The sequence below is a fragment of the Acinonyx jubatus genome, chromosome B1 (assembly GCF_027475565.1).
Source record: "Acinonyx jubatus isolate Ajub_Pintada_27869175 chromosome B1, VMU_Ajub_asm_v1.0, whole genome shotgun sequence".
NCBI lineage: Eukaryota > Metazoa > Chordata > Mammalia > Carnivora > Felidae > Acinonyx > Acinonyx jubatus.
The window spans coordinates 100,434,238-100,506,326 of NC_069382.1; positions in this window are offsets into that span (position 1 = coordinate 100,434,238).

A 72,089-nucleotide genomic window follows, 5' to 3' on the forward strand; every position below is an offset into this window, starting at 1 on the left:
AAGATTCTATGGTCTGGGACTATGAAACCTGACCAAACTAGTGGGGGGATAAGTTAAGGGGGTAGCAGTAGAATTTGATAGATGGATAAAGATAGAAAGCACACAATAGGATTATTATTAATTATTTATATGGAATTATTTTTTGTAGGTATAATGCTCACATATGTCCCTTTTATGCTAAATCAAATTGTCAAGGAAAAATGATCACTACTGAATCTTTGCCTTGACTTAGAAATATGGACAGTGTAGAAAAGAGTGAGCTTTCTTTTTATTCTATTCCATCTATACAAATATATAATAAGTTCCTGATACTACAAAAACATTCTAAATATTGTGGGGCTCAAGAATTCAATAAACCCAAAAGCAAGATAATGAAGTGTCTATTTGCCCTTTGGCAGTGTACAAGAGACTCACAAAGATGATTAACAATAAATAAACTTTAGTTCCATGTCATTTACACGAATAAACAAAAATATGATGCTAAGTGTTATAAAACATTATCCCCTGCGAAGTTGATGCAGTGCCAAAGTAATTGAATATTTATTGAAAAGTAATTACTGGCTTAATATATACACAAAACACATAATATTTTTTATATAGTTCAATTCAGATTAAACAGTTGGTACTAGCTCCCTACTCTGAAGATGAATGTAAACAGCATTCAGTGAGATTTGTTTTTTCCTTTTTAAACTTCTTGCAGTCTGAGAGATGGTTATTGATCACCACATGAATAATACTTGCTTTTTTTGAGGCATTTTATGTAGGAAGGATTATTTATAATAGGTATAGTTCACATACTAGGATTTGAAAGAGAATTTTATATCATGATAGATTTCTTTATTTTACAGGAGGGATTAAAAGGAACTCATTATGTAAGCAATTTTACAACTTTATCTCATTCAGGATTCTCAGTGGTCAAAAAAGAACCTTCCTTAACTAGTTTAAACAGAACATAAATTTATTAATAGGAGTTATGTAGCTGTAGAAATCTCTGACAGATCTGGAGACTGAACAGCCAGGAGCATTGTTTAAATCCTGTGCTCCTGCTAATGGGTTAAGGGGTGGCAGCTTCCATCATCTAAGGCTGGCTTATGATATTCCTATGGGACCCTTTCAAAACATGAATGTTGGTCATGTGTTTCCCTTGGATCAATGTATTTCTCCCAGCTCTTCCTTCTTGTTAGTCTTGCACTGAACAGTTAATCTGCCGGACCCTAATTTACTTCCTAACTCCTGGTTGCAAGAGACCTGGGAGGTATTTTCTGGCTTTTACATAGGTGAGGTAGGGTTTTTACAGTGGGAAATTCTCATACACTGCAAGGATATGCACAGTTTATGCAGCCTCAACATATGACAAACATCTGCTATATTATATCCTCTGGCAAATCAAGCAGTTAGTCACAGACAGAATATAATTCCTTCTGAATCTTTGATCTTATTTCATTTTGTCCTCCTATTCAGAATATTTCCTAAGGAAGCTCAGAAGTGAAAAAGTAATGCAACAATGGTAGTGGCTCTTGGATGTTGTGATATCAATTGATTTTAACTTTATGATTATGAATTTGTATGTCAAGTATAGATGTGCCTAGTATGCAGTAATCAAGGCACAAAATATTTGGTAAAACAATGGAATATAGAAGGAAGATCTTAAAAAAATTATTTCCAGATACTAATATGTTTATAAATTTCACCTTTTTATAAAACCTCAAGGTAGTGTAGAAAATATAGGTTGACGTTTGTTTATTTATTTATTTATTTATTTATTTATTACAACTAGAAATTAATCATCCCTATGACAAATTATCAGTGGTGCCTAAGCTATTATAGGCATATCCTGCAGACAGCATCCATGGTTAACATTTTCTTAATAGAATGACTTTTGGTTTTTAGTTAATCAAATTCCAAACACATATACAATGTGTATATCCCCTGGTGCAACATTTTTCAGCCACAGTTTATGTAAGAAAATTCTATATGTGTATTCCCAAATCTCAATATAAATCCTCTAATAAAATTACAAGTGGGATAAATCTCAAGTTACATTCCAAACATAATGGATAAAAGATCAGAATCATATGTTCTTTGAAAAGAACACTAAAGGTTAACAAAAGGTCACAGGCCATGAATATTGCTGGTGCAGAGGCATTGGGTCATGGCATCTCATACAAATAAAGAGTTTCAACAAATGCATTAATTGCCAATCAGGAAGTCAAGTTTTAAAGAATTTTCCATTTTAACACAATAGTTTGCTACTTATATATGGGTGTTTGTATGTTTTAGAGAATTGGTTTGGGGCTAAGAGTGGACACCTACTGTATAAACCTAACCAAAGTGGTAAAAGACCTGTATTCTGAAAGCTATAAAACACTGATGAAAGAAATTAAAGATGATACAAAGAAATTGAAAGACATTTCATGTTCATGGATTAGAAGAACAAATATTATTAAAATGTCTATATTACTGAAAGCAATCTACACATTTAATTCAATCCCTATCTAAATACAATAAGCATTTTTCACAGGGCTAGAACAGTCCTAAAATTTGTATGGAACCACAAAAGACCCTGAATAGACAAAGTGACCTTGAAATAGAAAACCAAAGCTGAAGGCATCACAATTCCAGATTTCAAGTAATATTATAAAGCTGTGGTGATCAAAACAGTATGGTAGTGGCACAAAGATAGACCCATAGATCAATAAAACAGAATAGAAAATCCAGCAATGAACACACAACTATATGGTTAATTAATCTTCAACAAAGCAGGAAAGAATATTCAATGGGAAAAAGTCTCTTCAACAAATGGTGTTGGGAAAACTGTACAGCAACATGCAAAAGAATGAAATTAGACTTTTGTTCTCTAAATTGATTTTGTGAAGACCATGAGAGACAAAAATTGGAAATGTTCAACTAAACCCAGTGTATGTGGAATCTGGGAGTGATAGAAATCAATTATACTAGAGATGTTGTGGGTAATGTGGGGAGATGGGAATGACTGAAATTTACTTGCTTCAGTGAAATAAGTTCAAGGAGAAATACTAGTTTTCTTCAGATTTCACCTGTAGAGAAAAAAGAAGGTAGTGAGAAGGGGATTAGAGTTACTAGTTGCCAACAATAGAAACCAAATCTGGATAGCTTTGAGAGAAAACATATGTATTGGGAACATGTTAAATAGCCTACAGAAGCATCAGGTTGGAAAATAGTCATCAGACAAGGAAGTCTGGGAACCTGAGGATGGCCAAATTCATGTCTCAGAAAGGTCTGGTAGAATGCCACTGGTGCTGCCCCTGGACAACACTTACCACCACCCCATGGACACTCAACTCTGCAGTTACCCTTATGTATAATTGGATGCCCCTGCTCTTTACATCACTCCCTCAGGATTTCAAGTCTTGTATGGAAGCTCCTACTAGCAGAGTGGAGTCTATACGCTCTACCAGGAGCTGCCAAGGACTTTTGGTTTTCACAGTGGGGTGTGAGACCTTGTCTCTTGACAAGATTTGCAAAGGAAGATTCCTTTTCCCAGATAGGAAGGATAATCAGATACTACAAAATTAAAAGTAATAGCATCAACTTTGACAAATATCTACCATTTGGGGTGTCAATAGCTGTCCTCTGTTGGGGGAAAATATCATATACTTCAGCTGCCCATAATCTTTATGTATTCAGCTTGGCCTGGGGTGGAGAAGAAATATTTGCATTAGGGCCTTTATAATGGGGAGATGCATAGTGTCCAAAGCAATGTGGGTGACAAAAGGGGCTGAATAAGTCCATCATAATCACAGCTGATGGAGAGGTGACTGGGAGAAGTGTAATGGTGAGATCAGTAGGGAAAGAGTAGCCAAAGGGGTGTAGATGGTACCGATGGGCTCATGGAGAAGATACTCCCCTGAGATGAGCTGAAGCTCATCCTTGCCCAGTATCCTTGGGCATTATCAGCAGTGCATCTGGTAACAAAATGTGACAACAAGGATGCAGGGATTTCAAAATGTTGCTGCGTATGGGTTTTGTTGCCAATATTGAATTGCCCAACCCCACTCATTATCCTTCCTGGGGCCAGTTGTTAATCAAGTTACCAATATAGTTTTACTCATTCCTCTTAAAGAATAATGGCTGTATAATATTTGTTCAAATGATATATACCATTACAAAAAACTCAAACAATATAGAAAAGTCCATGACAAAAAGTAAGCTCTCCTTTCAATTCTATCTTCTGGAAAACATCATTAGCATTTAGTGAACATTTCTCTCTCTCTCTCTCTCTCAATCTGTGTGTGTGTGTGTGTGTGTGCATAATATCTAGATAAGACTATCATCTGTCTATCATCTATCTGTTTATCCATATCTGGTGTATGCGTTCAGCTTTAGAAGATACTACAGTTTTACAAAGCGGCTGTACTGGGGTGCCTGAGTGGCTCAGTCAGTTAAGTGTCCAACTCTGGAGTTTGGTTCAGGTCATGACCTCACGGGTTCTTGAGATCAAGCCTCCCGTTTGGCTCCGTGTTTGGAATTCTCTCTCTCTCTCTCTCTCTCTCTCTCTCTCTCTCTGCCTTTCCCCCACTTGCGTTCTGTCTCAAAATAAATAAATAAACATTAAGAAAAAAAGTGACTGTACCACTTTACATTCTCCTTAGCAGTAGTTCCAATTTCTCTACATCTTTGTCAATACTTAGTAATTAAAAGAAGTCATCCTAGTTGGTGTAGTGTTATCACATTGCAGTTCCAAATTTGCATTTCTTAACATAAAAGATGAGCATCTTTTCATATGCTTATTGACTATTTGAGTGTCTTTTTTTTTAAATGAAACATCTTTTCAAGTCTTTCGCCTATTGTGAAAACAGTGAGTTGTTTCTCCTTTTTATTGCTTTTTACGATTTTTATGTATCCTGAATATGTCTTTTGACAGTCAAGTTCAAATGTCTTTTTCACATAACTTTTAAAAATGTCATCTTCACAGAATTTAAGAGGAACCTGGGATTTAACTATCTCATTTTACACTTAAAGAAATAGACCTAGCAACTTCAAATGATTTGCCCAAGGTGCTATAGTGAGCTAGAGATAAGAGTTAGGATTATTTTGTCTCATGTTATTTTGACTCTAATGCTCTGCCTGTCCTAAAAATGAAAAGTAAATAATTTAATCAACATAGAAAGTTTTCGCAACACCATCTTAGATCTACAGATACATGGATCTGTTTTCTTTTTTTATTCATTTAGTCCAAATCTTGAGGCTCTTATCAAATTTACTTTCAATCTTCTTAAAGTGAGAGCAGAGAGATCTTCTATTTTCCCAAAAAAGAAAAATATAACCCAAGAAATAGTTCTTGAATCTCATTTATTTGATAAACTGCATGAAGCAAGATTTTCTTAAATGGGAGAATTTGCTTCAAGCAGCAGCTTTGTAGTTTGTTGTTGTCCTTGATAGTGCTTTATATATATAACCTTTGGGGAGAGAATTGATCTGTAAACTAGCTCTGTACTCAGGCAGATCCTCACAACAAAATGTTTCCAGACCTCCAACCCTTGCCACTTCTCAAAATAAAATAGACCGACACTTAACCTTCTTTGTCATTATTGGGATTACACAAATGTGCAACTGGATCTTTAGTAACACTCACCAGAAAATGAAAATCTAAAAACCCAGAAAAATAATTGATAATTAAGAGGAACTCACATTGATGAAGTTTTGGGGTGATGGTGGGGTGATCTGGAGTTGACAGCCAAGAAAGAATTCTTGAAGACGTATTTGGTGCAAAAAGGTGATTTTATTAAAGCATGGGGACAGGACCCATGGGCAGGAAGAGCTCCCCTGGACCCTGTGGAGACACAGGTTATATACTTGGGAGTTGGGGGAGGTAAAGTCAAAGGGGGGGCTTATCCAAAGAGATTTTCATATGCTAAAGAAGACCCACAGGATACTGGAGGCCTAGCTATTATCAAGCTAAGGTTGCTTTTCCCTCTAGCAAAGCATTAGCTTTAAGACAGTAAAGAGTTCCTGGAGAAACGTTTTGCTCCGCTAGCCTCAAATAGTTGTCAATGGGCAGCAGGTTATAAGGAAATTTATCTGCCATTTCCTTCTTTCCTTTGTTCCCCATATCGCTATGGAGGGGTGATGTTGGGACTCCAGGAAACTAAGTCTGTAAATTTCTGGAGATTAAGCTATTGATAAGAGTGCCTTTTTCTCATAATTTACTAAGATATTTGTAAACTGATAGAGACCCATGTCCTGGAGGACTGTGATGTCTATCAGTTAACCATTTTTTTTTTCCTTTCCTTTGTTTTTGGGCAGTCATGAGTGCCTGAGGAATGTCACACATATCCCACCTGTGGGGTAGGGGGGGTAGCTTGTATTTTCCCTCAGCCTGCCTTATGTACCCCCATCAACATGGAGACCATCAAGTTCAGAGAAGGCCAAATGTGAACTACTTGCTCCTTCCCAAATGTGTAGCCAAGGGATGTGACAGCATTAAAACAGTTCTGAACAACTAATGCCTAAGAGAAGAATCTAACCACGTTCTACAGATCTACTGGTCCCATGCCTAGGCATGGCCTAGACTCCACCTGGAGTCTGATCACAGGGCTATCATATTAGTGGATGGACAGTAGGTACTCATGTTCCTTGATTGGTGATTGCCTTAGTTGGTGGATTTATTGGTGTTCAGGTCATCACTTTTGCAAAACCATCTCTTCAGGAGGTTGAATTTTATTTTGGAAGTTCATCCTTGCACGATCAAGGGCACAGATGCACTACTCTGCAGCCAAAGACTATAAGGCTGCACTGACCCTGAATGTCAGCCTTCTGCATGGCACTGGCATCACTGCTTTCTTCTCAATACCAGCTTGAGACTGAGTTATTTAACTCTATGCCCAAGGCTGATGTGAGGTCACCTATGGATTGGATTAAAAAGGAGGCAATGACATTCAAAGATTTAGTATTCCCGGGGTCTAACCTCACAATTTTAAGGTTGGCTATTGCCTAAAATAAGCTTTTTAAAATCACTTTGAAAAACAATGCAGTATGGGCGCCTGGGTGGCTCAGGCATTTAAGCGTCTGAGGGGCTCAGGTCATGGTCTTGCAGTTTATGGGCCTGAGCCCCACGTCAGGCTCTTTGCTGACAACTCAGAGCCTGGATCCTGTTCCCAATTCTGTGTCTCCCTCTCCTTTCCCCTCCCCTGCTCACATTATGTCTCTGTCTCTGTCTTTGTCTCTCAAAAAAATATTTTAAAAAACACAGTAAAATTTTCCATAAAAAATACTCAACTACAGTATCAAAGAAAACAAAATAAAGAAAACAAAACCACTATCACAGCTTCTGGGAATGATTAATTCTGTTTTGTACAAGGTGTCTGGGGCTGGTACCTTAAAAGTATTCAAAGAAAATGTATCTTAAATAATTTAGAAGGAAATAAAGACGATATGCTCCAGGAACTGTATTCAGTGGTTTTGGTGAAGAAGACATTGATATCAAGATAGCATGTGAAATGCTTGAATAGTTTCATGCAAATGTAAGGGTGAAGGAAAAATCAATGCTTTAAAATTGCCATGTTAATTTTCATTTTAGGTGATTTTTATGTAACATGCAATTATAAATATGCATGTAATAAAATGGTTAAATTCTATATTTTATAGATTGCTTTAATTATTTCATCTATATCCCTAAAAGATTATATAATCAGTGTGGCCAAAATCTTTTATTTGGAGGATCTTCTCTTTAGGAAAATGGAGGTCAGTTCATATTTGGTATACTCTTCTCCATGGGCATATTTGCTTTTTCATCCCCTTTTGTATTTTTCAGAGCTCAGGGAAGGGTATTCTACCACTGACATTGTTTTGAATTGTTATCCCAGGTGCAGGCAATAAGCTGGTGTATTGTCTTGAGTTGAAAAATTATAATAAAACTGACGAAATAACATCTTGTTTCTACTATTACCATATGCTGACAATTCTAAATAATGTCAGTAGTAAACACTTTTCTTCACTGGGACTGACCTCTCCCAGCAATCCTCCCTTTCACCCCACATCATGACATTGGTCTCTTTTTTTGGTTTTGAAGGAATCACATCATAAATTTCTGGAACAAAAACAGATGAGGACAATAACCATAGTTTTTCATACAATCAAGTTTTGCTACATTGGAACCTAGATTAGCAAGTATTCAATTGCAGAAAAACATTGGCATGGGAGTCAGGAGAACTAAGAAACCTGTTTCTGTCACTAATGAGGCTTGGGTACCTTTTGTACCTTACTGACATGTATCTATATCTATCTATATCTATATCTATATCTATATCTATATCTATATCTATATCTATATCTATATCTGTATCTATATCTATATATCATCTATATCTATATATTAAATGTTTGTTTATTTTGAGAGAAAGAATCAGAGAGAGACAGAGAGAGAGAATGAACGAGTGGGGGAGGGCAGATATAGGCAAAGAGAGAATCCCAAACAGGCTCCATGCTGTCAGTGCAGAGCTTGACGAGGGGCTTAATCTCACCAACAGTGAGAGAGATCATGACCTGAGCCGAAATCAAGAGTTAGTCTCTTAACCAACTGAGCCACCCAGGTGCCCCATGACATATATTTTTAAAAACCAGAATGAGGGGAGAAGCAAACTTGATTTCTAAAATTACTTACAGTTCTCAGCTTCTGGACTCTGATATAGGATTCATGGTAGACAGAACATTGGACTTAATATAAAAAAACTGAAATTGAAGTCCTGCTCTGTCCCTAACCAGTGTGATCTTAGAGAAGTAATTTAACTGGTCTCAATTTTGTGAGCCCAAGCTGCTTTGTATATCTTAGAAGGTACTCTTTCTGTTTCTGCTGTCATGCCACATCTTTTGTACTTGACACTCCAGTAAAATCGAATTTTAAAAATGGTTCCTAACGCTCTATTCCTTTACATTACTTCTGGCTATTTGTGTTCTTAGCATAAGAAGAGAAAACCAATTTGCATTTGTGTAGAGAATTTTATTTTATTTTTTGATGTAAAGATATTTGCTGATACCATTGAAGAAGGTACATTTAGTTATATAAGTTTTTAAAAACTTTTCCACTTTTTACCATATTATGTTTCCCTCAAAATTCAGCCTTCTTTCCTCATTATAACAACCCACAATCCATGACCAATATCAGAGGACATAGGAGGATAAACATGCTAATTTTTGCATATATTTTGTAGTTATTTTTTTATTTAGATCATCCTTATTTAGGTCATGTGGTATATGTTGCATATAGAACCTTCTCTTGAACCCTTAGATTTCCAATTAGGGCCAGAAGTTTTTGATATGTTGGCACAAAGGATACCTCTTGGGCCTTTTTCACATTCATACCATCTAATGAACAAATACCAAAATTATATAATCCTACAAGGTAGAAGTAAAGGTAAAGTATTCTAAGGCAAAAGGGAGGCAATATAGTATAGTGAATAAGAGCACAGACCCCTAGCTAGAAAGCTTGGGTTCACATCTTAGTCCAACTGTCTGTTAGAGGTGTCTTAGGCAAATTACTAAACCTCTCTTATCTCAGTTTCCTTAACAATAAAGTGAAAATAATGATATTTCCTATCTTACAGGGTTGTCCTGAGAATTAATTAAAAGAAGAAAAGCACATAGAGCCTATGGTTGGCACATAGTACATAATCAATAAATATTAGCTATTGTTATGATTACAGGCTACCTCTGGATAGCCTTATATAATGGATATGTACATGAGTGATGATAGAAGGATGTAAAGGTTCTCCATCAGAGAACAACAGGACAAGACACATTAGGTACAGCAGATTTGATTTCAAATTCTGACCTCTTAGGCAAGATTCCTGCGTACCTATACTGATGGAAGTCCTTGTCACACACTGCTGAACTGTCCTTTCTATCTACCAACCATTTGCCTACCTAATTGGTACTCCTCCTTCAAGACTCAGAGGAAACCTCAGAGGTCCTGTAGGAAAACTTCCAATGAGTGTCCTGCTCAACACTACTTTCTTCCCTCTATTATATGAGGCTATCAGCTTCTCCTATGTACTCTGGGCATACCTCCCTCATTGCCATCTTCATCTCACATTGAAATTATGCATTTATGTTTTGGTCTACTGAATAGAGTACAATAATCTTGGAAGGCAGACAGGTACCAAGTCATTTTCATATTTGCATTTTAGTGCCTATTACAGTGTCAGGTTTATAGTTTGTATAGATACAAGAGATATGAAAAAGGAATCCACTGTCTGGGTAAATGGTGGTGATAGCAGTAATGGATGTAGGGGAGACTGGGTAGTTTTGGCTAAGGGGAGATAATGACTTTAGGTGTAGGCAAGTTCAGCTTAAGTTCCTACACAACATCCATTGTAGGAAATAATGATTGGAAATTAAAGAAAAGTTCAGAGAGGCTAAATTTGAGAGTCCTTCAAATATATGTGAGATCTGAGATCTTGAAAATGATGATTGTGTATAGAGAATATGGATGAGGAAAAAAACAAAAGAATCCCAGAAAATGTCTACTTTCAGTGGGTATAAACCAGATAAAGAAAATGAGGAGGACAAGAAATAGAAGAGAATTATAAGCCAGAAGAGTGGTGAAATCAAAGGAGTAATTTATAGCATCAAATAGTTATTTGTTAATTGAACAAATATTAATTGAGTATCAGATCTGTGTTAGGTATTTAGAAGTGCTGGGATAAAATGGTCATAAAGTCTCTGTCCTCACAAGAGTTAAGTAGAACAAAGAGTGGAATGAGGAGTAGAATTAAGAGACACAGTAGATTTGTAGAAGCTAGGTTACACTAATTAAGACAAAACCAGAGGTGAAAAGTGGTCAAGAACAAAGGAAGTCTGACATATTAAGCAGTCCGGCAATTACAGGAAAGAGAAAATGATGGTTTGAAGAAAAAATATCTGAGGAAAGATTTTATTTCATACTTGTTGAATTATTTATTTATTTATTTGTTTACAGTGGAGAGACTTGAGCATATTTCAAGGCTGAGGGAAGGGGCAAAGGGTGAAGAAAAAGAACAAATGAGGAGGATGAGATCAACAGCCCACAAGGAGTCACCAGCCTTGGAAAGGAGGTCCTTCTGAGACAGAAAGGAAAGAGGACACAAGGAGAATGTTAATCAAATTTTGAGACAGGGGAAAGAGAAATTGAAAGCGTTTATAGTGAATGAATGACATCTAGCTATTCTGAAGAGCAGAGAGTTTGGTTGTTTGCTGAGAGGGAGAGGACTGGGTGTAGGTTTAAAGAGAAACAAGTATTGGAATAAAAACCTTTGGCTAGACCCTAGGGATGGCCAGTGAACAGTACTGAGATGGGAGAGGTCAGATTGTGAAGTGGACCAAGTGGGCACTGTCAGTCACAGAAATTATTGTGTGAAAATTAAGAAAAAATAAAGAGGGGATAAGAAAGAGAGGGGAAGTATATTAAGAAATGTGCATTTCATAGATGTGCCTGGCATAGTTTTTAGATTCCAAACAGTGAGAAAATGCAGATCTGCCAGTTTACTTATTGAAGTGGAAATGCCATGCCTGATGCTAATGAACAAAATCAACACAAAATTAGATGGCAGGATGTCTCTGCAGGCAGGGACTATAGAGTGCTAGGCTCTGAGGGCAAATTACTTCTTTTGAAGGCTGAATTATAACAAAGTGGGAAGCGAACTGTGGTGGGATCTAGCCCTAGGACAGAGTCTTCACTTGGTGGGGAGTTTTTGTGGAAGGGAGCTCTTCCAGCATGGATAGTTCAAGTTCTCTTCTGCAGGAAGGAAATTTCCTCTGTTGCTTTTCTTACTGTGTAGCCTCAAGCAGTTCAAACTTGGATGTCTTTATTTCAGGTCAAAATCATGGTAAGCCCTGCAAGAGGTACATACCTATTGAAGAGGCATTGCCCTGTCTCTTCTTGTGCCTTATCAATTCTGCTCATCTCTCCCTACCAGATGCTGATAAGGTTGATCCTTAGGCCCCACTTTATACTTTGCAGAAAAACTATACAAGTTTTTCTTTTCCATATTCTGTCTCTGGAAATGATTGTGTCACAGGGTCATAGAGCATAACCGTCAAGGAAGAATTCTTGCAATGTTGTATGGTGCAACTTAGTTTATTTAAGTAGCATGAGGACAGGACATGAGGGGCAGAAAGAGCTGTACTTTTGCTGTATGAAGCTAGTGGTTATATGCTTAGTACTCAAGGGGGAAGGGATGTGCAGGGAGTATTAGATCATAAATGTTTCTTTGAATTTCCACTTGTGAAACTACTTTCAAAAGATTTCTCTGGTGCTTATCATTCAGTTCAATATTAATTATTGGTGAGATGTACAGGCAGTCATAAGGCCCTTTAAGAATGTAGCAACCAGCCCATATCTGATCCTTATTAGAACTATGCAGCCTATAGGTAAGTCTTCTAGGGTAATGATGAATTTTTCTCCTTCTAACTCTCATCAACTGGATCAATAAGACAGGGTTCACTTTTCAGAATCCACCATCTTCATCTAGGGGGAAGAAAGCAGAAAACCTTACTGAGGCCTCTAGGACTAAGCTGTATCCTCTAACTCAGATTTTCCCAAAGAGCTTTATCTTAGTTTATTGTGGGGGAGGGGACACTGGCATTTTCTTTCTTATTTTACATCTACCTCCCTTAGTCGGGAATTATGTGGAAATGAGTAGAGTATGGGATATTTATTATTTGGTCTGATGTGGACATTGAAAAGACAGAAGTGGCCCTATTCTTCTGAGGTCAGATGCTGGAAAGCAAGCACATTCCAGAGACTGACACTAACACAGAGGGAAGCAGAACAAAGGACAGGAAAGGAGAGAGAAACATTCTTTAGAGATATTGTTTTGAATATCTGCTCCTACTGTGCCTGAATGTAGACCAACTCCTGGACTTTCCATTACATAAGCCAGCACTTCCCCATTTTTTTTCTTGCAGTAATTTGAGTTGGCTTTCTAGCACTTGCCTTGAAAGAGTCTTGAATAAAATAAAAGGTGATTGACAAGGCTGAATCTGGGCATGTTTAGATCTCCTACTGCAATATGTTTTCTTTATATAAACAATAACTTAAACACAAAATAGCTCTTTCTGAAAGGGAGGATTACAGTGGGGAATGGAGGCCTGAAACGGATGGAATCTTTTCCCCTGGTGAACTCTAAGAATAGATGAAGGCACTGTAGAGTGGTTCAAATGCTGTCCTGTCTAGAAGCAGGAGGAAAAATGAAGGAAGTCATCATATCCCAACAGAACCAGCTGTTTGACATTGCTTTGTCAGAGACAAATAGAGCTACTTTAGAGCATGTTGAGGGAAATTTGCTTTTGACCACCTTTTACAGACCCGCTTCTGGATTTTTGATCAGGTATTAGGCACTCTACTGAAGTGGCTTATAATAACACTTCATATAATATATCTAACGCTATTCTCTCACTTAAATTAAGATAAAATAAAAGCCCAAATCAAAATACTTATTAAGTACTTACTACATGCCAGATGTTTTGCATTCATCATTTCACTCAGTCCTTCTTATCATCTGCATTTTAAACAGGAAAGAAACAGAGGTTTCCAGATGTTCAGTCACTTGTTAGAGGTCACTTGGCAAAGCTGGGATTCAGATTTAAATCTATCTCTGTAACCATTGTTCTTGACTGTTAAGACTTCCTGTATTTTTAATACCCCTTATGTGCCAAGGCACAGGAAATACCAAAGTAGTCCTGAGTATTGCTAAGTTTTCCCCATCTACCCAGGATTAACCTTTGCTTCAATGTCCAAATAAAAGAGCCTGTATCCCATGCTTCTTCAGTCAACCAAATATTTCTGACAACTCCTGGGGAATGTTTACATTTGCTTGATTGTCACTTCTTATTTGGAATAGCAATTTGTTCATCTTTTCCTTTTTCTTCCCAGCCACAATGCTCCAGGGGACAACTTGCATCCCATCCTCATTCCCAGAAGCATAAATTACTCTGGGTTTCAAAATACAGAATTATATAAGGATATCAGAAGAGAAGGACAGAAAATTTTAATCTCAGTGTCAAATATTGTTTTACTTAACACTTCTTGTCCCTGGGACACATATGGACTGTCTCTCTACCTGAACTTCGACCACAGTGGGACTCTCTTCTTCCCATGTGTCCTCATAATCATTGTGTTTGCTCTAAATAACATCTTCAGGCTTCCCAGAGAAATCCATTTTATTTTTTACAATAAAACAAAGTGTGACTTTATTGTAATTTGTTCATTCTCATTGCTCTGTGGCATTCCAAGGGTGACTATATTAATGAGTATTGTTGGAAATTTGTTTCTTTTTTTCCAATTTAAGGCTATTTCAAAGTAATACTACTGTTAAAATTCTTGTATATGTCTCTTGGGGAACCTGTATATGCATTTATGTTGATGCACAAATAGAGTGCAATTGCTGGATCACAGGGTACACCTAGGTTCTGCTTGAATTAGTGTCAGTTTTTTTAACATGGTTGCCCAGTTTCTGCTCACCTTACACTCCCAACAGTGTATGAAAAAGTTTCACTTGCTCCATGTCCTTGTTAATAGTTGGTTTGGGAAGACTTTTAAACTTTAGCTATTCTGAAGTACCTAGTGAAGTTCTTTGTAGTTTTCTTTTTTAAATTTTTTTAATGTTTATTTATTTTTGAAGGAGAGAGAAAGGCAGAGTGTGAGTTGGGGAGGGGCAGAGAGAGGGAGACAGAATCTGAAGCAGATTCCAGGCTCTGAGCTGTCAGCACAGAGCCCGATGTGGGGCTCAAACCCACAAACCGTGAGATCATGACCTGAGCCGAAGTCGGACGCTCAACTAACTGAGCCACCCAGACTCTTTGTAGTTTTAATATTGATTTCCCTGATAACCAATAAAGTTGAATACTTTTTTATGTTTATTGGAAAGTTAGATATCTTTTTTTGTGATGTGCCCATTTTTCTATTGGATTGTTCACTTATTGTTTAAAATGAGTTGTAGGAGTTCTTTATATATTGTAGCATGGAAACTTTGCTATGTGTACGTATTTCAAACATTTTCTTCCATTTTGTGGCTTACCTTTCACTCTCTAAATGGTGTCTTTTAAAAATATTTTTATTTTAATTCTAGTTAGTTAACATACAGTGTTATGTTAGTTTCAAGTGTACAATATAGTGAATCAACTTTTCCATACATACATCACTCAGTGCTCATCATGACAACTGCACTCCTTAATCCCCATCACCTATTTACCCATCCCTCCACCCCCGGCTCCCCTCTGGTAACCATTTATTTGTCCTCTATAATGAAGAGTCTGTTTCTTGGTTTCTCTCTCTCTCTCCTTCCCCCGCTCCTTTGCTCATATGTTTTGTTTCTAAAATTCCGCATATGAGTGAAGTCATATGGTATTTGTCTCTCTCTGACTTATTTCACTTAGCATTATACTCTAACTCCATCTGTGTTATTGCAAATGGCAAGATTTCATTCTTTTTTATGGCTGAATAATATTCCAGTGTGTGTGTGTGTGTGTGTGTGTGTGTGTGATATACATATACCACTTCTTCTTCATTCATCAATCAGTGGACTCTTGGAGTGCTTCCGTATTTTGACTATTGTAAATAATGCTGCTGTAATATATGGGTGCATGTATTCCTTTGAATTAGTATTTTTGTGTTCTTTGGGTAAATACCCAGTAATTCAATTGCTAGATCATAGAGTAGTTCTATTTTTAGAATAGAACCTTTTCCTTTTGAGGAACCTTCATACTGTTTTCCAGAGTGGCTGCACCAGTTTGCATTCCCACCAATAGTACACAGGGATTCCTTTTTCATCACATCCTTGCCAACACCTGTTGTTTCTTGTGTTGCTCATTTTAGCCATTCTGAAAGATGTGAAGTGATACTGCATTGTAGATTTGATTTACATTTTCCAGATGATAAGTGATGATGAGCATCTTTTCATGTGTCTGTTGGCCATCTGTATGTCTTCTTTGGAGAAATGTCTTCATGTCTTCTGCCCATTTTTTAAAAGTTTATTTATTTATTTTGAGAGAGAGAGAGAAAAAGCAGGGAAGGGCAATGAGAGAATCCCAAGCAGGCTTCATGCTGTCAGTGCAGAGCCCAATGCGGGACTCAATCTCACAAAATGTGAGGTCATGACCTGAGGCGAAATCAAGAGTTGGGCGCTTAACTTTTGTTTTTTTTCCATAGAAGAACCTCATTAAAACATGAAATAAAAGGACAGAACAGGAAACTCAGTATTCAAACCTTTTAAGATGCAGCTAGATGGGTAGCTTAGCTTTGTAAGATAAAGCCAGGGGCACTTAATAACCAAGGGACAATCCTGAGATTTTTTGAAAAATTATTCTCTATGTGCCTGTGCAAATCACGTTTTTCTGACCCTCACAAGAACTGTTAAACTATTCTGTGGGAATTTGCATCTAAGAAATGAGAGAGAAGATGCCAGATAGTATCTTCTGCTTAGATACCATCTGGTGCCCTCTATAATTTTTCAGATGATAAGATTTGAGGTCAAGCAAGGTTGTCTCTTTATCAGAGTCACAATGACTAAGTGGCAGGACCATGAGCTATGAATATGAGGTCCTTTAAGTCCAAGCCATATCTTCTATCCATTTCTCAGAGCCACATGCTAACTTTTTGTTCTCAAGCAGTAGTTGAGTGACTTCTATTTTTCCTCTCCTTATTTTTTTGTTCTTCAGTGTCTTCAAACACATGAAAAAATCCCTTGCACCAGATACTGGTCTTCTGTGAAAGGTATTGTACTTATTTCTGAATAATATTCTTATTCCATGAATAATTGTTATTGACTACTATGTTCCTGGCACTGAGTAAGCTCTTGTCCACACTATGGTGAAGAAATCATAGTCCTACCCTCATGTGGTTTGTAATCAGGGCAGGATCAAGGAACAGATGTTGAATAAATATTTGATTACAAATTATGGTACGTTCTATGAAGTAAAAGTATAAGGTGTTTTTAGAGAGAGGATAGGGAAACATAAACTGGTTGGATAATGAAAGAAAAGTTTTTGGAGTAATAACATTTAAAGTGAGATCTGAAAGTTGTGTAGGGGCCAGTTAAGAGAACAAGTGTGGTAAAGTGTTAGAGTCAGAGGGAGCAATGTGTATGGGAAACTATGAGGTGGGGAAAAGCTTGGAGTGGTAAGTGGTAGGGTGACTATGTTCTTGGACTTCCCTTAGGGATGCTAAAAATAAGTGTGATGTGGAATAAAGGAAATGGGTGGAAATCAGAAAAGTGAGTTTATTCTTTGGTTCAGGTCATGATCTCATCGTCTGTGAGTTCAAGCCCTGTGTCAGGCTCTGTGCTGATAGCTCAGAGCCTGGAGCCTACTTCTGATTTTGATTCCCTCTTTCTTCCCCTCCCCTGCTCACATTTTGTCTCTCTCTCTCACCCTCTCCATCTCTCTCTCTCTCTCTCTCTCTCTCTCTCTCTCAAAAATAAACAAACATTAAAAAAAGGAAAAGTGAGTGTTTTGTTTTGTTTATAGATGAACAATTTGTTAATTTGACTTCTTTGAATAGGTTTATTCTTTTATTTAAACCCTACTTTGCTCTTAGAAGGAAAATGTAACTTCTTTGTTAGGACATCAAAGTCTACTGCATTTTCAATATTTTTGTGGTTATTGTTATAAGAAAGAGAGATATGGTTGCTCTTTGCCATGCAGTCTATGCTTTGGAGTAGTCTGACTTATGAATTTTCTTTTAGTTGACTTATTTTACTTCACTTTGCCTTCAACTCAAACTCTACTCAATCACTATGAACTTTTAAATGTATATGAAAGTCACAGTATGGAAAATGAAGTCAGAAAGCCATGGAAATTTAAGTGAAAGAACAAAGGAATTATTACTTGATTTGAGGGTATCTTGTTTTAAAATTCTATAAGAAATATTTTTTATTCTGTCTGATGTTAAATAACAGAACAGGGAAAATCAATGACGTACTGTTATAGTTTTAACTTTCTTGAGTTGTGCTTTTCATTTCTTAGGCTATTATGTACTTAATGGGGACAACAGAGAAACTCTGTCCTAGAAGCTGGCCACAGGAGCCTGGGTCCATTTGATTTTCTGAACACACAATCTCCAGTGATACACCTATTAGTTGTGGAGGGTTTAGTTGAAAATGGGGGCAAGAGAATTAGCAGAATGAAAATGACCACAGAAAAACACACAACAGGGCAGAGGCCAAGGTGGTGGAGCAGCATGGAAGCTTTTTGCTTCTCTTGTCCCTGAAAGGCAGCTAGATCAGCACAAAACCATCTGGCACACCTAGAAAACTGATCTGAGGATTAACATAACAATCTGCACAAATGAACCACAGAACTCAGAAGGGATGTGAAGAGAGGTGAACTGGGAGGGGGGGAGAAAAGCTGCAGAGGGCAGGGAGTTGTTTTTGCTTTGTGGAGAGAGGACAGAGACAGGAGGGAGAGTACAGGAAAAACACTCCCCCCAAAAGCAGCTGGAGAGAAAGAGTAGAAACACACATAAGGGACTTAACAAGAAAAGGAAAAAGGAGAAAGGAGAGGATTTAAATACCATTAAGACTCTATAAAGAGGGGAGTGCAGAGTCTGAAACTCTGCAGCTAGATACCTGGCAGAGCTCTGGTGGGAACAGCAAATCCCCAGGAGAAGACAGTGAAGTCCTCAGTGTCCTTGGGCCACATGGGGAGAGGTAGTTCCCCTGCTGAGAGGACATTTGGTAGAGGTTGTGTGGCCTACCCATAGACAAAGGTCCCAGCAGACTCTGGAGAACAGTCACATTTTCTAGTGTTGGAATAAGGATGTTAAGAGGTGGCGAAGACTGGAGCCAGATATATGTTGTAATTTACTATAATCCCTGGAATGCTGATGCTACACAATCCTGCAAACTTTCAGGGGTGACCTGGCACCTGAATGCAGTCTCTGGGCACTTGCAACAGCATGGACATGTGAAAGTTCCTGGGGATAGGCTGGCACCCAGCCATTGCTTGACGAGACCCTCCTCCAGAGGGTCATAGCGGGTCATAGCTGAGGGGCTCTCAGAAGTGAGGGGTTTGGAAACACAGCCCCATCTGAGATAAAATTTGGGAGAGAGGTGCTGCCTGACAGACCGAACGGCATGGTCACGGATGGTGTAGAAACAGGGAGTGGATAGAAACTGGAGACAGAGGAGGGGTGCTTGATTGCCGGCTAGCAAGAGCACAGAGTTCTGATACTAGAGATTGTGTAGCTGGGTGACACCTCTCCCGCACATGCGCATACACATGTACATGCACCACAATGATCCACCCCAGTAAGCTAAGCAGTGCCATCTAGTGGAGAATGGAGCCATTACACCAGGACCCGTCCAACTACTGTGCTCTAGAACACAAGTCTCTCCACCTGCTTAATGTATGGAGTATAAAAGTGCTACATAGTTTGACTTCTAGGGGAAACTGGACGTAATTTCAGTCGTATTTCATTCTGTTCGCTGATCCACTTATTCACTTTTTTTCTTTTTCTTTCCTTATTCTTTAACAGAAAGAAAAAATCAGTTTTTCCATTATCATAAAAAAGATTTTCCCTAATTTTTTCTACTATATTTTTACTTAAAAATTTTAAATTCTATTTAACTTTTATCATTTCATTTTATTCTATTGTGTTCATTTTTAAAATTTTCAAACGTTTTCCTTTTTTTCCCTTTTCCCCCCTTTTCTTTCCCTTTTTTCTCTATTCTATCAAGCTTCTTTCAACAACCAGACCAAAACACACTTAGGAGCTAGCATCCTTTATTTTATTTTTTGTGTTGTTTTAATTTTTATATATTTTTTATTTTGTTAATTCTTTTTCTTCCTCTAAAATGATGAAATGAAAGAATTCAGCCCAAAGAAAGATCAGAAAAAGTGACAGCCAGGGACTTAATCAACACAGATACAAGCAAGATGTCTGAACCAGAATTTAGAATCATGATAATAAGAATACTAGCTAGGGTTGAAAAAAGCATAGAATCCCTTTCTGCAGAGATAAGATAAGTAAAATCTAGTCAGAACAAAATTTAAAATGCTATAACTGAGATACAATCTCAAATGGATGCCAAGGTGGCAAGCATGGGTGAAGCAGAACAGCAAAACAGTGATATAGAGGGCAAACTGATGGAGAATAATGAAGCAGAAAGAAAGAGGGAGATTAAGGCAAAAGAACACGATTTAAGAATTACAGAAATCAGTGATTCATTAAAAATGAACAACATCAGAATCATAGGTGTCCCAGAAGAGGAAGAGAGAGAAATAGGGCTACGTAGAAGGGTTATGTGAGCAAACCATAGTGGAAAACTTTCCTAACTTGGGGAAAGATACAGACATCAAAATCCAGAAAGAGAACTCCTATTAGAAAAAACAAAACAAAACAAACAAAAACCTGGCCATCAACAAGGCATATCATATTAAAATTCACAAAATACACAGACTAGAAAAGAATCATGAAAGCAGCAGGGGACAAAAGTCCATAACCTACAAGAGAAGACAGATCACGTTGGCAGCAGACCTATCCACAGAAACTGGTCAGGCCAGAAAGAAGTGACAGGATATATTCAATGTGTTGAATCAACAAAATGTGCAGCCAGAAATTCTTTACCTAGCAAGGCTGTCATTCAAAATAGAAGGAGCAATAAAAAGTTTTTCAGATAAACAAAAACTAAAGAAAATTCGTCACCACTAAACCAGCCCTGCAAGAAATTTTAAGGGGGACATTTTGATTGGAGAAAATAGGAAACAAAACAAAAAAGACCAAAAGAAACAAAGACTAGAAAGTATCAGGGAATAACCACCAGAAACTCCAACTCTACAGGCAACATAATGGCAACAAATTCATATCTTCAGTACTCACTCCAAATGTCAATGGTCTAAACGTTCCAGTCCAAAGACATAAGGTAAAACGATGGATAAGAAAACAGGACTCATCTATATGCTGTTTACAAGAGACTCATTTTAGACCTACAGACACCTTCAGATTGAAAGTAAGGGGATGTAGAACCATCTCTCATGCTAATGGTTGCCAAAAGAGCTGGAGTAGCCATACTTATATGAGACAACATAGATATTAAAATAAAGACTGTAACAAGAGATGAAGAAGGACATTATATCATAATGAAGGTGTCTATCCACGAAGAATATGTAACAATTATAAACATTTATGCCCCAAACACGATAGAACTCAAACATATAAATCAATTAATCACAAACATACCAGAATTCATTGATAATAATATTATAATAGTAGGGGAGTTCAACACCCTACTTACAGCAATGGACCGATCATCTAAACAGAAAGTCAGCAAGGAAACAATGGCTTTGAATGACACACTGGACTGGAAGGACTTAACAGATATATTCTGAACATTTCATCCTAAAGCAGAAGAATACATATTCTTCTCAAGTGCACATGGAACATTCTCCAGAATAGATCACATGCTGGAACACTAATCAGCCCTCAACAAGTACAAAAAGAACAAGATAATTCTGTGCATATTTTCAGACCACAATGCTATGAAACTTGAAATCAATCATAAGAAAAAATTTGGAAAGAAAACAAATACTTGGAGATTAAAGAACATCTTACAAAAGAATGAATGGGTTAACCAAGAACTTAAGGAGGAAATTAAAAAGTACATGGAAACCAGTGAAAATGATAACAACATAGCCCCAAAACTCTGGGACACAACAAAGGTTGTCATAAGAGGGAGGTATGTAGCAATCCAGGCCTTACTAAAGAAGGAATAAAGGTCTCAGATACACAACCTAAACTTACGCCTTAAAGAGCTGGAAAAAGAACCAGCAAATAACCCCAAACCAGAAGAAGACAGGAAATAATAAAGATTAGAGCAGAAATCAATTCTATCAAAACCAAAAAAACGCATTTGAACAGATCGATGAAATCAGGAGCTCGTTCTATGAAAAAATTAATAAAATTGATAAACCTCTAGCCAGATTGATAAAAAAGAAAAATTCAAGGACACAAATAAATAAACTCAAGAAGGAAAGAGGAGAGATTACAACCAACACCGCAGAAATACAAACAATAATAAGAGAATATTATGAGCAATTATATGCCATTAAATTGGGCAATCTGGAAGAAATGGGCAAATTCTAGAAGCATAAAAACTACCAAAACTGAAATAAGAAATAGAAAATTTGAACAGACTCCAAACCAGTAAAGAAATTGAATTAGTAATCAAAAATCTCCCAAAAAACAAGAGTCCAGGGCCAGATGACTTTCCAGGGGAATTCTACTAAACATTTAAAAAAGAGTTAACTCCTATTCTTTTGAAGTTGTTCCAAAAAATAGAAATGGAAGAAGAACTTCCAAACTCATTCTATGAGGCCAGAATTACCTTGATTCCACAACCAAAGACTCCACTAAAAAGGAGAACTACAGACCAATTTCCCTGATGAACATGGATGCAAAAATCCTCAACAAGATATTAGCCAACTGGATCCAACACTCCATTAAAAGAATTATCACCACGACCAAGTGGCATTTATACCTGGGATGCAGGGCTAGCTCAATATCTGCAAAACAATCAATGTGATACATCTCATCAATAAAATAAAGGACAAGAACCACATGATCCTCTTAATAGATGTAGAGAAAGCATTTGACAAAATACAGCATTCTTTTTTGATAAAAACCCTCAAGAAAGTAGGGATAGAAGGATCGTACCTCGAGATCATAAAAGCCATATATGAAAGTCCCACGATTAATATCATCCTCAATGGGGAAAAACTGAGGGCTTTCCCCCTAAGGTCAGGAACCTGACAAGAGTGTCCACTCTCACCACTGTTATTCAACGTAGTATTGGAAGTCCTAGACTCAGCAATCAGACAACACAAAGGAATAAAAGGCATCCAAACTGGCAAGGAGGAAGTCAAACTTTCACTCTTCACAGAGGACATGATACTCTGTATGGAAAACCAAAAGGATCCACCAAAAAAACTTCTAGAATTTATCCATGAATTCAGCAAAGTTGCAGGGTATAAAATCAATGCACAGAAATCTGTTGCATTTCTATACACCAATAATGAAGCAACAGAAAGAGAAATCAAGGAATTGATCCCATTTACAATTGTACCAAAAACCATAAAATACCTAGGACTAGACCTAACCATAAAATACCTAGGACTAGACGTGAAAAATCTATACACTGAAAACTGTCAAAAACTTATGAAGGGAATTGAAGAAGACACACAAAAAAAAGGAAAAATATTCCATGCTAATGGATAGGAAGAACAAATATTGTGGAAATGTCAATACTACCCAAAGCAATCTACATATTCAATTCAATCCCTCTCAAAATAACACCAGAATTTTTCACAGAGCTAGAACAAACAATCCTAAAATTTGTATGGAACAAGGAGAGGCCCTGAATACCAAAGCAATCTTTAAAATGAAAACCAAAGCAGGAGGCATCACAATCCCAGACTTCAAGCTACACTACAAAGCTGTAATCATCAAGACAGTATGGTACTGGCACAAAAACAGACACTCAGATCAATGGAACAGAATAGAAAACCCAGAAATGGACCCATAAATGTATGGCCAACTAATCTTTGACAAAGCAAGAAAGAATATCCAATGGAATAAAGTCAGTCTCTCTAGCAAATGGTATTAGGAAAACTGGACAGTGACATGCAGAAAAATAAACCTGGACCACTTTCTTACACCATACACAAAAATAAACTCAAAATGGATGAAAGACCTAGATGTAAGACAGGAAGCCATCAAAAAAGGTAGAGGAGGAAGCAGGTAAAAACCTCTTTGACCTTGGCCACAGCAACTTCTTACTCAACACATTTCTGGAGGAAAAGGAAACAAAAGCAAAAATGAACTATTGGGGCCTCATCAAGATAAAAGCTTCTGCGTAGCAAGGGAATCATTCAGCAAAACTCAAGGCAACCAAAGAAATGGGAGAAGATGTTTGCAAATGACATATCATATAAAGGGTTTGTATCCAAAATCTATAAAGAACTGATCAAACTCAACATCAAAAACAAAAAACAAAAAACAAACAAAAACAAATAATCCAGTGAAGAAATGGGCAAAGACATGAATAGACACTTTTCCAAAGAGGACATCCTGATTGCTAACAGACCCATGAAAAATGCTCAACATCACTCATCATCAGGGAAATACAAATCAAAGCTACTATGAGATGTCACCTCACAATAGTCAGAATGGCAAAAATTAACAACTCAGGCAATAGATATTGACAAAGATGTGGAGAAAGAGGATCTCTTGCACTGCTGGTGGGAATGCAAACAGGTGCAGCCAGTCTGGAAAAACAGTACGGACGTTCCTCAAAAAGCTAAAAATAAAACTACCCTATGACCCAGAAATTGTACCAATAGGTATTTATCCAAGCGATAAAGGTGTGCTGTTTCAAAGGGGCACAGCACCCCGGTATATATAGCAGCAGGGGAGTGGAGCTTGGTATAAGGGGCTTTGGCCTCTGCTGGGGGTGCTGTTTTGCTCCCTGAAGGCCTTTATTGGTGATGGGTGGGATGAATATGGTGGTGAATGGTCTCTAGCCCCAGAGCTGAAAGATTGTGGCCCCTCACTCTTCAGGGAAACCTCACAGAAGAACAATAAATCACCTTTGTTGTGTCTTCAGTTTCCATCAGAACCTGATGTTCATCTGCCTGTGTCTTAGCTTCTTTATCTTAGGGATGAGACTGGGTTTCAAAATTCCATTTTTTAGGGATTGATGTGGCTGTGTTCCTCTGGGGGTGGGTCTCACCATGCTTTTTGCTGGCTGTGTGAAGAAATTGGTGGCATGACTGTGAAGCAGTTCAGAGTTTATGTCAAAACAGAGCAGAAAGCTGACACACCTGCTTGCTGCCCTCAGCTGGAGTCCCTGCTCCTATGTTTGGAAGCAATGCAGCACATTGGCACCACACATCCTTCTTGTGACCCAGAGACCCTCAGACCATGTGGTCACTCCTGGGTTTCTGCCCCATTTTGCCACCTGAACGCCTTTAAATCAGGCACATCCCCACTGTAGCAGACTTCTAAAAGTTCAGATTTTGTGCTCTGCTGTCTCTAATACTTTGCAGTAGCCCCTCTAAGCAGACTACCTCCATGCTGCCATACTGGAATGCTATGTGTCCCCCAAGTCAACTCTTTGCACTCCTTCCTTCCAGAAGGTGATCGCTTTTGTACTGGTAGACATGCAGTTTTGGCTCTTTAAGATCTCCAATTGATTTCTTGGGTGTTCAGAATGATTTGATAACTATCTAGCTGTGTTCAAAGGACAAGACAAGCTTAGGATCTCCTTAGTTCTCTACCATCTTAACTCCTCCTCTGAAAAAGATTTTTAAAGGTAATGCAACAATCATTTAATTTTCTCCATGATTATTAAGATCATTTTGCATGGTTTCAGCTTGGATGCTCATTTTTGTGGCCTTGCACTACTATGCAAAGTGAAAGCTGCCTATTTTGCCTTTAGATAGGGACAACTGGAGCCCCTGCACTTTAGATAGTCCTACCTTTGTCTTTTTCTACTCATGCCCTTTGTCTTATTCCTTGCCTATGTTCTGGGTACTTGAGACCCCAAAATTTACTGTTCCCAATGGTTCTGATTTTGATTCTGTGAGCTTCTTCCCTGGTCATCCCTCTTGACATAACCAGTGTGTATAATCCTAGGCTTGAGGAGTGGTGGAAAGGCAACTCTATGCAGGAGGGGTGGGCAAATATTAAGTGAGCTGCCTGGGGTGCCCACATGTATGTGTGTGGTGTGGGATGGGGAGTGGGAAGAAGAGGGAGGTGAGCCTAAAGACTGGAGTCTCCATATGAGCTCTTGTCCTCAGCCTTATAAATGTTGGTGGCAGTCCAGCTTTACAGTAAAATTCCTCAAAAGCAAATTCTATGTTACCTATCTCTACTTTTACTATTATTTTTAAAATTCATTCCTGTCAGGATTTTATGTTCACCACTGAAATTCTTTGTATAATATTAAATGACCTCCATTTTGTCAAATGGCCTGTTCTGTGTCCTCAACTATTGTGGTCTCTAAGGAGAAATTGACATTAATGATTATTTCCTCCTCTTTGAAATGCTTTCTTCACTTGACTTCAGAGGCCAGCTCCAGTCTTTCTTGATTATCTTCTTACTTTATTTGCTAATGGATATAAAAAGAAAAAAGTACATGGAAGATTGTAAAAGAGATTTATTGGAGGGCATTCTATATGTTAGAACTTGGTCTCATGGTCTTACCTAAGTGGGTGACTGAAAATGTAAATCAAATTTGTGCTATGAGGAAATGTCTAATGTCTGTTTCAATCACTGCTTTATCCTCAATGTTTACAATAGTGCTTGGCACAAAGTAGATACCAAATAAGTATGTGTTGGATGAATAAGTGAATGGATGAGTGAATGTGGGAACCATGGCAAGACTAAACCTTTAGTTAGAGACTGAATGAGCTCTGATGCTAAGAGTCAATTGAATTGGAGGCCATTATTGGATTCTTTTGCCATGCTTTTAATTCTTTTCTACCTTAATTATGTTTAAATAAGAGGATATTGTTTTTTCATTTATATTACATGGTAGATGAAACTGATATTCTTAATTTAAAAGATCTCTGTTTTCAAAATAAAAATATCAAATTACAAGACATTTTTCACTCTCCTACATCCCTGCAGCAAGTGAACTCACTCTTTAGTTGAAAAGATGACTTTGAAGAAAGATGGAGGAACTTGTATTTTTTCTCTATCCTTATCTTTCTGCCTATTCCACATCTCCTTTTGTTTTCATCAGATGAAAGCAAAAAATAAATATAATTTTATTCATGCAAAACCTTGGAGGTGTGATAAAAAAAGCATCATTGGGCACATATTTATGAATCACAATGTTTTACACATACACATCATGCTATATCAATACACACACACCATCTCATAAATACTGAGTTCAGAAGTACTGTAACTCATTCACAGAAATTACCTGTATTAATTGTACATGACATTGGGTGTATAACATGTGCAAACATGCATGAGTAAACATGTAATACACCCAAGTATTTGTCAAGACCCTTAATAAATTGCAAACTGTTTTCACAAGTTTATCTGCCTGCTTATTCCTGAATAATCCATTTAAGTAATTGGCTTTCTGCCAGTGCTATGGTGTTTTATGTTGGTAGAACTCTTGATGGACATCATATATTCTTTCTTCAGATTGATTTAAAAATTTAGATTGTCAGCAGCCTTGTAAATCTTTGTTCCTTTTATGTTCTTCCACATCCTCTCCTTTTTATCCCTGCCATCACTGCCTTTGTTTTGGCATTATGTTTCCTGTCTTGGATTTGTCCAATGGTCTTGTAACTCACTGGTCTCTATATCTCCCATCTGTTCCACTTCCCACTCATTTTCTTTTCAGCTACTAGAGTTCTTTTTCTCGAGTTCAAATCAAGTGGAGTCCAAGAATTGAAACGATGGCATAAACTGAAATAGAAATGCTGAATAAGAAATTCAGAGACATGAGAATATCCATTATATCTTTTGCCCCTAATAATAAAATCCTGTGTTAGTTGGGCATTTTTTTTTTGTCAGAATGAAGATATATTTTATCCTCCTTTGTAGCCAGGGGTGGGTTTTGACTAAGCTTGGACCACAAAATCATAAATGGAAAATATCTATGGTACTTCAGGAAAGACTCCTTAAAGGGAGTTGACTCAGCTAAGAGGTATTCCTTTTGTTCTCTCCCTTCTCATTCTTTGCTAATCTGGAATGTGTCATCCATCTTGGGCCAAACTGACTTTAAGGATGGAAGTGAAGTGATAAGGATGGCAGAACAGAAAAATAGGAGCCTGGTTCTCTAATATCACTGTAAAAACACTCCAGCTCTGGACATCCTTTATATGATAAAGAATTAACATTTTCTTTTTTATTGTTTTGGATTTTTTCCCCTGCTATGTGCAGACAAAGCTAATATCAAACAATTTGTCATGATATAAATAGCATGAGACTTAGGTTGTTTTGAACTTGAGGAGATAGCTGGAAGGCCTTCCAGAATTGTCCTGTAAGCAGTTAGAATAGGGGACTGGGAGACAGGTAAGAAAACAGAGAGATTCAGAGTCCTCTATTTAACAAACATCTCTTGAGCCTCTACTATGTGTCAGGCACTGTATCAAGTCTCAAAGAATACTAAAATGACCTGTTTTAATATTAAATTCATATTAAATTAATTTTAATTTATTCATTAATATTAAATGAATATTAATATTAATTTATTCATTAATATTAAAATGACCTGTTTACTACTCACTAGTAAACAGTTAAGTAGGAGAAACACTTAGATTACACTGTGATAAGTGATAAAATAAGGGACAAAAAGAAGACAAGATTATTTAGGAAGTCAGGGAAGAGTGTTGCAAATTCATTTAGACATCCTAAGGTCTTCATATTACTAGACTTCTCTACAGTATTTAACATAGTTCATGGGAGAAGATTGTATTTTCCAAAGTTGGCTGCAACAATGCCACATGTCCATGCCTCATGCTCTTCTGAAATCTTGCCATTCCCCTGTGAAGTGGTAGAGTTTACTTCCAATGCTCTTGAGTCTGAGTATGCTTGGGACTTGGTTTAAATAGTAGAATGTAGCAGAACTGATGCTGCCTGACTTTCCAGGCTAGGTCACAAAGGGTAAAGCAATTTCTCCTTTGTTAGTTGGGAGTTTGGCATAGAGTCCTAAGCTTCCAGTAAGAAAATGGACTAATTGAAGCCATTTCAATTAGGCTGGGAGAAAGCTGAGCCCCATGGAAAGGCTACATGTAGATGCTCCTGTCATTAGGTTTTGTCTTCGAGTGTTCTCAGCTCGGGCACCAGACATGTAAATGAAAGCTTCAGATGATTCCAGCTGACCAACACTAAGCCAACTAGTGAGCCCAGCCTCCAAGTGTTTTCAGCTGAATCACAGATATTATGCAGATACAGGCCCTCTTGCTGTGCTGTTTCTGAATTCCTGACTGATGGAATCCATGAGCACAATAAAAAAGCTACTAGATTTGTGATGGTGTGTGATTCAGTAACTAGCCCAGTAGATTATTCCTGACTTTTGTTCTATCTTTCTAGTGCATCCTTTTTGGTCTTCTTTGCTGAATTCTCTTCCTTTTCAAATTCTCTCAAAACCTTAGTCCTTGGTTCTCTTTTCTATTACATTTATTCCTTAGGAGATATTTTTCCATTCTCTTTGCTAGAAGTACTGTTCACATCCTGAGAAACACCAAATCTATATCTTGAGGCCAGACCTCTACTTTCAGCTCTAGGCTTTTCCTTTTTTTTTAACTTCCAATTATTAACTTGATATCTTGAATATCTTATGGATATCTCAAATATGATGTATCCAAAACCAACATACTGAATTTTTGCTTCAAAATTACCCTAATATTCTACAACTTGGTTAATGGCACTTTCACTTCCACTTATTCAATCCAAAACAAAATTATTCTGGAGTCGCCCTTCTTTTTTATTTTTCACATTTAATCTAATCCAACATTCCATCAATTGTATTCTAAAATTAGTATGAAATGTGTCTACTCTTGTTGGATCATAGTATCACCATACTGGTTCAGGCCACCAAAGTTTACTAGGTTGGTATAGGGCTTGGAGCTCTATTTTTTAGAGTTCCAAATCAGTGGGTGAATTGCATATCTGTTTGACACCTATTCCCCTCTCCTGCTTCCTCATTGTAGAATGTCCATATCTATGCCAGGGTTGAAGATGATGAGTCTGGAGTTCTTTCTTGTCCAGCAAGAGAGCAGATACAGAATTGAATATGAGAGGGGCTAATGTCTGGGAAGAGACAAAAGCCCTGAACAGGGGTTTCATCTCTGCATTTACTGAGCTCACAAGATATTACCCACATGGTGAATATGAAGAAAACAAGATCTCACACACGTGAGCATAGAGAAAACCATCAGATAGTAATCATTAACTTGTATAAGAAGCAAAGGGTCTGGGGGGACAAGTGGAGTTTGTGATCAAAGTACAATAGTATATTGGCATCAGATGGAAAGTACTCATGGTCCCATTGTACTATCCCACTAGCAAACCTCAGCGTTTTCACTTTGGAAAATACAATCTTCTCCCATGAACTATGTTAAATACTGTAGAGAAGTCTAGTAATATGTAGGGTGGTGGCTTTCCACCCTAAGCTTTCTTTTAACCCATTTAAGTAAGTGGAACCTATTTTCCTACAGTTCCCCTTTTTTGTTTTTCTTCATCTTCTTAAGTTTACATGCAAGGACTGTCATGATGAGCTCCTGATCTGCCTTTTGCTGTTGGGTGGTCTGGAGGGTGATTCTGAAAAGGCATAAAAGACATAGTAGAAGTATTCCACTTCCAAGAGTTATCCAGAATTTGAGATGGGCATTAGCCAATAGAGAGAGAGAGTTAAAGTATTTACAAAAGAACCTTAAGTTGACCCATTCATGTCTTAGTTCTTTGGAGTATTGTAGTTGCTGGTGTAATGTCACATCTAAATTTTCTATCATAGGGGAGCTTAGAATGGAGGATTTGGCCATAAATTGATTAAGTACATGTGCAGTTTGATAGTGTGGTGAAGACTAACTCCAGCAATGGTAGCAGAGGTCATAATGCTTACCACAGCTAGGATCCCCATGATTAAGAAGCCTATGAATCACCTTTGCCTGGTTAATGAATACCAGTGATGGAGATCATGGCCATAAGATGCAAATTGGGGGTATATGCAATACCATTGTGTTGTAAGAGAAGGCTGGAGCGGTTATACAGGTGTTTATGACTTCCCTAATGTTATACCAGGGGCAAAGACTTGCATTTGTGGAGTGGCTTCAGGAGGAGGAATAATGAAGAGACTTCTTCCATCTTGAAAAGTTGGAGGAGTGTAACTCATTCAGAGTCATTCTCTGGAAGTCCTGGTTGATTTGAAGATATTCTGGGGATTTCCACCTTGCCATGGTATGGCTTCACCAACCAAGAGGGAATCCATAGAAATTGGGATTCTGATTATATACACAAGCATATCCTCCACCCCAGGTGAGTTTGAACCAGAGGCATAGGATGGGAGGGTTTATCTAATTTAGAAGAATGTAGCTCAGTTGTGGTTAGTCTTTGAGGGTCAAGATTTAAAAACTTAAGAGTGATCATAGCATGATCGAAGAGAAGTCGAGGTTGTAGACAGTGATGGGCACTTCCCCCTTTTTATTTTTTTAAGCATATTTTTAAGTTTATTATGTGTTTATTCTGCAATTGCTTGACCTTGTGGATTATAAGGAAATTTAATTTAATTTCTGCCATTTCCTTCTGCCTTTGTTTCCCACATTATCCCCCCCTTAAAAATTTTGGCTCTTAAAATCTTTAAGGTTGCTGAGGGTAGATGGTCTTCTTTTCTGTAACTTCTTCCTGCTGAATAGGTGTGTAGAGATGTTCCTACCTATGGGTCAATATTGCTCAGTTTGGGTAGGCATAGGGGAGTTATGAAAGGGAAAGACAGAGTTCAGGGGAAATGACAGTACTTCCAAAGTAACTTAACATGCCAAAGAAGACTAATTGGTCAAAAAGACTTCATTTACAATTTAAATCTTGGGAAATTTGTTTAAAAAGTTATAAAACACAAAGCATGTTTACCATTAGACCCAAATATCCTTAGTTTCTCTGCGATAAGGAGACAAAAGCAGATAAATCTTGTTTAGTAATCAATGCTTTCGCATTCCATCCTATTTAGAAAAAGCTTTGATGTCCAACAAATTTAATCCCAATTTATCATGCAAGCAAAACTTTTTAGGTTACTAAAGCCTTTGAAAGCTATCTTAACAATTATCCATGAAAACTATGAGACAAAATTAACCATTACTTTAAGTCATAACATGAGCTTATTTGATCTTTGATACACAGGTCTATTTCAAACCAACAAACTTACATAGGGGTCCATCTAAGACAATTTGTTCCCCATGGTTAATTTTTACCTGGAACACTGGTGGGGAAATCTGAAGTGGGTGGTCTTTGCTTCTTGACATCTCAGAGACAGTGTTTAAGGGTTGGGAAAATGTTGCTATAGCTAATAATATGGTTCACAGTTCTGAATGTTGGGTATAGCCCAGTCCAGTGTATAATATATGTACCCCATTTTTTCCAGTTTTACAAAGGCAAGAAGCTTTGTGAGTTTTCCCTGAGGTGTCTGTAAACATTGTAAGGGCATTCTTAATAGGTTGTAGCATCGGGGTAAGGAGGTTGTCAGAGGTCATCTTTTGTCCCTTTAAAAGGTTAGATTTTTCCCAATGACAAAAGAGGGAGTTGGCATTCTCTGTATGTAGGGGTGCTGAAGGGGCTGGCTGACAATAAGGAGGCTTAGGTTCCTTGAAAAAATTTTTATTTACTTTGGGTGTATCTATATCTTCGTAAACATCATCCACCCCCAGGGGGATAATTGTCTTAGGGACAACAGACCATGTAAGAATAACCTCAGGCAGAACATTGGTGCCTACCATATGGCTTGCCTTTAGTGTTTCACTATTAGTTCCCAAATGTCCAGGTCGAGGGTTCCTTGCTCAGGAAACCAAGGGCAATGCTGCTGGATAATCATTAATAATATAAGGAGTGCTATGCAAATGTATTGTTTCTGTTCTGGGGATAGGGAATCTCCCATAATGATTCTCTCAAATGTTCTGTGGCAGCTCATTCTAATATAGTTCTGTTTTTCTCTTACCTCATCAGGACAGATTGTAGTCTGGTGTACTTTTTTCTATTTTAGAACTCTGGTAATTCCACTGCATTCTGCAGTTCTTGAGTTAAGTGGGCTTCTTAGCCACGTTGGCTTCTTAGCCATGTTGGCTTCTTAGCCATGTCAGTTCCTGGTCATGTCCACTTCTGTCACGTCGACTTTTCTTCTAATCACATTGCCTTCACGTTGCCTTCTATCACATCAGCTTTCTATCATGTTGGGTTCACGTTGCCTTCTAGCACATCGGGGTCACCATCTGTCACAGACTGAGTTTGGAGTTCTCTCTTGTCCAGCAAGAGAGCAGATGCACAATTGAATACAAGAGAGGCTAATGTCCAGGAAGAGACAAAAGTTCTGCAGGGGTTTCATCTCTGTTATTTATTGAGCTCACAAGATATTATCCACATGATGAGCATAAAGAAAACAAAGTCTTATACACGTGAACATAGAGGAAACAATCAGACAGTAATCATTAACCTGTGTAAGAAGCAAAGGGTCTAGGAGGACAAGTGGAGTTTGTGATCAAAGTACAATAGTATATTGGCATCATATGGAAAATACTTATGATCCCATTAAAATATCCTGCTAGCTAACCTCAGGTGGTTTCACCCCATGGTGGCCGCTTTCCATCCTAAACTTTCTTCTAGCCCATTTATGTAAGTAGAACCTATTTCCCTATGTGCCAGGGTAAACTAGTTGAAACCATTGTGACTGCAAGACCTTGAAGTGAGTGCCTCTCTCTACCCTACCCTGCTGGTAACAGAGGGAATTCTCTATTCTAGAATTTGACTCAATTGTGAATGGAAATTAACATTTTGTTATCTTATTAACATTTATTTTTTATTTGGGAAAAGCTGCTTGGGGTTAGAAGTGAGACCTAAAAACACAGATGTTGCATGTACCAGGGCTGGTAAACAAAGTGGATAAACTGTTCTGCTTGAAGCAAGGAGAGGAATTTACCTTCATCCTGAGGAAGAAAGTGAAGGAGAGAAGACACTAGAGAAGATAAGTGAAAAGAGAGGAGTGAGGACATGGTAGAAAGCTGGGTCTCTGATGTAAAACATTTGGAAATTCTCTTAAAGGAACATTAGACAATGTACATTAAAGGGGCTAATAACTGGGCCCACAAATACTCTGTGAAAAACCAGAGAAAGAAAGGGATTGCAGCATAGGAGGGGCTATCCTTCATTTCTGAAAATGTTCTGAGGGATGAACTCTCTAATTCCTGGTGTCAAGAATATTACAAGCTAAGTCTCCCGGCCAAGGCTGGTCAGGATTTGGGGTGATTATCAGGATGGGAGTTTTTTTTTTATCATATTAGATATGACTGCCAGCCAAAACTTACCTATAGGTGAGTTTCCTGGAAAAATAAATATGAAATTTTAACAACTGGCCACAAATTCACTATTAGTCTGACAAGGCTTATTTTGATTATATTCCCTGTTGTCATGTTAAAGGGACACTTAGGCTAAGGTAGGTACCAACATCCCTCAAAAGTCCCAATCCTTGGAGCCAGTTTTATGTGGAAGGGAACAGGATAGCTAACCTGTATCACCATCCTGAATATTGGTGTGGTAAATGGTTCTTCTTAAGAATGTTGGTATTAAGAGTACTTAATTTTGTCAGCCATGCACAGATTGAAAGGAAATTAGAAATACTGCTTAGTCTGAGAGCTGTAATTTCTATCAGGCCATTAACTGTGCTTTCTATTACAAGGTGACTTTGGTTAATTTTAAGCATAAAAGATTCATGAGAATAAAGCCTGTGCTATGTGAAAGGAAATTTCTTCCTGAGAAGACAATGTTTTTTTTTTTTTTATTGCCATTGAAATTAAATTATTAAAAGCCTTCATTTACCATATTTTCTGAAATGGTGAAAAAACATAGGAGTTGATTCCAGAGGAGGTATATAGAAAGAGATCTCAGTTTTAGGTAGATTAGCATACTTTGTCTTCAGTCTTTTGCATGTAACTTTCTAACATGATTTGTGAGTTGGAATCTGGTTTATTTTATAAAAGCACAGAACACTCTAACTAAAATGCCTCTGTGATCACTTCAGCCCCCTCACTGAGGTAAGTGCCTTGTCAAACGAAGTAATTTTGCTTCCTTGGCAGAGCAACTTAGAGAACACAAGTCTTATGTGATTAATGCAGCACTATTTCAACCAGTTTATTGGAATGATCAAGAACATTCTGCTTCTCCTGCGTTATTTCAATGTGTATCATGATTTCCAGTTCAAGGCCATATTTGATATGCATGTTGCTATCTCAATACTCTAAAGCCATGTCTACACTTGAATTGCTCCAAATAACAGGGGACTACCAGTTTATATAATAACTATTAAGCCAGATCTCTGGATATATAATGAGTAATTTACACTTATGTTGGGAACCAGATGACTACACCCCCACAGGGTAGATAACTGCTAGTACATTTTTCCCTAGGCTACTCTTGTGAGTCTGGCTTAAGGCTAGAGTGAGGAAAGTGTGTCCTTTCAGTCATCCTTAGAGATGGCCCAGGGCAAATGTGCTAGCAGCCATATGGCTGGCCTACACTGGCCTAGGGCCATAGCTACAAGCATTTTGGCAGCTGTTTAGAAACTCCAGTGGGGAAATTAGCAACAAGACCTGAAGAAACAAATTCCAGTACAAGTTGCACTGCTTAATAAATATCAGAATGTGTGTATCTACCATTTCCCTTTTACCTACCAGCTCTTTCTTGTGGTGATTAACAGTCAACCTCAGGGAAATGCCTTGCCCTGGACACTGGCTTCCTGCCTGGGCTACTTTTGCTGCAGACACAGCTGGTGTGTTGAACCAGAGAGCAATTTCAAAGTTGGGCTGCTACCCTGGGGACCACATTGATTCTGGCCACAGAAGTACTCCATTGCCTATTTGATTCCCGGGACACTGATCTGTAATTTAAATGGTGGATGTGGAGTGACTAAAAGAGTGCTAGAAATTATGGATTTGTTCATGATAGAAAAAAAATAGTGTGATTAATTCATATTTTCCATAATGGCTTTTTAGTAGTGGTTTCCTAACCTGATCAGTACTCAGAACTAAAAGAGGAGCTGAAATACAGAGATTAAGATTCAGTGCTTCTTGGTTAGGTACTGTGGGTCTTTGAGCATCCCATTTGGGGTACCACGGTTTTATGGGTATGGACACAGCCTAGCGTAAATAAAATGATCTGGGGAAGAGATGTTTCAGTTTTTGTAGCTGACTTTGACAGTTCCAGATGGTTGTAAAATTTCAGATTTCTCTTTAGGAGCACAATAAATTATTTGAAACATTGTGAGTGTGTGGGGGAGGCAAGTTCATTTTCCTCCTGAGATTCTTTCATGACCAAGCCTGGTGGGGGATTGATTAGGAGATGAAAAAGACTAAAGCATGAAGCTGAGCATAAATGAATGATGAAAGACAGGTGGAGAATTTGAAAAAGCAAGACAGTAGGGCTGGACTGTCCTACCCATAGCTGTTACCTCATGATATAGATTTCTTTCAATATAATTATCACAAAGAAACTTGTACACACACAAATGGAAGGAACAGCATATTTGAGTAAGAAGGAACAGCATATTTGAGTAGTTTGATGGAACATCTCAGTGTGCTGGTGGGAATCTATTAGAAACGTTGACAAAGTGGTGGCTGCTGCTGTGGGATCCGGGCCATCCATGGGAATGCCATTTCTTGCTTTCTGCCTTTGAGGCACCTGTATGACAGGAACAATCATCTTGGCTTAAAGGTGGTTTGTGCAGAGGTCTTACCCCTAGTCTGGCTTGGTTCATGTCCACATTTTATGCTCCCATGGCTATACTTCTAATGACAGCATTTTTCAGAGTTTATTATATATTTTTGAATAGTAAGATAATATTTTAAGGTTTAATTCATTTTTCTCCATTACTTTATCTCTGTATTCCTTATGTTCAATTTCCAGCTGGTTCTGTGCTTAGAGCTAGAGAAGGGTTATGTCAGGGAGGAAATCAGGAGTGAAGTAAAAGCTTTTATTCCTATTTTTTGCTGAAGCTTAAAGTCCATTATTAGAGAAGAATCTCAGGAGCAAATAAAATCTCTAAGCCAGAAACATCAAAGTAATACTTTCTCAGAATTTAGAAAATACTCCCTACTAACTGAAAGGTGGAAAATGAGGGGAAAATGGGAACTGTGGGTCTGAAGTGGAGAGATTGTGTACCCTGCTCCCATGATAGAGCCTGGGAGGGGAAAGAACTGGAAGGGGAATGGCCAAATTGTGAGTCCAGGGGCTGATGGGATGGAAAGAGCTTTGGAATAAAACTCCAGACCTGGCATCAGCCTTTTAAGACAGAAAAGAAGCCCTCTGAAAGTCCTTTTGTAAGCTTTAAAAGCAGTGCAGTGAGGCTTTAAAAACTTATCAGCATGACCAGACTCATTAACAGATGAGATGGAGATCAGGGTGTGCTGCCTTCAAGAAAGAAGACTATCTTTAGTAGGTCTTATTTGTTTGTAAGGGCTGCTGTGACAAAGAACCAGAAACTGAGTGGCTTAAACAATAGAAGCTTATTGTCTCACAGTTCTGGAGGCTAAGAGATCAAGGTATACTTTGATTGGTTCCTATGGAGGGCAATGAAGAAATCTGTTTCTTGCCTTTCTCTTAGCTTCTAGTGATTTGGTGGCAATCTTTGGTATTCTTTGGCTTGTAGATTCACCCTGATCTCTGACTCTATCTTCACATTGTGTTCTCTCTGTGTGTGTGTATCTGTGTACAAATATCCACTATTTATAAACACACCAGTCAAATTGGATTAGGGATACTCACATGACTCCATCTTAACTTGATTAGTTTTGTGAAGAGCCTGTCTTCAAAAAATGGTCAAAATAATTCTCCAAATATTTCAACCCATAACAGCAGATCAACTTACTAGTGAGGAAACCAGCTGAAGTTTTGTAGTAGAAGAAACATTTTCACTTTCAGCTAAAAAAAAAAAAAAACCCTTATCAATGAAAAGAGGAAAACCCTCACTAGCATCTGATTGCCCGACAGAATAATATTTTCAATGTTCAGGGAGGAACTGAAGGTAAAGTGTCAGAGAAAAACATTTTCTTCCTGTGATGAGGTGTGAATTTTTCCAGGATATAGAGAGAGAGGATTGGTCAAAGGACTTAAAAAAGTGAGCTGTGTGGAAAGCAAACTAAAGGGATTGAGGAGAAATGAGTTGGAGAGAGAAGGAACAGCCACATGGGATACCTCCTCTAAGACTTTGCATGCCTGGTATGATTTTGCTTTTCTGAGATGCACTGGTCCTTTGGCAAAATACATTGTGTGCCTCCTTCATAGTCCTATGTATGCTTCTCTGGGGAAGACCAAAGGCAGGAGGTCAGCAAAGACTTCTTTAATCACCTTGCAAGAACTCTGCAGAATGAAGTCTTTCTCCCCTGCTTCCCAGTCCTAGTTGGAATCACCAGGGCTTTGGCACAGTGGAGTGAGCCACAGGATACAGTGCAAAGCAGAGATAATAAATCTGAGCCCCCTATAGAGATCACAGACTACCTTTCAAGACAAAAGGAGACGTCCGACCATTGTGATAAGTCTTGAATGTTTAGGTGACTATTCAGACATTCTGTTGGTTCCATTGAGGATTGTTTTACCAAGGTGAAACAACTTCCAAACCTGGTTTTTTCCACTTCGGATGCAGTTTGAGTCTTTTGAAGTTTGTCATTCTTTCTCCAGAGAAAGGAAATGAGGCTAGAGCACTTTAAAACATTTACGACAAAAATTTTAGACATCAAAAAGCTTTCGCGAAACAATATCCATGACTTATTTGTAAGTGAATTGCAAGTTTTAGTTTGTAAAAATTTAATTTCAAAAAGCAAATAGAAAATATTATTTGGAATGTGGGAGAGAAGATAATAAATATTAGAGGAAATGGAAAATGATTTAGATATACTTAGCATTTTGTATATCTTGTATTTTTCCACATGTTGTAAATATATTTTCTAATACCCTCTATTTGCTTTATTCTTTTCTCTTTAATTTAAAATAAACCCCCTGGTATGTATAATGTATTTATGTGTTTGTATGTATTTTTAAGCTGGAACTCATCTACAACTTTAAACATAGTTATTTACTTTTTGCATTTGGCCACTGTATGAATATTACAGAGTGAGTTCACAATCAGCACCTTTATTCTCATGATTCAAAATACCTGCAATGTACAAAAACCATGGAAACACAATAGAACATAAAATAAAGTGTGAAAAGCAATTTAAAAAATGTTCTATCACCTTCCCTGGCCTGTAGGTTAAACTACTCAGTAGAGGAGACTTTCTTGAGGACATGTTTACTCATTTTTGCATCCCTGGTCCCTCGCACAGTGTTTGGAATTAATAGGCCCCAGAAAATATTTGTTGAATGAATTAAAACCCTTGATAACTTTGCCCAAACTGGATATCATGGAGAGTTTGTGCTTAGTTACTTTTCTCCCTAATTAGAACTTGAGTTGGGACACCTAGCTCCATTAATATTGGTTTCAGTATGTGGAATAAGGAATGAAAAAATGTCTCCTCTCTTTTGTCCTTTGGGAATATTTTTTTCTTTGTACAGAGAAATAGAAATTAGCACATTTATATTAAGAGTAATAAGTACAACTTCCATGCAAGGTACCACAGTAATGGGTGAATAAATGAAGGGATCCAGTAAAGGGAAGAGTATCTTTAGCAAGAACAGTGAAAGAGGGGACTTTTGTATCTTTGTAAAATTAAGTACTATTTATGAAGCTCCTCACAGTGGCAGACAAACGAATTTGATAATTATAAATTAATTTTTATTATCAAGTATTTCATATAGTATAATCTTTATCTTATGACAATATAATTCCTTCTTCTATATGTAAACAATTTTAATCTCAGCAGGATTGATGGAGAAGCCATTTTATGTCTATTTTAAAAAAGCTTATGTTCTATTGAAATATTATTTTAAAATAAATTTGGATTATACTTGCAAGTTCCTATGCTAAAGCAGAATAGGGGAGCAATTAAGATCAAGAACTTTGGAGACAGACCTGAGTCCCAGTTGTATGGTTAACTAGCTGTGTGACCTTGACCTGATGATAAGTGATGATGAACGTCTTTTCATGTGTCTGTTGGCCACCTGGATGTTTTCATTGCAGAAATGTCTGTTCATGTCTTCTCATTTTTTAATTGGATTATTTGTTTTTTGGATGTTAAGTTGTGTAAGTTCTTTATGTATTTTGGATACTAACCCTTTATCAGATATGCCTTTTGCAAATATCTTCTCCCTTTCCATATGCTGATTTTTTGTTTTGTTAATTCCTCCCTTTGCTGTGCAAAAACTTTTTATTTTCTGTAGTCCCAATAATTTATTTTTGCTTTTGTTTCCCTTGCCTCAGGGGACCTATCTAGAAAAAATTGCTACAGCCAGGGTGAATTTTTTAATTTGTTCTGAAGAAGCATTTGTTGAAGTAGTCTTGATGAAAATTGCTTTATTTAATCCTTATACAACCGTATGAGGCAGGTATTATTTGCACATTTTACAGACTGCAAAAAACCTCATGGGTAGGAGTTTGGGCTTGACGTTGGAAAGAATAGGGACATATTACTTATCCTGAGTATGAGAGCAGCAGGTTGAAAGTGGTGTTTTAAGAAGGAAGAAGCTTTTTAGTTTGATGTAGTCCCACTTGTTGATTTTTGCTTTTTTGGCTTGTGCTTTTGGTGTCAGATCTAAAAAAGTATTGCCAAGACCAGTGTCAAGGAACTACTTCCCTATTTCTTCTTCGCCTTTGTCTTCATCTTCATCTCCATCTCAGTCTCCTACTCCTTCTCCTTCTCCTTCTCCTTCTAGCAGGGGAGGGACAAAGAGAGAGGAAGACAGGGTCCAAAGTGGGCTCTATGCTGAGAGTGGAGGCCTGATTCAGGGCTCAAACTAACAAACTGCAGGATCATGACCTGCGCAGAAGTCAGATGCCTAACGGACTGAGCCACCCAGGTGCTCCGTATTTTTTCTTCTAAGGGTTTTACAGTACCACATCTTATGTTTAAGTCTTTAATCCATTTTTGAGTTAATTTTTATGAGTGATATAAAATAAGGATCCAATTTCATTTTTTTTGCATGTTGTTATCCACTTTTCCCAGCATCCTTTGTTGAAGAGACCATTTCCCCATTGAATGTTCTTGGCTTCCTTCTTAACTATTCATTGACTATGTATGTGAGGGTTCATTTCCTGGCTCTCAGTTCAGTTCCATCAGTTTATATGTCTATATTTATGACAGTATCATACTGTTCTAATTACTTTGTAATATAGTTTGAAACTAGAAAGTATGATGCCTCCAGCTTTGTTCTTCCTCAGGATTGCTTTGGTTAATTGGAAGCTTGTGTGGTTTCATATAAATTTTGGCATTGTTTTTTCCATTTCTGTTAAAAATGTCATTGGAATTGTCTTTAAATTTTAAAAGTTTATTTATTTATTTTGAGAGAGAAAGAGAGAGACAGAGAGAGAAGGCAAGCATGAGTGGGGTAGGGGCAGAGAGAGGGAGAGAGAGAGAGAATCTCAAGCAGACTCTGTGCTGTCAGTGTAGAGCCCAACATGGGGTTGGATCTCACAAACTATGAGATCGTGACCTGAGCCGAGATCAAGAGTTGGACACTTGGGGTGCCTGGGTGGCTGAGATGGTTATGTGACCAACTCTTGATTTCAGCTCAGGTCATGATCTCATGGTTTGTAAGATCCAGCCCTGCATGGCTCGGCACTGACAGCATGGAGCCTGCTTGAGATTCTGTCTCTCTCCCTCTCCCTCTGCCCCTCCCATACTCTCTCTTTCTCTCTCTCAAATAAATAAGTAAACAAACAAAAAACCAAAACAGTAAGATTCTTAGCTGACTTAGCCACCCAGGCACCCCTGTCATTGGAATTTTGATAGAGATTTCATTGAATATACACATGGTTTTGGGTAGCATGGATATTTTAACAATATACTTTGAATCCATGAAAATGGAATATCTTTCCATTTGTGTGTGTTTTCTTCAATTTCGTTTATTAAAGTAGTTTTCATTGTACTTCTTCTTCCTTAGTTAGGTTTATTTCTAAGCATTTTATTGTTTTTGGTGCTCTTGTGAATGGGATTGTTTATTTCTTTTTCAGATATGTCTTTTTTAGTGTCTAGAAGTTGATTTCTGTATGTTGATTGTATATCCTGCAGCTTTACCAAATTCACTGGTTAGTTTCAACAGTTTTTTTTTTTATGGAGTCTTTAGGATTTTCTATATATAAGACCATACCATCTGCAAATAATGACAATTTTACATTGTCCCTACTGACTTGAATGCCCTCTATTTCTTTGCCTTGCCTAATTGCTCTATCTAAAACTTCCAGTACTATGTTGAATAAGAAAGGTGAGAGTGAGTATCCTTACCTTGGTCCTGATCTTGGAGCGAAAACTTCCAATCTTTTACCATTGAATATGATGTTAGCTGTGGGTTTGTTGCATATAGCTTTTATTATGTTGAGGTATGTTCCTTCCATATCCAAGTTGTTGAGTGTTTTTAGCATGACATGGTGTTGAATTTTGTTAAATGATTTTTCTGCATGTACTGGGATAGTTATGTGATTATTATCTTTCATTCTATTAATATGGTGTATCACATGATTTGCACATGTTGGACCATACTTGCATCCCAGGGATAAATTCCACTTGGTTATGATGTCTGATTTTTTTAGTGTGTTCTTGAATTTGGTTTACTAATATTTTATTGACTAAAAACTTCTACACACAAACAACAAAATTAAAGGGCAGCCTAGAGAATTAGAGAAAATATTGGTAAATCATATATTAGAGAAGAGATTAATACATAAAATATATAAAGAACTCATACAGCTCAATAGCAAAAAGACAAAAAACCTGATGAAAAAATGGGCAGAGGATCTGAATAGACTTTTTTCCAAAGAAAACATAGCCACCAGGTACATGTTAAGGTGCTCAACATCACTAATCATCAGGAAAATGCAAATATAAATGACAATGAGCTAATACCTCACACCTGTTAGAATGGCTATCAAAAAGATGAGAGATAACAAGTGTTGGTGATGATGTGGAGAAAAGGAACCCTTGTGCACCTTGTGTTGATGGGAATGTAAACTGGTGGAGCCACTATGGAAAACAATGTAGAGATTCCTCAAAAAATTAAAAATAGTACTACCATGTGATCCAGCAATTTCATTTCTGGATATATATTTAAAGTAAATGAACACAATATCAAAAAGATGTCTGTACTCCCATGTTTATTTCAGCATTATTTATAATAGCCAAGACATAGAAACAACCTGTGTCCATCAGTGAATAAATGGATAAAGAAGATGTGGTACACACACACACACACACACACACACACACACACAAACACACTGGAAAATTATTCAGCTACCAGAAAGAAGGAGAAAGTGACATAAGTCAGAAAAAGAAAAATACTTTATGATATCATTGATATATGAAACCTGAAAAAGCTGAACTCACAAAAACAGAGTATAGTGGTGGTTACCAGACACTTGAGACATGGGGAAAGTGGGGTGATGTTGTTTAAGGGTAAAAACTTCCAACTACTAGACAAATAAGTTCTGGAGAGCTAATGTATACCAGATGGTTATAGTAAACAATACTGTATTATAAACTTCAGTGTTGCTAAGGGGCCAGATCTTAATTGTTAATTGTTCTCACCCTAAAAATGATAATTATGTCATATGATAAAGGTGTTAGCTAAATGCTATGGTGTAATCATATTGCAATATATAAATGAATCCAATCGACACATTGTATACACTTACACAATGTTATGTCAATTATATCTCAAAAAATAATAAACTCTTCAAGAAAAAAAGGAGGAGGAAGGGTAAAGATAGCCCACATTCTACAGTGGAAGCTTCACTGGGGTGGTAACCTTAAAAAGAAAAAAGAAGTGAGGAATCTGAGAACCATGCTCAGTAAATAAAAGCCTGACTTTATGTGAGGCTGGACATAATAGATGAAGAAGTAATTTAAGATAATAGTAATGTTTCTAGTCTTAGAGAAAAAAAAGAACTGATTTTGCTAACAATAAAAAAACCAAATATGGTTGGAAAAGGAAGTCCATTATTGAATGTATTGGGTTTGAGAAACTGGAAAGACATCCACGTATCGGTATCTTTAAATATTTGGAAGTATGGGTTTATGGCATAAAGTTGGAGCTAAAGACTTGGGACATATTCACCATGCTCACAACAGTCTGGAGGCTAGAATGGACTTAAGGTTTATCCAGTTAAGAGATAGAAGATAAAAACAACAAAGGAGAGAGAAACAGACCAGATAGAAAGAGCGGAGTCACCAAAATATAGAGTGAGAATTTCAATGAATTAGGGTTGTAGTAAAAGGTATGGCCATTGAAGACAAGAAAATGTTCATTATTGTAGATAGTAAAATAGTCTATGTAGAAAACCCAAGAGACTCAACTGAAAACCTCATAGAACTAAGAGGCATCAGTAAACCAGCCATATATAAAGTGAATACATAAAAATCAAGAGTTTTCATTTAAACTTGCTAAAACCAATTAGAAATCAAAAAGAATCAGTGCTACAAAGGAAATATAAATACTTAGAAATAACGTTAGCAGGAATTATGAAAACAACTCAGCAGAGCTTCAGTGAAAGATATAAAATAAGGCAAGTTAAAGGAAAGACCATTGTGAGCATATCAATTTCTCTCAAGTTAATTGTTAAGTTAAATGCTATTCCAGGAAAAATTCCAGTGGAAATTTTTTTGGGGAAACTTGACCCAAGTTCCCTCTTTTAATGGGAGAGTGATCTTTAAAAGTCTTACAAAGGAGTCACTCCCCAGCCTTCATTTATCCTAAATATCATTGAAAAGATGAATAAGAATTCCTAAGAATAAGAATGATGAATAAGAAGATGAGTAAGAATACCTAAGAAATTCAAGAAATAGAAGATTAATAAGAGGGAAACTATTAATGAGATGTCCTATAAGGCTTCAATAATCAAATAGTTTTGTGCTGGCATTAGTACTGCCAGATGAATCAATATGTTTATATAAAATTCACCCTAATGTTGAATTCTTTGAACACATACATCTCATCACAGGGACCCAGCAAATTCTCAACCAAGGACAATAGCTGCTCAAAATCACAGATACCACAAATAGTCAAGGAAATCTTTAAGTTTCTTTTCTTTCTCTTCTTTCTTTCTTTCTTTCTTTCTTTCTTTCTTTCTGCTTATTTTATTTTGAAAGAGACAGAGACAGCACAAGTGGGGGGGGGCAGAGAGAGTGGAGAGAGAGAGAGAGAGAGAGAGAGAGAGAGAGAGAGAGAGAATCCCAAGCAGGCTCCTCACTGCCAGCGCAGAGCCCGATGTGGGGCTCAAACTCATGAACCTGAAGATCATAACCTGAGCTGAAACCAAGAGTCAGATGCTTAACCGACTGAGCCACCCAGGTGCCCCAATCTTACAGTTTCTTAGGGGTCAGTGCTATTTTTGTAGTTTTTATGCATAGGGTCTCTGGCCACTGCTCTTTGCATGTTTTCCAATCTTTGCTCCCTCTGGTGACTAGCTGATATTTACCGCCCAGTCTTAGCCTTGTGTCTGACTCTCAGCTTGTCAGGTCTTTCAGAAGAACCCTCGTGCCTGGCCTTACCCTACCCTCCTGACTCTTGCATCATGGACCAAATCTCTCCTCATTGCCTCCACCCTCAGGTATACTTCTCTGATTCACTGCAGGCTGCTATCTAGTTCTGTCTAGGCCAGTTGCAAAGGGGATATGATTTAGACTAATGTACAGGGTAAGTTCTTTAAGGATAGGAAATTATCCATCTTCCACCTATCTCCTTCAGACAAAACAATCTGTCTGATTAGAATTGTCATGTAGGTAGTGAAAAACACTAAAGAGAATCAGAAGCAGATGTTTCTGTATACAACCGCTCATGGCCTATTTTCTGAGTACACCTATCAGGCTTCTGTACACATGCATTAATAGCTTTCTTTTCATGTTAACTGTTCCATGTCTTGAAATTCAATTATCCTTTGCCACAAGAAGCTTTTAAATAATTTGGGTTGATATTTCCTTTATTTTTTGTTTCTTTTTTCTGTATGTACCTGTAATGGAATTATAGATTTGAACTTTATCAAGTATTTTGGTTTGGGGAACTTAGTAAACAGAGAGACTGTGGTCTCTAAAGGTCTTATAAAGCAGCCACACCCCCAACCTTCATTTAATTCATCAGCACACCACTGAAAGTAATACTTAGAAAGGCCTAGAAATGGATAACTTAGGAAGGACTTAGGTAAAAAAAGGCACATATGAATGATCCCTTGTCAAAACATTTGAGAAGCAAATTTTGAAAATCTATATTTGCTCCTTCTTGCGATTTGCCTTTTGCCTTATTCTATTTTTCTCTGAAGGAATGGAAATCTCAAAGATGCCTACAAAGTTATATTAATATTCAGTACAAATAAAATGAGATTCCTGGGCTAACATCCCAGTGAAAAGCATTTCCAATGAATTCAGATAATACTTTCTTTAGTAGCCACATCTGTTATGAAGGGATTTTGAGATCCTGATTTCCCAAGTTATTCCCTCAGGAGCAGGTTAGTCATAGGATGATTTTTAAGGGGATCTTTTCTTCCACAAAAATTCATTTAAAAATGTGTAAGTGTGGGGCTCCTGGGTGACTCAGTCTGTTAAGTGTCAGACTTCAGCTCAGGTTGTGATCTTGGAGTTCAGGAGTTCGAGCCCCCATTGGACTCTGTTGTCAGTGTAGAGCTCGCTTTGGATCCTTTGTCTCCCTCTCTTTCTGCCCCTCCCTGCTCTATCTATCTCTCTTTAAAAAAATAAATAAACATTAGGGGCACCTGCGTGGTTCAGTCCCTTGAGCTTCCAACTTGGGCTTGGGTCATGATCTCGCAGTCCGTGAGTTTGAGCCCTGCGTGGGACTCTGTGCTGACAGCTCAGAGCCTGGAACCTGTGTTGGATTCTGTGTCTCCCTCTCTCTCTGCACCTCCCCTGTTCACACTCTGTCTCTCCCTCTCTCAAAAATAAATAAATGATACAGTTAAAAAAAATAAACATTTAACAATTTATAAGTAAAGAAGAAACCCTATTTATTGATGGTGCACATTTGCAGACAGCCATCTCAAAGTAGTAAAAAAATCTTAAATTGGCAAAAACCAATGCTGTTCAATTCCAGAAACATACCTTTCAGGAACTAAAACTTAGAGTGTTACTTTTTTTTTATCTGAAGATTTCTCTTGCCTTTAATTTTTGGCCTGGGACTTTAGTTCAGTTCTTCTGGTTTCTCCAGGGGAAAATGAAATCATGAAGAGAAGGCAGAATTAAGAAAAGTGCATGTAAATCTTAACAAGCTTTTTCTGTGGTACCTGTGAGCTAATGCTGTGATGTAAAGGGCATTTTAGAGTTACCCACTTTTCTTCTTGAACTTACTTTCAAAATGTTAAAATAAATACCATGAGAGCATTTACTGTCAACCTGAGTTTGAGACCATTTATGTTATGCAAATAGCAAATGTACTATCTGTGCCCTTTCATTTGCCTCAGTGTTGGATTGTTGTGAAGAGTGAGAGAAGAAGACTAAATGTCACACCCTCTGGCAATATGAGAGTTTCATCAATGAAATGAGAATCCCGTCTGAATCTCCTGGACAACACTAGGAATTTACTTATCTTTTTTTTTTTGTAGCAAATTTTATGTATTTTATTGATGTTTACTAGTATTATTCAAACTAACTTTTTTTTTCAATATATGAAATTTATTGTCAAATTGGTTTCCATACAACACCTAGTGCTCATCCCAAAAGGTGCCCTCCTCTATACCCATCACCCACCCTCCCCTTCCTCCCACCCCCATCAACCCTCAGTTTGTTCTCAGTTTTTAAGAGTCTCTTATGCTTTGGCTCTCTCCCACTCTAACCTCTTTTTTTTTTTCCTTCCCCTCCCCCATGGTTAAGTATCTCAGGATCCACATAAGAGTGAAAACATATGGTATCTGTCTTTCTCTGTATGGCTTATTTCACTTAGCATCACACTCTCCAGTTCCATCCATGTTGCTACAAAGGGCCATATTTCGTTCTTTCTCATTGCCCTGTAGTACTCCATTGTGTATATAAACCACAATTTCTTTATCCATTCATCAGTTGATGGACATTTAGGCTCCTTCCATAATTTGGCTATTGTTGAGAGTGCTGCTATAAACATTGGGGTACAAGTGCCCCTATGCATCAGTACTCCTGTATCCCTTGGGTAAATTCCTAGCAGTGCTATTGCTGGGTCATAGGGTAGGTCTATTTTTAATTTTCTGAGGAACTTCCACACTGTTTTCCAGAGTGGCTGCACCAGTTTGCATTCCCACCAATGGTGCAAGAGGGTTCCCATTTCTCCACATCCTCTCCAGCATCTATAGTCTCCTGATTTGTTCATGTTGGCCACTCTGACTGGCGTGAGGTGATATCTGAGTGTGGTTTTGATTTGTATTGCACTGATGAGGAGCGACGTCGAGCATCTTTTCATGTGCCTGTTGGCCCTCTGGATGTCTTCTTTAGAGAAGTGTCTATTCATGTTTTCTGCCCATTTCTTCACTGGGTTATTTGTTTTTCGGGTGTGGAGTTTGGTGAGCTCTTTATAGATTTTGGATACTAGCCCTTTGTCCCATATGTCATTTGCAGATATCTTTTCCCATTCCGTTGGTTGCCTTTTAATTTTGTTGATTGTTTCCTTTGCTGTGCAGAAGCTTTTAATCTTCATAAGGTCCCAGTAATTCATTTTTGCTTTTAATTCCCTTGCCTTTGGGGATGTGTGGAGTAAGCGATTGCTACGGCTGAGGTCAGAGAGGTCTTTTCCTGCTTTCTCTTCTAGGGTTTGGATGGTTTCCTGTCTCACATTCAGGTCCTTTATCCATTTTGAGTTTATTTTTGTGAATGGTGTGAAAAAGTGGTCTAGTTTCAATCTTCTGCATGTTGCTGTCCAGTTCTCCCAGCACCATTTGCTAAAGAGACTGTCTTTTTTCCATTGGATGTTCTTTCCTGCTTTGTCAAAGATTAGTTGGCCATACGTTTGTGGGTCTAGTTCTGGGGTTTCTATTCTATTCCATTGGTCTATGTGTCTGTTTTTGTGCCAATACCATGCTGTCTTGATGATGACAGCTTTGTAGTAGAGGCTAAAGTCTGGGATTGTGATGCCTCCTGCTTTGGTCTTCTTCTTCAAAATTACTTTGGCTATTCGGGGCCTTTTGTGTTTCCATATGAATTTTAGAATTGCTTGTTCTAGTTTCGAGAAGAATGCTGGTGCAATTTTGATTGGGATTGCATTGAATGTGTAGATAGCTTTGGGTAGTATTGACATTTTGACAATATTTGTTCTTCCAATCCATAAGCAGGGAATGTCTTTCCATTCCTTTATATCTTCTTCAATTACCTTCATAAGCTTTCTATAGTTTTCAGCATACAGATCTTTTACATCTTTGGTTAGATTTATTCCCAGGTATTTTTTGCTTCTTGGTGCAATTGTGAATGGAAGCAGTTTCTTTATTTGTCTTTCTGTTGCCTCATTGTTAGTGAATAAGAATGCAACTGATTTCTGTACATTGATTTTGTATCCTTCAACTTTGCTGAATTCATGTATCAGTTCTAGCAGACTTTTGGTGGTTTATCGGATTTTCCATGTATGGTATCATGTCATCTGCAAAAAGTGAAAGCTTGACTTCATCATTGCCAATTTTGAAGCCTTTGATTTCCTTTTGTTGTCTGATTGCTGATGCTAGCACTTCCAACACTATGCTAAACAACAGCGGTGAGAGTGGGCATCCCTGTTGTGTTCCTGATCTCGGGGAAAAAGCTCTCAGTTCTTCCCCGTTGAGGATGATGTTAGCTGTGGGCTTTTCATAAATGGCTTTTATGATGTTTAAGTATGTTCCTTCTATCCCGACTTTCTCAAGGGTTTTTATTAAGAAAGGGTGCTGAATTTTGTCAAAGGCCTTTTCTGCATCGATTGACAGGATCATATGGTTCTTATCTTCTCTTTTATTAATGTGATGTATCACATTGATTGATTTGCCCTGCATCCCAGGAATGAATCCCACTTGATCATGGTGAATAAGTCTTTTTATATGCTGTTGAATTCGATTTGCTAGTATCTTATTGAGAATTTTTGCATCCATATTCATCAGGGATATTGGCCTGTAGTTCTCTTTTTTTACTGGGTCTCTGTCTGGTTTAGGAATCAAAGTAATACTGGCTTCATAGAATGAGTCTGGGAGTTTTCCTTCCCTTTCTATTTCTTGGAATAGCTTGAGAAGGATAGGTATTATCTCTGCTTTAAATGTCTGGTAGAACTCCCCTGGGAAGCCATCTGGTCCTGGACTCTTATTTGTTGGGAGATTTTTGATAACCGATTCAATTTCTTCGCTGGTTATGGGTCTGTTCAAGCTTTCTATTTCCTCCTGATTGAGTTTTGGAAGCGTGTGGGTGTTTAGGAATTTGTCCATTTCTTCCAGGTTGTCCAATTTGTTGGCATATAATTTTTCATAGTGTTCCCTGATAATTGTTTGTATCTCTGAGGGATTGGTTGTAATAATTCCATTTTCATTCATAATTTTATCTATTTGGGTCATCTCCCTTTTCTTTTTGAGAAGCCTGGCTAGAGGTTTGTCAATCTTGTTAATTTTTTCAAAAAACCAACTCTTGGTTTCATTGATCTGCTCTACAGTTTTTTTAGATTCTATATTGTTTATTTCTGCTCTGATCTTTATTATTTCTCTTCTTCTACTGGGTTTGAGGTGTCGTTGCTGTTCTGCTTCTATTTCCTTTAGGTTTGCTGTTAGATTTTGTATTTGGGATTTTTCTTGTGTCTTGAGATAGGCCTGGATTGCAATGTATTTTCCTCTCAGGACTGCCTTCGCTGCGTCCCAAAGCGTTTGGATTGTTGTATTTTCATTTTCGTTTGTTTCCATATATTTTTTAATTTCTTCTCTAATTGCCTGGTTGACCCACTCATTCGTTAGTAGGGTGTTCTTTAACCTCCATGCTTTTGGAGGTTTTCCAGACTTTTTCCTGTGGTTGATTTGAAGCTTCATAGCATTGTGGTCTGAAAGTATGCATGGTATAATTTCAATTCTTGTATACTTATGAAGAGCTGTTTTGTGACCCAGTATATGATCTATCTTGGAGAATGTTCCATGTGCACTCGAGAAGAAAGTATATTCTGTTGCTTTGGGATGCAGAGTTCTAAATATATCTGTCAAGTCCATCTGATCCAATGTGTCATTCAGGGCCCTTGTTTCTTTATTGACCATGTGTCTAGATGATCTATCCATTTCTGTAAGTCGGGTGTTAAAGTCCCCTGCAATTACCACATTCTTATCAATAAGGTTGCTTATGTTTGTGAGTAATTGTTTTATATATTTGGGGGCCCCAGTGTTCGGCGCATAGACATTTATAATTGTTAACTCTTCCTGATGGATAGACCCTGTAATTATGATATAATGCCCTTCTTCATCTCTTGTTACAGCCTTTAATTTAAAATCTAGTTTGTCTGATATAAGTATGGCTATCCAGCTTTCTTTCGGCTTCCAGTAGCATGATAAATAGTTCTCCATCCCCTCACTCTCAATCTAAAGGTGTCCTCAGATCTAAAATGAGTCTCTTGTAGACAGCAAATAGATGGGTCTTGTTTTTTTATCCATTCTGATACCCTATGTCTTTTGGTTGGCGCATTTAATCCATTTACATTCAGTGTTATTATAGAAAGATACGGGTTTAGAGTCATTGTGATGTCTGTATGTTTTATGCTTGTAGTGATGTCTCTGGTACTTTTTCTCACAGGGTCCCCCTTAGGATCTCTTGTAGGGCTGGTTTAGTGGTGACAAATTCCTTCAGTTTTTGTTTATTTGGGAAGACATTTATCTCTCCTTCTATTCTAAATGATAGACTTGCTGGATAAAGGATTCTCGGCTGCATATTTTTTCTGTTTAGCACACTGAAGATCTCGTGCCAATCCTTTCTGGCCTGCCAAGTTTCAAAAGAGAGATCAGTCACGAGTCTTATAGGTCTCCCTTTATAAGTTAGGGCACGTTTATCCCTTGCTGCTTTCAGAATTTTCTCCTTATCCTTGTATTTTGCCAGTTTCACTATGATATGTCATGCAGAAGATCGATTCAAGTTACGTCTGAAGGGAGTTCTCTGTGCCTTTGGATTTCAATGCCTTTTTCCTTCCCCAGTTCAGGGAAGTTCTCAGCTATTATTTCTTCAAGTACACCTTCAGCACCTTTCCTTCTCTCTTCCTCCTCTGGGATATTAAGTATGCGTATATTATTTCTTTTTAGTGTATCACTTAGTTCTCTAATTTTCCCCTCATACTCCTGGATTTTTTTATCTCTCTTTTCCTCAGCTTCCTCTCTTTCCATAACTTTATCTTCTAGTTCACCTATTCTCTCCTTTGCCTCTTCAATCCGAGCCGTCGTCGTTTCCATTTTATTTTGCATTTCGTTTAAAGCGTTTTTCAGCTCCTCATGTTCCTTAGTCCCTTGATCTCTGTAGCAAGAGATTCTCTGCTGTCCTCTACACTGTTTTCAAGCCCAGCGATTAATTTTATGACTATTATTCTAAATTCACTTTCTGTTATATCATTTAAATCCTTTTTGATCAGTTCATTGGCTGTTGTTATTTTCTGGAGATTCTTTTGAGAGGAATTCTTCCGTTTGGTCATTTTGGATAGTCCCTGGAGTGGTGAGGACCTGCAGGGCACTTCCCCTGTGCTGTGGTGTATAACTGGAGTTGGTGGGCGGAGTCGCAGTCAGACCTGATGTCTGCCCCCAACCCACCGATGGGGCCACAGTCAGACTGGTGTGTGCCTTCTCTTCCCCTCTCCTAGGGGCGGGATTCACTGTGGTGTGGCGTGGCCCGTCTGGGCTACTTGCACACTGCCAGGCTTGTGGTGCTGGGGATCTGGCGTATTAGCTGGGGTGGGTAGGCAAGGTGCACGGGGGCAGGAGGGGCAGGCTTAGCTCACTTCTCCTTAGGTGATCCACTTCAGGAGGGGCCCTGTGGCAGCGGGAGGGAGTCAGACCCGCTGCCGGAGGGTTGGCTCCACAGAAGCACAGCATTGGGTGTTTGCCCGGAGCAAGCAAGTTCCCTGGCAGGAACTGGTTCCCTTTGGGATTTTGGCTGGGGGATGGGCGAGGGAGATGGTGCTGCTGAGCGCCTTTGTTCCCCAACAAACTGAGCTCTGTCGTCTGGGGGCTCAGCAACTCTCCCTCCCTTTGTCCTCCAGCCTTCCCGCTTTCTGAGCAGAGCTGTTCACTTATGACCTCCCAGATGCTAAGTCCCGCTTGCTGTCGGAACACACTCGTCGGGCCCCTCCACTTTTGCAAGCCAGACTCGGGGGCTCTGCTTGGCCTGCAGGCCGCCCCTCCCCCGGCTCCCTCCCACCAGTCCGTGGAGCGTGCACCGCCTCGCTGCCCTTCCTAGCCTCTTCCGTGGGCCTCTCATGTGCACTTTGCTCCAGAGACTCCGTTCTGCTAATCCTCTGGCGGTTTTCTGGGTTATTTAGGCAGGTGTAGGTGGAATCTAAGTGATCAGCAGGATGCGCGGTGAGCCCAGTGTCCTCCTAAGCCGCCATCTTCCCTACCCCCCAAACCAACTTCAGGAATTTACTTAAGTAAACATTCATGCTTGTGTTTTCTTTATAGTTATTGTTTGGAAATATGAATAATATTTTGCAATAAAAACTGCTTCAAAAAGCATTTAGGACACATTTACCATCTTCGTTCCTATGGCAGTTTGTAGGCTGTAGACCCCAGGCACAATGATCTAGGAAAAGAGGTAGCAGTGTGCTGGGACCTGTGGTGAATAGGAGAGGGTGCGTGTCACCTAAGGGGACACAACCACTTAGAGGCTGGAAGCTGTGGGCACATGGGAATGAGAGGCCGTTGTTTGCCAGTGATCTTTTACTAAAGAAACCGCAACTTTGGATTTTATGTATTATTTTAAAGCTTAGACCCTAAAAAAAACTTGAGAGAAAAAAATATTTGGTGGCCAAATACCCTGAAGGCTGAAAAAATCATATCTGTAGTCTGGATCCCAAACACTGCTATTAGTTTTTGTCATCAATATAAATACACCATACTTGTCATCCCTAAGTAGAAGGCTTAAGATTGTAACATTTCCTAGAGAAAAACATTTTATGAAGACATCAGGAAGCATTTGAAGGAATGGTAAGTTATGTCATTTTCTTCAATGCATCTACCATGATGATGCTGATGATGGTGATGTTGCTGCCACCACCTTCTCTCAGCCTCCTTCTGATATTCTCCCCTTTTTCTTTTATTCTGTGGTTTTTGGTACCTACCAGTTGCCAGGAACTGTGGTTGGTGAACTGGAAAGTTGGAAACTGAAAGTAAGGTATGGAACAAACAGGGAAAAGCTTTCCTGTGCAGGACTTTGCTGTTTAGTGGCAGAAATAAGTGTCAAGTAAAGAACAGTGACCTAGTGTAAAGAACTCTAAGATTGGACACCTATTAGTTTTCTAGGTCTGCTGTAACAAAGCCCTGTTGGCTTGAAACAACAGAAATTCATTCTCTCATAGTTCTGGAGGCTAGAAGTCCAAAATCAAGGTGTCTGCTGGATTAGTTTCTTTTACTTATTATTGTCTGAGACTCACATTGGCTAGATTTGAGGTGAATTCTGTGGGACTAAATGGGGCTAATACACTAATATGGGAATGGAAGCCAGGACCTGGACTAGACTGCATTAATATTATTTTCTGAATGAATTAACCTGCTATACATGATCTATGTGCATATAAGTATGTGCAAGGTGGGTATCCAAGGGAATGAGAGAATCACTGATCCATATCCTTACCATATCAGGTTATTTTGGCATTAAGATAAAAAAATTTTTTTTATTAAGGGTATTTATAGGAACACAATAACATAGGTTTACCGGTTCTCCAAAGGTACGCTGTCATTTCTCCTAAACTTTGCCTAACTCATAATCACACACAGATTCCAGGCCTTTAGTTTAGGTTGGTAAAGTGTCCTCATTGTTTGAGAAAATTCACCCTGGGCTGGGTCCCTACTTTCTCTGCTTTTGTGACAGTTTTCCTCCATGTGTCTGCTCTCCTGGTTGATAACAGGTACCTTCACCACAAAGGGAATCCTAGTTTATTGTATCTCTATGTAAAATTCTAGCAATGTGTAACTCACTATATTGAACATATCTGGCTTCTTTAAGACCTCAGAACCATGAAAACATGACCTTCAGGAACCTTCAAATCTCTTAGACAGAAGGCTTGTGTTTTGAGAAAAACATGAGATATGGAAGGCTGGTACTACAGACTGTCTGAAGTAGAATAAATCCACTCCTCCTTTCACACAACAGCCCTGCCATCATTGTCCCCCAGTCCAGACATTGTCTTCTCTAGGGATCAATACTCATTTTATGCCTCTTTGATGGACCCACCAAATCCCGATTATATTCGTCTAAAGTGACAGTTTGCAGTTCTGCATACAAATGTCATAACCTGGAGAGCTTTATGAAATTTGGGACCCAGGCTGTAACCCAGACCCAGTAAATTATTATCTCCAGTGGAGAGAAGCTGTCATCAAAATTGTTTTTAAAGCTCCCACATGATTCCAATGTGCAGTCAAGGTTGGGTAGCACTGTTATAAAGACCCTATAGCTTGCCAATATCCTACTTAAACTTTATCATCTGAAGTGATTATAGCTCATATGCTGACCACTAAAGTAGAAAAGCTACTATTTTCTTTTCTTTTATTTGAAACTCATGCTTGTTTTAATGTAACCCAAGATTGCATAAGCTTTAAAATTTTTAACATGTATCTATATGATACGTAAATATGGAAAGTAACATGTTTGAAGCATGATAACAAAAAGAACACCAGTAACCCACAGCCATGTAACAATTAGAATATTACCAGTTCCACTGAAGCTAAATGTGTTCTTCCCAATTTCAGTCTCTTTTGTCCCTCATGAATTTGATGGTTATCATTTATTTGCTTTTTCAAGTATAGTTATATTGCATATCTATGTATCCTTAAGCAATATAATTTGTTTGCTTTTAAGTTTATGAAAATTTTATTACATTGTGTATTTTAGTTTTGACTTGCTTTGCTCTCAATATTATGTTCTGAGAATCATCCATATTTGCATGTAGCTATATAATTCATTCACTTACTACTATATGAGAGTTTATTTTTCCTGTCTACAAACATAATTGGACATATACCTATTTCCTGTTTGTCTCCATGTTTTTGATATTACAACCAATTTTATGAACATTTTTGAACATATATCCTAGCCCATTCCCCCCCCCCCAAAAGTATATGGGCAGATACTATGAATAATTTTGCTTAACTTTTTTTTTTTTTTTAGAGACAGCATGTGAGTGGGTGAAAGGCGCATGGGGAGAGAATCTTAAGCAGGCTCCACACTCAACACAGAGCCTGATGCAGGGCTTGATCCCACGACCCTGGGATCATGACCTGAGCGAAAATCAAGAGTCAAAATCTCAACTGACTAAGCCACCCAGGCATGCCAATTTCGCTTAACTTTTATTCATCTACCTTTTAAGATGCCTTTTTGTTTGGCAGAGCCTGGAAAGCAAACAATTATATTTCCTAGATTTCCTTGCAGTCAGAGTTCTGGGATGGGTATCAGGTACTCACAGGAGACTTCAATTAAGAACTGAAGTTGGTGGAGAGATCTGTTTCATCAGTGGCTCTCCACAGAGGCTGCAGAGTTCTAGAGGTGGTAGCTTTCTAATCTAGCACATGATTTCCTTGTGGTACAAAAGTAGCATGGTGAAGCCTCCTGAGGTGCTTGAGAAGTGATTTCCTGCTGGGTCAGTTTAGTTGTATGTTATGACTTTCCATTCCTGGAAACTGAGCCTACAGTCTGTTTCTTCTCCTAGCTCCATGATTATATAAGCCACTTATTAACCAGTAAGCAATTTCTGTGTGAACTTAGCTCTTTCTATTGGAACACTGATGATGTAATAATCTATACCAAGAAAAGTACAGGCCACAAACTCTCAAGGATATGTGAATATAAAACTAGTTTTCTGATTTGGTTGTGTTTTAAGGCCTTAAATATATCATTGAAACTAGAAAATGGGACACGAGAAATTACAGTATACTGTACCATGTACTTGAACACCTAATATGAAGTATATATTGAAAAAAAAAACTAGCCTTATCATAATAATAGTTTCTGAGATGAACCACTACGACAAGAATGAGGCATACAAAGACTATAGGTGGGCTGTGTATTTATAACTCTCCTAGAGAACTTGAAAAAAATGATAAAGCTAAGGTTTTAAATTCAAAGCATGATCTCTAGGGCTAGTGAGACTCCACTGTTGCACTGAAAGAATCTCATTCCTTTAGCTCCAGAGCCGACATATCCATAAGTCAGCTGCAGAATCTAATCTTGCAGTTTATGAATTCAACCTGCACATTAATTCAGCAATTTGCCAGTTCTCTTATGTGAAATTTATGACATAATTTGGGAAAAAGTGAGAGCCTAAGAATTGGAAGATGGACATTTGAAAATGCAGTTGTACCTGAGGGTCCCAAACTTTCCAGCTGGACAGAGCCTGCCTTATGAGCATGGGTAGATCACCCTCCCTATCTGATAAGTTGTTCTATTTCCTGAAGAACTTTAAAGATCTCAGCTGGGCTGACTTCCTCACAGTGAGATGCAGTTGCACACCATAGCTTTCCCATGCCACCTGTCATTTACCTGTAACTGCAGTCCCAGTCTAGCATGCCTCAGGGGGCAAGCACAGAATGTACCTCCTGAGTATAAGGCTTACACTCAAAAATAGTTATAAGTTTTTAAACTACTGGATGCAGGCCAAACCCTGGAAGGTACAGTATATTGTATTCTAGAAGCACTAGACCTGCTTTGGTAAACAGAAGTCTGCTTGAGTCATCAGGATATAAAAGTCATGGCCCCTCACAGTGATTCACATACCCAGTAACCCTTGAATAAAGGGGAAGTGGGATAAAAAGGTCCTGTGATATACCTCTAGCTCATAATATAAATCTTTCTTCTAGCTTTCCCCAAAGAGATCTAAGGCCACTAATTGATATAACTATCAATTATTACAACCCTAAAGAAAGAAAAATAGCTACAACTTCTGGGGGCTTATTGAGGACCTGGAATACCACTGTGGTCCATCAGTGATGGGCACCTGTGTGGGTCAGATGATTAAAACACATTTTGTATGGTTATTTTTTTAAGTTTGTTTGTTTGTTTGTTTAATTATTTATTTTGAGAGAGAGAGAGAGAGAGAGAGAGAGAGAGAGAGAGAGAATCCCAAGCAGATTTCATGCTGTTAGCACAGAGTCCCACACAGGTCTCCATCTCATGAGCCGAGAGATCATGATCTGAGCTGAAATTAAGAGTTGGATGCTTAACTGGCTGAGCTGCCCAGGAGCCCCAAATTGGTTATTTTTCATAAAGGACTGAGTGGGTTTGTTATGCTATCATAATTTCCCATTTTCCAGGATGTATGGCTGGATTAAACAGATATAGCAATCACTGAATTATTCCTATTTACTCCTGACCCATGGAGTAAGGGTTATTTTGGTAGCAAGAGTCCAGTGAAAGCCTCTGAAATTATCTTACCTACAAAAATAGTAAATCAAAACAATTCTCCAACACAGGGAGGTTCATAGAAAATTAGTGCCACCATTAAAAAAAATGCTATGGAAGTGGTTATTTCTGTAATATCTACATTTAGTTTGCCTTTTGACTTGTGGAGAATACTCTTGGATCCTGGGGAAATTTAGTGGCTTATTATAAACTTATGTGGTGACTAAAATGAAATAATCTATTGTGTCAGTTGAGATCTTTTACCGGAACAAGTCAACATGGTTCCTGACACTTAAAGGCCTTTTTTTCTCTTTCTTCTCTATTCTAATAAGTGGAGAATCACTGGTGGAGTTTTGATTTTTCTTGCCAAGGACTTCACACTCTTCCCCAGGGCTAAGTAAACTCTTAATTCTCAGCCATTATTTGGTTTGCAAGAGCCTTATCTCAGTATCCCAAAGAACATAATGTGTATCCACTGTCTTGATGAAATGGTGCTGACTGGATATGGCAATTGGGAATTAGAAAGGATATTCTACACCTCAGTAAAACACTTGGCAGAGTGGGAATAGACTCATGAAAATTTAGCTGTCTTCCACATCAGGAAGTGTTTTGGAATCCAATAGTCTACAACAAGCTGTGACATCTTCTCCAAAATGAAAGAGAATTTGCTGCATCTTGAGTCCTCTACCATTAAGAAAGGAGTCCAAACCCTTTTGGTTCTCTTTGGATATTCTAAGGAATGCCTGCCACATTTGGGTGTATGGATGAACTAGCAATGACATAGATGAAGATTCCAGTTTTGAATGGCACTTAGAATGAGGGAAGCCTCTTCAGGTGTTCTGTGTTGCTGTGGAAAATGCTCTGTAGATTGATCTTGATGACGTAGTGGGTCCTACATCTTCAGATGCTTGTGGCAGGTCACAATGCTTTCTTGAGTCTGGGAATGGCCTAAAAGAAAACTCACAGTGAGAGTCCCTAGGGTTTTGGAGTAAATATATGCCATATTAGTCAAAGAATAATTTTAGTCTTGAGAAACTGCTTCTGGTTTGCTACAAAGCACACCCTCTGATCATGGCTCCTCAAATAACCATGGGAACTGAAGTGCTCATCACCAAATGGAAATTATTTTATTTACAAAGCCTTGGATTTGGTGTGCTTGACAGTGCTCTACCATCAAGTGGAAGCTAAGCAGGACTCAGACACAAGTCAGTTGCATGATCATGTAGTTCATACTCTCAGGGCATCAACTTCTGCTATATTCTTATCTCATCCTCAGCCTATAGCCTCCTGTGGAGTTCCATATGACCAATTGGCTTAGCAAGAACAATTTGAGAATAGTTTTTGGATGTTCCATCTTCTATCCAAAAGTGAGCTGTTGCAATGTTACAGCCCCACTTAGGGGTAGCTCTGAAAAATATTAGAGAAAAGAAAATCCTCTCTCATGGGCTTAACTTCAAGGAGTAACTCTGATTTACTATTATGCCTAGAGGAAGAGCTGTGCAAAAGCATAAGTCCACACCAGTTCAGGAGCTGCGGACTATGTTTTGGTAGAAAGAATAAGGTTTGAGGATTCACAACAAAGAGATCTGGGTAAGAGTATCATGTGGATGAACCTCTCAGAATCAGCCCAGTATAGAAGGACATTTGTGTTCCATGTGAATGTTCACCAAATGTTTCCATTTGGACTCACCAAATCAGCAAAGACATAGAGGGTCTGAATCACACCACCAACCACCTTGACCTTAATAATTTTTATGAAACACTATCTTCAGTAACTGCAAAATACACATTCTTTTCAAGTGCATGTGGTGCATCATGCAAGAATGGTTATATTGTAGGTAACAGAGTAAGTCCTGAGTATGTTTTCTTACCACTTTGAAATCAGATAAAATATCAATAACATTAAAATATGTAGGAAAACACCACCCAATATTTGGAAATTAAACATACTTCTAAATAATCTATGAATCAAATAGTTAAGGACCATTCTCTTTTTATACTTTAGGTTATTTTAATAGATCTGGTTCTGAATCTAGACAGCATGGCTTAAATCCTGGTTTTACCAGTTATTACTTATGTACTTTGGGGCATGTTTCTTATCTGTGCATCCACTTCCTCATCTATAGAGTGGTAATGATTATAGTTTTGTTAAGGTTTTTATTATAATCAAATGAGTTAACACATATAATGTATTTAATCAGAACAGTGTTTGACACATAAGTATTCATAATGTGTGAGCTTTGCTACTACTTTGAGATGTCAATTGTTGATACATGTTGATGTTAAGATATCAGAAATTGACCTTTTAAACAAACATGTAATAGTAGAGAAAAAAGTCTTATTGGGTTTTACAAGAAGTAGAATCAGGCAATATTTAAGCTAAAAAGAAGCTAAAGGTCATCTGGTTGACTCCCTTATTTTACAGATGAAGAAACAAATGTTTGTGGGAGAAAGAGATGTGTCTACCACTATACAACAAATTATTGCCACAGTATATTCTAGAACCCTGAGCCATCAATAACCAAACCTAAGTCTTTCCAAGGCTCTACGTGTCATAACAGAGGTGTCATTACACAACATTTCAAATGAAGACTGTGAGTTGGTGAGGCCACAACTCAAAATCTGAAATAAAAACCAAAGCTAAACTTATTGCTCACTTAAGTAAGGAAGAACTAGGCTGAACAGGCAAAGTCTTATTAAGCAAAGCAAATTGCTAATGTTATTCAGGGGCTTGGGAAAAGTTTGTTTAGGGTGTGTTGACTTCAGGGGCAATAGTGAGTTGATGTCAGTCCAAGAGGCATGGTTGTGTTACTTATACAAGAAAATGGATTTACAGTGTTTTGGCATCAGTCTTAGAAGCATGTATCCTGGAGTAAGTTGGTTACTGACTGGCTGACTTTCAAAGTGTGAGGGTGTCACTATTTGGTTGGCTTTCAGAACCTTGTTCACTGAAGCAAGTTGTCATTGATCGATTAGACAAGTTAAACCAGCTCTACTGTTTATTACCAAGGCTAAAGAATGATCAATCATTTCCTAGGAGTAGAAGGACATTTTTGTTCTTGAAACAGTCCTCTACTGAAAAATTGTTCAGGATGGTGAATAAGTAATTATGTAGATGATTTCAGTTTGTTTTATACCATATAGAAGCATCATGTAAGAGAAAAACAACAAAATAAATACACAGGAAAGAAGAGGAAAACCTAGAGAAAGGAAGATGCAATGTTTCCTTACAAGAGCAGCCATAGCTAAGCAAAGGGCTATTTTTCTTTCTCTTATATAGGCATATTATGCAGGAGAGAGCAAATGGAGCATTTTTCCTTCATGGCTGGAGAGCTATAATTATTCCATGAGTGAACTTTTCTGACCTTAGGTGTATACTCTTCACCTGGCCCCTCTTACTGTGTTTCCTCCAGAGATGAGTATCCTACCTCCCCTTTGAAGGTGCCATCACTGTTCCCAGGTCCTCTCTATAGCAGGACACTGAGCTGTAATATGTGTTTGATGAAACCACATCCTGTAAACAGGTGACACACAAATGTATCTATCTACTCCTACATTTGTTCTCCCGTCCTTACATACTTAACATAGATGTTAAATTAAATGTATCATTATGTCATCATCATTAAAAATAAAAATAAGCAAGGAGAAGGAGTTTCTGCTCCTTTCTTTCACAACTAAATCATCTGAAGGGCTAGGCTAATGAATGAATGACTTTTTGAATCAAGAAAAAGCCTTACAAATGCGTCTTGGTCAGTGCATGTAATCTGTTGCAGATTATATCAGCACCGTGTCCCCTCTTCATAACAAGAAACTTAAATTGGACAAGTCTCACCTGAATTAAGGCCACCTGTCTCTCTCTGGACTGCCTGCCTTATCTGCCTTATCTATAAAACAAGCTGTCTTTATTGCTGGGTCTTTGATGCAGCCACTCCTCTACACAGCGTTTTATATGAAGATCAGAAGCTTTAACTTCTAGTTCAAAGGCTTTTACCAAAGTATTTCAAGCTTTTGGTAGCCAGGGGACTCTCTTTCCTACTTTGAAGCACAAAGCAAGGGGTAAGACATGGACCAAACATGCTAGTGATTGCAGGCACATGGTAAATGATCAGGCATCTCACTATTACTCTTTAATCTTTTTTTCAGGGTTTCTCTAGGGAGAGCAGGGCTGCAGGGCAAATACAGTAGGCTCAAGAACTTTCTCCAGTTCACAGCTACCAAGAGACCCACTGAGGATATCTAAAAGCATGCAATTCACTCAGCATACAAAAAGGAAGTACTGGAAGTTGTTTCTAAGGAAGGGATAAATACTATATAATAATTGTTATAGCCGGTGTTCACCTGCCAAAACTGTAGGAATGCTACATCTAAAATGAGAGATTGGAATAAAATTTTTATTGAATACTAACAATGTGCAAGATTCTTTACATATATTATTTAATACATAAAGTTCCACAAGACCGGTACAGTAGTCCACCTTATCCAGAGGGGATATGTTCCAGGACTCACAGTGGATGCTTGAAACCACGGATATTATCAAACCCTATGATACTATACTTTTTTCTATATATACATAACAATTAAGACGTTTTATTTGTAAACCAGATACAGTAAGAGATTAATAGCAATAACTAATAATAAAATGGAACAATTATAAACATATACTATAATAAAAGTTATGTCAGTATGGACTCTCTGAAAATATCTTGTACTGTACTCATCCTTCTTGTGATGATGTGAGATAATAAAATGCCTATGTGATGAAATGAAGTCAGGTGAATGATGTAAGCATTGTTATATAGCGTTAGATTACTATTGAACTTCTGATGATATGTCAGAAGGAGGATTATCTTCTTTTGGACTAGGGTTGAGCATGGGTAACTGAAACCATTGAAAGCAAAACCATGGGTAAGGGAGAACTACTATATTATTACTCTATATTGTAATGTAGAGGGAGGACAATGAGGCTCAGAGAAGTTACCTGCTTTAGGTCAGTAAGAAAGAAGAACTGGAATTACACCCTCTAGTTTATTAGTCTGTAAAGTCCATCATTGTTTTACACCATGTTGACCTCTGAAAAAAAGTGATGCTTTTAAAGATTACTTGAATAAAAAAAATTAAAAGATAACTTGAATAAAATTTTCTTTGTTCTATGGTAGATAACATGAAACAAAAATGTAAAGGAAAACATATTCAAAATAAAATTTTTATTTATTTATTTTTAAAATTTTTATTTAAATTCTAGTTAGTTAACAAACAGTACAATATTGGTTGCAGGAGTAGAATTCAGTGACTCATCACTTACATACAGTACTAAGTGCTCATTATAACAAGTTAACTCCTTAATAACCATCACCCATTTAACCCATTTCCTACCCACCTCCCTCCAAGAACCCTCAGTTTGTTTTCAAACCCTCATGGTTTATTTCCCTCTTTTGTCTCCTTTCTTATATGTTCATCTGTTTTGTTTCTTAAATTTCACATATGAGTAAAATCATATGATATTTGTATTCCTATGACTGACTTATTTTGCTTAACATAATACATACTAGCTCCAACCATGTCATTGCAAATGGCAAGATTTCATTCTTTTTGATGGCTGGGTAATATTCCACCACACACACACACACACACACACACACACACACCACATCCTCTTCATCCATTTATCAGTTGATGGACATTTGGGCTCTCTCCTAGCTTGGCTATTGTTGATAATACCACTGTAAACATAGGCATTCATGTACCCCATTGAGTCTGTATTTTTGTATCCTTTGGGTAAATATTTAATAATGTAATTGTTGGATCAAAGGGTAGTTCCATTTTTAACTTTCTGAGGAACCTCCATACTGTTCTCAGAGTGGCTGCCCCAGTTTGCATTCCAACCAACAGTGCAAGAGAATTCCCCTTTCTTCACAGCCTCACCAACACCTATGTTTCTTGTGTTGTTAATTTTGGCCATTCTGATAGGTGTGAGGTGGTATCTTATCATGGTTTTGATTTGTATTTTCTTGATGAGTGATGTTGAGCATCTTTTCATGTGTCTGTTAGCCATCCGGATGTCTTCTTTTGAAAATGTCTATTCCTGTATTCTGCTTATTTCTTCACTGGATTATTTGATTTTTGGGTGTTGAGTTTGATAAATTCATTATAGATTTTGGATACTAACCCTTTATCAGATATGCCATTTGCAAATATCTTCTCCCATTCCATCAGTTGCTTCTTAGTTTTGCTGATTGTATTCTTCACTGTGCAGAAGCTTTTTAACTTGATGAAGTCCTAATAGTTCATTTTTTGCTTTTGTTTCACTTGCCTCTGGCAATGTGTCTAGTAAGATGTAGTTGTGGCCAAGGTCAAAGAGGTTGCTGCCTGTGTTCTCCTCTACAGTTTTGTAAAATGTTTATTTAAAAAAAATATGTGAAAGAAGAAAAAAGACAAATGTTTGACTGGCTGAGGATAGCATAAAAGAAACTACTGTTATGGTGAAAATCAGGGTTGGAAGTGAGAACAAATGGGATCCTGGTGCAAGCCCTGGAGGAATGTCACTTGTAGATGGACAACAGAAAAATGTAAGGGCTTATTGTGATGATCTACTTTACCAACTTTTGCATCCTGCAACATCTATCAAAAATACATTACTAGTAAATGCTTTTTGAATTCATGAGGTAATTGTGGCAAGATTAGAGGTTGGTTTATCACAGTCTTCTACCCCAGGCTCTTAAGGAAAACTTGGAAGAAATTATGACTTGCGTATTCTTTGTGACAGGTATATCTGAGCATTCTGATCATTCAGCTCTGAAAGATACTCACTGTGTCTACATAGCTGTTTGGAGATATGATGGAATAAGAGCAGAGAACCCTGGAGAACAGAAACCTCAGAGGCATATCCTGGGTGCTTCCAGGGCTCTCTAGCATAGAAACCCATGTATATCACCAAAGGTGGAACCCTATTCTAGAGGTATTGTTCTTAAAGAGTGCTGTAAGGGTATTCATTATTATTTCATTTATTTGGATATTTATGTTATGTATGTCTCATAGTGACACGTAGCACTTTGGTTTATCAAACTTATATAGGTAAAGAAGAGAATGAAATATTGTCCTGTTGTAACAAATCCATCTTTTGCTCTTAAATAATTGTATTTATCCTTTCTTTGCAGACAAAACTTTAAAATCCTTGGTTATCTTTCCACTAGGGATTAACAATCATCAGAGATTTAGAAGAAAAGTAGAAGAGTATAACTATCATTTCAGGTCTCCAGCCTCTTTTTAAAAAGCTCTACTTTTATGGTTTGCAATAAAAAAAATGCCCTACTTTACAGATAGCCAGCTGTTTCTTCTAAGAGGATTTTGCTAGGTAATACACTTAGTAGAAGGGGTCATATATTATAGATGGGATCAAAGAGGCATATGTAGGATTCTGTTATATGATTAATGGGAGGTGCTATACTTTTTTAAATGTGTAATTCATTGACTATGTAGATAATTATTGAAATTGGTACTTTTCATAAGGTTCTCTTGCAGAATCAATGATTCTTTAATGAACAATTTCTAGAAAATCTAATCAGAAAAGTCTAAATACAGTTAGAAAATAACAAATATCAGAGCAGAAATAAGTGAAATAGAGACTAAAAAGACAATAGAAAAAATCAGAGTAAGAGTTGATTCTTTGAAGAGATAAAACAAAATGGACAAACCTTTGCTAAACTCACCAAGAAAAACAGAGAGGGCCCAAAACTGGAAATGTAAGAGATGTTATAACTGATGCCTCAGAAATACAAAGGATCAAAAGAGACCTATGAAAAATTATATACCAACAAATTGCACAATGTAGAAGAAATGGATAAGTTTCCTGAAACATAACCTACCAGGAAATAGAAAATCTGAACAGACCAATTACTAGTAAGGAGATTGAATCAGTGATCAAAAAATCTCCCAACAAATTAAAGTCCAGGACTGGATGGCTTCACTGGTGAATTCTACCAAACATTCAAAGGAAAATTAATACCAGTTTTCTCAAACTCTTGTAAGAAATAGAAGAGGAAGGAATGCTTCCAAACTCATTTTATGAGACCAGCCTTACCCTGACACCAAAACCAGACAAGGACACCACCACCACAACAACAAAATAATACAATGGAATATTACTCAGCCATAAAAACAAATGAAATCTTGCCATTTGAAATGACATGGATGGAACCAGAGAGTATTATGCTAAGTGAAATAAGTCAGTCAGAGAAAGTCAAATAACTTTCACTAATATTTGGAATTTAAAAAACAAAACAAATGAACATAGGGGCAAAGAGAGGCAAACCATCAAACAGACTCTTAAGTGTAGAGAACAAACTGAGGGTTACTGGAGGGGATATGGGATGTAAGCGGGGGATGGATTAAATGGGTGATGGATATTAAGGAGGGCACTAGTTGTGATGAGCATTGGGTGTTGTGTGTATGTAATGAAACACTAAATTCTACACCTTAAAGTAATATTACACTATAAGTTAACTAACTAGAATTTAAATAAAAACTTGAAACTAAAAAAAAAATAATAAAGCAGATTGGTAAAAGTTTTTCATGTAAAGTGGACCATCAACTCCCAGGACCAGAAACATACATTCTGGCATTAACCAATCAGTGTTTGTTTTGTGCCTATATATAATATTAGGCTGAGAGCAAAGGTGGCAGTGGGGAGTGGGTGCTTGGGAATAGTTAAAAATAAACGTATGATAAAGAGAAAAATATTATAGGCCAAGATTCCTTGTAAACTTGGATGCAAAAATCCTTAGTAAAATATGAGGAAACTAAATTCAATAATACATTAAAAGGATCATACATGATGATCAAATGGGATTTGTTCCAGAGATGTAAGGATCATTCAACATCTGCAGGGCAGTCAATGTCATATACCATATTAAAAAAATGAAGGATAAGAACCACATGAACATTTCAGCAGATACAGAAAAATCATTTGACACACTTCAATGTCGATTTATAATAAAAAATATATCCAATTCAATATCCAAAATTCAACACCCATTTATGATTTAGAAAGTGGGCATAAAGAGAACCTACCCCAACATAATAAAAGCCATATATGATAAGCTTACATCTAACATACTCAACAATGAAAAGCTGGAAGCCTTTCCTTTAAGATTAGGAGCAAGACAAGAATGCCCATTCTCACCACTTCTATTCAAAATAGTATTGGAAGTACTAGCCAGAACAATTAGGCAAGAAAAGGAAATAAGAGACATCCAAATTGGAAAGGAAGAAGTTAAACTGTGTTTGCAAATGTCATGATAGTGTATATAGAAAACTCAAAAGACTTCATCAAAAAACTGTAGTAACTAATAAACAAATTCAGTAAAGTTGCAGAATACAAAATTAATACACAAAATATATTGTTTTTCTATACACCAATAACTATATGAAAGAAAAATAAAAGAATCCCATTAACAATAGTATCAAAAAGAATAAAATATCTAGTAATAAATTTAACCAAGGATGTGAAAGACCTGTGTATTGAAACCATAAGGTATTAATGAAAGAAATTGAAAGCAATACAAATAAGTGAAAAGATAGCCCATGTTCATGGATTAAAAGAATCAACATTGTTAAAATGTTCATGTTACCCAAAGCATTTTTGAAATTCAGTGCAATTGCTATCAAAAAGCATTTTGCAAATAAATATAACAAGTAATCCTAAAATTTGTATGGAGTCACAAAAAAAAAAACCCAAAGAGTCAAAATAACCCTGAGAAGAAGAACAAAGCTGGAAGTATCACACTCCCTGGTTTCAAACTATATTACAAAGCCAAAGTAATTAAAACAGTGTGGTATTGACATAAATAGACACATAGATCCATGAAACAGAATTGAGACCCCAGATATAAACCCATGTATATATAGTTAATTAATTTATATATTTTTAAGTTTATTTTGAGAGAAAGAGAGAGAATACCAAACAGGCACTGTCAATGTGGAGCCTGTTGCAGGGCTTGAACTCATGAAACGTGAGATCATGACCTGAGCCAAAACCAAGAGTCCTATGCTTAACTAACTGAACTACCCAGGCACCCCATTATGGTCATTTGGGTCAATTAATTTACAACAAAAGAGCCAAAAATATACAATGGGGAAAGGATAATCTGTTCAATAAATGGTGTTGGGAAAATTTGACAGCTACATGCAAAAGACTGAAACTTGATCTCTGTCTTAAATGATACACATAAATTAATAAAATGGATTAATGACTTGAATGTAAGACCTGAAATAATAAAACATCTAAAAGAAAACATAGGCAGCGAGCTACTTGACATAGGTCATGGCAATGATTTTTTGGATCTGCCACTAAAAGCAAAAGCAACACTAGCAAAATAAATAAGTTGGACTATATCATACTGAAAAGCTTCAACACAGAAGAAAAAATCAACAGAATGAAAAGGCTATTTTACTGAATGGAAGAAAATACTGGCAAGTCATATATCTGATAAGGGGCTAATATCCAGAATATATAAAAAATTCATATAACTCAATAACAACAACAAAATCTGTTTTTTTTGGCAGATTAGTTGAATAGATATGTTTCCAAAGAAGACATGCAGATGGTCAACAGGTACATGACAAAATTCTCAATATCATTAATCATTAGGGAAATGCAAGTCAAAAGCACAATAAGATATCACCTTGCGCCTGTTACAATGGTTATTACCAAGTAGACAACAAAAGCTGGTAAGGATGTGGAGGAAAGGGAATCCTCACGCATTTTAGGAATGTATATTGGTGCAGCCACTATGGAAAACAGTATGGAGGTTTTTCAAACAATTACAGATAGAACTACCACATGATCCAATAATTCCACTTTGGGTATTAACCCAAAGAAAGTGAAAACACGATCTTGAAAAGATATATGCACCCTTATGTTCATTGCAGAATTATTTATAATGGTTCAGATATGGAAATAACCTGTGTCCATTGATAAATGAATGGCTAGAGAAGGTGTGATACACACACACACACACACACACACACTAGAATATTAGCCATCAAAAAGAATGAAATGTTGCCATTTGCAACAATGTGCGTGGACCTTGAGGGCATTATGTTAAGTGAAATAAGTCAGAGAAAGACAAATATCATATGATTTCTCTTATATGTAGAATCTAAAAACAAACCAACAAAAAAAATCAAGCTCAAAGATACAGAGGACAGATTGGTCCTTGCAAGAGGCAGGGAGTGGCAGGTGGGAGTATAAATTCATTACAAAAATTTTTTAAAAAGGACAACACATTCTCCTAGATAACCATCATTCCCTTACTGTACTTAATAGTAGTTTCATTATATCATCTAGTATCCAGTCCATATTCAAATGGAAATTATAAGTAGTCAATTACAATTCAGCCAATAGCTTATTGTGGGATTATACACAGGACAATTGCCCTCTCTGTGTCTCTTTAGTTTCTTAATCTGTAAATTGAGGAGAATAACAGGAAAGTGTGATACTTTTTGGCTTTATGATTCCATGACATGACTAGAGGTTAGGAGGGTTTAAAAACAAGACAAAGCGGGGTGCCTGGGTGGCTCAGTGGGTTAAGCGTCAGACTTCAGCTCAGGTCATGATCTCGCGGTCCTTGAGTTTGAGCCCCGCATCAGGCTCTGTGCTGACAGCTGAGAGCCTGGAGCCTGCTTCTCCCCCATTCATGCTCTCTCTCTGTCTCAAAAATAAATAAACGTTAAAAAATTATTAAAAAACAGTAAAACAATAAAGCAAGCAAATAATACTTTCTTCACTTAAGGCTCCCTGGCTTTTTCTGGCTCCTGCATTTCTCTGTTCCTAAAAAGCATGGCAATGCTTTCAAAAAGAGTGGTCTGTAGGGCAGTCTTTACTCCATTGAAGATGCTCATGGCTTCCAATGACTGCCATGTTGACACATCCTGTGGTCATTTGGCTGCCTCCTACCATCGTTTGATCATGCTCATCTTGAAATATTCTCTTCTCTTGGCTTCCATTGGACTACATTCTCCTTTCTGGCTTTTCTGCCTTTGTTGTTGTTCTTTTTAGTTCTTCCTTTTCTGCTTAACCTTCAAAAGTTTGAATATTTTAGAGTCCCAGTTATACTCTTCACTATCTACACCTTGGTTTTTAAGTGGGTTTTATCTATTCCTGTGGTTTTAAATGCTATTTATATGTTGATGGATTTCAAAATTATACCCAATGTTGGCTTCTCCACATCAAATACATGGCTAACAGACATTTACAAATTCAATATAGGCAAAACAAAAATTTTAATGTTTTCACCTCTAAACTCTTCCCCTTCAGTATTCCCCAACTCAATATGTGTACTATTTTTTAACCATGTTGAGGCCAATCATTTAAAACCTATCTATAATTCTTCTGTTTCTCCCGCTCCAGATATCATCTGTTTCAGTGACATACCATGGCATAACAAACTATAGCACAAAATATAGTAGCTTAAAAAAAAGAAAATTATTATATCTCATAATTCTATGGGTTAGCTGAAAGTTTCTCTTTTTTATTTTTAACTTTTTTTTTTAATTTTGGGGTGCCTGGGCAGGTCAGTTGAGTGCCAACTTTGGCTCAGGTCATGATCTCGTGGTTTGTGGGTTTGAGCCCCATGTCGGGCTTTGTGTTGACAGCTCAGAGCCTGGAGTCTGCTTTGGATTCTGTGTCTCCCTTTCTCTCTGACCCTCCTCAACTTGTGCTCTAAACACGAGTGTTAAAATAAACATTAAAAAAATTAATAAAATTTTAAAAAATTTTAATTTCAGCAGAGCTCTAAACACAAGTGTTAAAATAAACATTAAAAAATTAATACAATTTTTAAAAATTTTAATTTCATTGAAGTTAATATACACTATTACATTAATTTCAAGAATGCAATATAATGATTCAGCAATTCCATATATTACTCAGTGCTCATAAAGTCAAGTGCACTCTTAATCCCTTCACCTATTTCACCCATCCCCCCATCTACCTACCCTTTGGTAGCCAACGGTTTGCTCTCTATAGTTAATAGTCTATTTTGGGATTTGTCTCTTTTTTCCATCTTTGCTTTGCTTCTTAAATTCCACATATGAATGAAATTATGTGGTATGTGTCTTTCTCTGACTGGCTTACTTCACTTAGCCTTATCCTCCTAGATCCATCTATGTTGTTGCAAAAGGCAAGATTTCATTCTTTTTATGGCTGAATAATATTCCAGTGTGTGTGTGTGTGTGTATGTACATATATATATATGTATATATACATATATATATATACACATACACACACACACACACACACACATATATATATATGTGTATATATATATATATATATATATATATATATATATACATATATATATATATACCACTTCTTCTTTATCCATTAATCTATCAATAAACACTTGGGCTTCTTTCATAATATGCTATTGTAAACAATGCTGCAATAAACATAGTGTGTACTATCCTTTTGAATTAGCGTTTTTGTATTCTTTGGGTAAATACCTAGTAGGGCAATTACTGGATCATATATTAATTCTATTTAACATTTTTTAAGGAATCTCCATATTGTTTCCACAGCAGCTGTTCCAGTTTGAATTCACTGTGCCCCAACAGTGAATGAGGGTTCCTTTTTATCCACATCCTTGCCCACACTTGTTTCTTGTGTTTTTGATTTTAGCCATTCTGACAAGTGTGAGTTGATATCGCATTGTAGTTTTGATTTGTATTTCCCTGATTAT